Consider the following 54927-nt stretch of genomic DNA (forward strand, 5'->3'; position numbering starts at 1 on the left):
GAGGAACTAGGCAGCAGACATGCTTTAGGTATAGGTTCAAAGAAAATATTAACATATGTTAGGATGTGTAAGTATGCCTGTGTTTCTTGCTAATGGATTGAATTCTGAGATGGATTGTCTGACATTTTCCGCGAACTGTTTTTTAAATGCCTTACTTTAGACTTATACTATGAGAAGTTTAACTATTTCATCTAAGACACAAATTCTTATTTCGGAGTCTCATTGCTTTACTAGAAGCGAGCAAAATTGAATCCTAAAGAAATAAAAATAATGTTCAAGTTTGAAAAGCATTGTTTGTTTTTTTTTTGTATAAAAGTACCTAACACAGTTGTAAGATTCAAAATTAAGATGTCCAGAATTATCGTTGTTATCAAGATGTCTATTTGTATAAATATTTTTGAAAATTATACAATATGTAGAGTAGTGTCCATTAAAACTACCTAATGTTCAAAGTACCCATTTATTCCTTGATATAAAATCCAAATACCGTTGATTCATCTTTGTTAATTTGCTAGGGATTGTCTCAAAATATTCTATTGCTTATTTTCTCGTGCTGTGAACTATAGACTACATAATATGCCGGAAGCAATAGTTACATAGTTCCGTGTTATAAACTTACTGTTATTAATCAGTCTTGAGATAAACTATCAATCATAGGAATGGTGGTATGTGAACTTCGTAAGAATAACATAATATTTCGCGCGTCAAGCGGACGTTTATAATGTGGCACGTGTACGGTGTAAGTCTATTTTCACGTAAATAACATACATTAGTGATATATATATATTCGAAACATAAAGATTAAAAGAAAAAACTGAAATGAGAAGTATCTTTAAGAGCATAAGGCAATGAAATACGATATGTGCCCACTTGAAACTTATGTAACTGAATAACATGAAACTCGAAACGATTCCGGACTTTTATATAAACGCAACTTAAACTGAATTTGTGCAAAGAAATTATTTACACGTAAGTTTGTATGTATGTACCTACACTTATAGATTATTTCAAAGCTCACTTTTATGTAGCATTGAATGCGCCTAAAATCACTGCCGATGTTTTGTGTACCTTTGCCGCGAGATTTAATGAAAATCGTTTTTTATGATGTGTAAAACATAATCTTATGAAAATGTGTAACGATTTTTAGTTTCGAGTTTAAGGCACTATTTTTGTCTTGGTCACACTTTGGGATACATCGAAGATAGAATTTTATCATCTTCTTCTTATATATAAAAATGAATTGCTGTTCGTTAGTCTCACTAAAACTCGAGAATGGCTGGACCGATTTGGTTAATTTTGGTTCTAAAATGTTTGTAGAGGTCCGGGGAAGGTTTAAACGATACGAAGTTTGTTGGGTCAACTAGTCTATTCATAAATATCACTAGATCATTTGAGAAAAGAGGTCGTATGCATAGTTCCCTATAAGAAAGAGACATGATCAGATACACCGTATTTCTATATCGAATACGAATTTTATCAAAAAAGTGTTGTCCATCCAATATTCAAAGTGTGATCGAGACACCCAACTATACACAATGATATTATCAACATTTTATAGGTTGGAGAACTTTTGTACTTCATTGTACTTATTTAGCTTTTAGATTTTGTACGACAGTATGTTTGTATGTTCATTATAATTGTATACCGAGTAGTGTATGCTTCATACTTCCCGTAAGTCCTTATTCTTCATACCAAGATTGACAGCAGCTTCAGAAGAAGTACCTATCAGCGCTTTAAACTGTTCACTCTTGTAAAATAAATTTATATTAAATCTATACATATGACGTTTTATTTTATGATGAGAATCACGTAAGTGGATTTGAGTGACAATCTACTGACTGACCCCAAACCTCGCATTGGCGCGAGTCTTTGCTAGAATGAGTAGCCAACTCCCGTGAATCTCGCCCTTACATCAAGGAGGAACCCGGGAATAAGCTGTACCTATTCTACGGGACGTTATCTGTAAGAAATATAAGAACAAGCAAAAATACAAGCAAGCGTAAAAAACATAGCCAATGAATGGATTTAAATATAATATAACACCACTACAATTACCTGAGTTCCTATGGATCGTAGGTATGCTACGCGCTACGAAACCGCGTAGCATTTCATTTTATATGCATACAATGAAATGCGTAGCGGCAATAGGAAACTTGATAAAAATGTGGTAAAAAAGGAAATCTGAAAAAAAACCCGAATTTGTTATTTTATAACTAGACAGTTGAGGGTTTAATAGTCAGTCACTCCAAGTAAAGTTCTTGTCTGATAACAATGTACATCGCACTGAATTCATTTCATGCCAGCGCACGCCCAGCATTGCTTTGTTCGTACAAATTTTAACTGATGTGAAGTAACTATATGCTATCTTTACAGCGGCAAACTTATGAGAACAGTCAAATACTGGGATTCAGCTGGATCCAGTAGGGGGCTGCCAAGGTACATGAAATAAAAATAAAATCGCTTAATGACAGTCATAATATTGTCACATAGCTACCCTACCTACATACAAGCTGTTGATTTGCATCCGTGCCATATTCAAGGAGGTAATTATGCTAATGATTCTCGACCCAAATAAATAAAAAAATTGATAGGTAATTTTTTTCTTTATTTTTTTTTCGGAATTCCGTATGTCATCTAGCCTTATTTAAACTTGGCGCGTATGTTACTGGCGTTAAAACCATGCTGCACCCTCACACAAACGCAAACACAAAGCATACGCAATGATCCCTCATAAATTTCATTCATAAAATTGGATTACTTCGGAAATACCACGACATTACAATGACAAAAAAAGCAGTGCATATTAGTTATTTCCCATATGCTGTAATTCCAATTGATTATTTACGTATTGTATGTCCTCCTCCTGAACTATGGCACAAATGCAAATCAACACCTTGTATATACCTTTTTTTTAACGACGTCAAAAATCATCAAATGACCCCTCCCGCCGTGGGTTAGCAGCGGTGAGGGGGTGTCAGACTGACTAAAAACCGTCGTGTTCCGTCAAAGGCCTTATATGTACCAGGGCCGCGGTATCTCTTTCGAACAACCCGCAGCCCCGGCAGGACCTACATATACCTATACCTAAACCATCAAAGAGATCGCATACAAAGGATTGGATACTTGGCATGGCTTAAATATAATTACCGCTAAAATTGTCTGCACTATGCTATAATTAGACTGAATTACTTATTTATTAGTTCCGTGCTCTGATCGATACAATGATTCATGTTTGCAGATGTTATGCGAACAAAAATATCTACGATATATGGTACTTACTTAGACATTGTGATATAGATAGGAATAGCATATTTATGTAGTAGTTTTGTACTTTTTTTTGTATCTTGTAATTTTATTTGTGAAGCAACTTAAGTTACTTTATTATACAGCACTTCTAAAAAAGGCTGTTTATTTGAATAAATACAGTAAGCTTCCAAAGAAATATACATTTCTACGTATGGCGAATTCTCTCTGGCATCATGAAGTCTTTAAAATTCTGCAATGGTAAGGCTTCCTTACACGATACTCATCTGAAATAATTTAGTGTTTGCATATAAAAACTATTAATAGCGTTTATTATTATCTACAACATAAAGTTCAGGTCTCAACATTCATAAATCATTATCATTCAACAAAAGAAAATAATTTGCCTCTAAATTGTGCAAACACAAAACATTGCTTATAATGAATTGCCTTATTGCCTTACCTAAATGTAAGCTCAAAGTTGTTCGACCGTTAAGATAATTCCGCCCACAGGCACCGTGACATTGATGTTACTGCACTTGAACTTGTAAGGGTGACAACATCGATATTTATCTTAGCCTTCCACCCCTGACCTCAGGCAATCGAGAAAAACGGGAGTTTCAAGATACCGATATGGTAAATAGAGGAGTAGTTAACTCCTTTGAGACCATTAGGTACCTATCCAATTTTTTTTCACCTTTCTGATTCTGAAAGCATCAGCAAGTGGTCAGCAAGGTTTGGTTAGTTGAGGGTGGAAAGCAAAAAACCAGAAAGCAGTTCCACTGTAGTTACTCTTTGATATCGTATCTAATGAAACCCACATTCAGAAATGGTCATTCATTCGGCGTAGAGTATCCTATTACGTCTGTCCTCAGTTCTATTTGAGATCTCTCGAATAATGAATGAAAACTCTCAGCAATTAATAGTCAACACAACGTAAATCATCAGACTTAAACAAATATACAAAAAGTAGTGCGGTTATTTGTTATAGGGAGATGAAAGCCGCGTGTCGATCTCAATGAAGTTCGGTATTACGCTAAATATAGTAGGGTCGGCCAGGCGGATGGCTCCGGAATTTGGGAAATCTGCAACACGAATGTTTGTGTCGCGCGAGCAGGACAGTGCCACCTGATCGATTTAGCCGGCATTGACAGCGAGAGGTGTTTTTATATCATCGATCTATCAATCTGGTCGATATTCACATCCGCCGACGTCGTCACAGGTCCGTCTGTTAGCGATCGTGGCAAAAATAGTGGTGAAGCCGTGTGTGGGAGCGTGACGGGTGGCGGTCGGCATGTTCGCTGCGATTGCGATGCTGGATCGGAATCCTGGATTTTTGGCACCGAAAATAGTCGGGTGGGAGCGCGGCGAAACCGCGAGGGCGGGCGCGGCGCAGTGCGTGTCGCTCCGCCGTGTGAACAGCCCGCTCGTGAGGTGAGTGCAGCCGCGCTCCGCCACGCCGGCAGCTTGGATACTTCACCAGCCCCCGGCCCCAGGACTGTGCCACCTGTGACCCTCAGTGCCAACCAGTGTGGAGTATCCAAGCTCCTGGATGTTGACTCCGGCGACTCGGTGCTTTCGTTCTGTGCTACGTTCTGTATTATCTGGCTCGGCTCGGCATATCTCGTGTTGTACGGCAGTCTGCCAGTGTGTATTGAGTGTCAGGTGAAGCGAGTAAGTCGGGCGGTGTGCGTGCGCGGCTCGCGTTTTCCATGGATATGACTCGGGTTTCATCGCTCGCGCGTCCTCGCTGAAAATAGTGAGTCCCCGCGCCGCCCACGCCGCGCGCGCGCACCGCGCTAACCTATTTGCGGCATGCCCGAACATCAGTATTTATTTAGCGAGATGAGGAAACTTGTCTCAATTTTTATTTAGCCTCAGTCGTGGCCCATATATCGTGTAATTAGGACGATCGGTCCACAACTCTCTTGTTTACTGATGTTCGGTTTCCGATTACAGCTCACACTGTGCAGAAACTTAAACATTGTACGAAACATGATGGATGTTAATGATATCTTAAATGACATAGCTTATAGAGAGCTTGTATACTTGAACACTTACACACATACCTAGGTACCACACATATGTTCTTATGGAAGTTATTTATACATAACCGACTTCTACATATAATAGAAAATACGGAACATACAAAAATATTCGTTACTTTCAAATTAAGTTCAACAACTGAATCTTCCAAGCATTGCCAACATTTAAATTAGCGCCATACAATAACAATTAACAATAATAGTAGTGCCATAAATAATTCTATACATATTTTAGAGCATTAAATATTGAATGAAACACGCATAAAATATGAAAGCTTAATCATATAGGACCTTTAACAATTAATCATAGAGGAATGAGAGTATGAGGGATGACGGTTGTCACTTGCACACGTCGGTACCCGCCACGCCTGGAACTCAGAATGTTGGCAGCTCTTCAAAGCGCCTACTATTACCTACTAGCTGAAGTATCCCTGAAATTCGGGAGATAGTTACAGTTATAGATATCGAATGAAACATTTTATATTGCGTTATATATTTATGAGTTTTTGATTGAACTTTATTCTCTTGACTTTCTTACTTGGCACTTTCTATCGATACTTCTTAATAGAAACAAGATTTGATCATAAGATTCAGGTGTCATGTATAAGAGAAACAATATTTTACTTAACACCTTCTCTAATGATATTCGCACATCGTTTGCCCACTAAATATATATTATTCCAGCAGCGAATCCACCTAACACAATGATTAATTGCTTGGAGAAGCCGACGCCATCTGTTTTGATTCCATCATCTGGTCAAACATAACTTACTCAACTGACCATTACTTATTCCGTAACTTAGACATTCTAAGTAATCCCTCTTAACTTAGGTACCTACTATATCAGGTGTGTCGTTCACAATCACATTAAATGAAATGCGTTAATATACTGGTTAATATATTATGTCGATTAATACAAACAAAAAAGAAAAATACGTAAAAATAAAAAAATGATTTTTTCAAACAAAGTAAATAGAATAAAAATATGTGAAAATTAGAACACCATATAGAAGCCAGTCATTACAAACAACTGAAATTCTCCCTTGAAAACTGACATCTGTCAACTGCTCAAAACAATTGATACCTACTCCTAACTTTATCTCTGCTTTACACATGATGTTGTAAATTATAAAAACGAAAAATGACTCCTGTGGTTAAACCACTGAATGGATTAGGTTATTTTTTTTACAATTCGTCATATAATATCATAAAGTATATGCGATAGGATTTAATGTGATTGTGAACGACACACCTGATATATTTTGGTAATGGAGTTTTCCTTAACCCATTCAATTTTTAATAAGTTTGAACTTGAATATTTATCTAAGTATGACATACGAAACAAAACACTATGTCCAATGTCATAATTGATTGTTTACATGAACTTAAATCAAAATGAATAATATCTAAACATAATTTTCCCTTGAGACAACATCTCGTGTACTATATGCTTGATATACTTAATACAACTTTGTTTATTGATTGCATACAACTTATTGTTGAAATATCGATGAACTTTATTCAAGATAAGGAAGGTTGAATAAACTGTAAGTTCGGGAGCAATAACTCTATCATTGTGGCAGTTTATCTGAACAAATTGAATCTAGACTGATGCATTAGCCAATTCATTTTGGAGTTCATTCCGTAGACTCATTGAAATCTATGGATTCAGTGACGTAGCTATTGACTTATTGTTTATCTCGCCCTTGAATTGAGAGGCAGTATTGACACTTTGGATCCAATTCAATAAGAAATTGAACTTTATCGAAACTCTTTGAAGACAAGTCACACAAAGAAAGTTATAATTTTTGAAGTTGACTTTCAATCTTCTACCTTCTTTCTGTATTGGCTAAATTTGGTTTACTCTTCCATAATGCAAACCTAAGCCTGAGTTTTTAAACAAGAAGAATTTGCAATAGCCTTGTCTTAGATCAAACTAATCCATCATAAGCTTTGAGTATTTTATGAACGTCAGTTGAAAGTTTAGTTCGATTCGTTCTCTAAACTCCTCAACAACAACGAATGTTATCCTAATCCAGATATAAAAAGCAACATAATTCGTACATATATATTATTATTCATAATCGATTTCAAAATAAAGTCCAACTTTCAAATGAATCATATGTAAGCTACACCAGTTTTCACGCGAGAGGAAAGCTGCGCCACCCAAGTTAGGAAAAGGCGTAAACGCCACATAAATAAGCGTTCGTTCTAAAATTCCTGACTTATATTTAGTCTCCGGCCTGTAACAGCTGTAGTGATGTGAAAATACGGTTATTTTCGTGAACAATAATGTCGGTAGTGTTGTCAGTTCGCCAGCACCACGTCACTAAGCGGATTCGTGTGATATTTTCGCAACTTCGCTAGTTTGCCATCGTATGCGCCGTTTGTTCTGTCTCGTTTTATTAGGGTTTTATAGCGGCCAGCGATGTATGTAAAACGTTGATGTATGATCGTTTATTTTGATGGTGAGCGTTTTAGGAAAAGCGTTTGACTAGACAGGCTCATGTAGGGCATCAACACGCATTTCACACGCAATTTTCCACGAAAGACACCTAAACTAGATTGATTGATTTTGGTATACATATGTATTCGCAGAGGTACAATACCTACAACGAACATACACGAAAACGTTAGTACCTACCTATTACACACCACACACCAAGTCGGGAAAATTCCCACACACGCCTACAAAAAATCTCACATTTCATAATTTACGTAAGATTCGCAAATAAAACGCCCTTCAAAAATCTTCAGCAGCTATTTCAGTCCGCACGTTCGCAGCAACAATTTTTGTATATATTGTAAACAAACTACTATCGATGCGATCATCTCATGAACTTATCGATACAAACATTATGCAGCCGAATATCGGACGAGGTCGATTTTTTAAATGTTGCCATAAATTATTCATATTTATGGTAAACGAAAACTGGTGAAATGTGTTTCTTCTTATATTGGGTTCTTAGAAAAGTTGGGTTTACGTAAACACAGTTGTGAAAACACTGAAGTTTTTCCGACTTTCAGTATATATTAATAAGGGGATAGAATAAATGAATCTGAACAAAAATCTTTAAGACACGTTTGAATAAAGATATGTTATAGAAAACATTTCGTGTTTTTACGATAGTTTAATACTGCCTACGCAATGGCAAGCGGAAAAAGCTATACCTACGTACTATCCAATGTAATAAAAAAACCAGTAAGAGTATCTATGTCCGACGTTGTAATCTATTTAAAAAGATTTCTCAATACATTCTCACATTAAATAAAACGTGTAAACAGACGCCATTGTCGACGTCACACCATAGTTTCACACCCACTAGTCTTTGTATCTGGCTAAACATTAAACTTAATGTTTAAACAATGTTACATGTTGGCTAAATAATATTACAACTATTGTCAGCCTTTCAATCCACTGCTGGGTACATACCTCTCATCATCATCATCATCATCATCATCATCAGTATCATCTCGTAACTGTCATCAAAATCTGTCTATCCGTTTGTATGTGAATCATTACGGATAGACAGATTATGATGACAGTTACGAGACGAGAGTTTCCTTAGGCTACAGATAATTTAAAAACGTAGGGATAAGGATTCTATTAGGTTAACGGGATGACGATGTACGGAAGACTAAGAGATCCTTCAATACAATAAACCTGCTGAAAACAATTACTATATAATAGGTATTAATTTTGTAAATAAACCTGAGCAACCGCAAAAACAACAAGTTTCAACCACATCATATAATTTAATACGAAAACTCCCTATTGAGTGAAATAATCCGCTAAAAGTCGGCAAGGCTTGAATTGTGAGGCCAATATCAAATTAAAGTTGTAACAAATAAAATTACAACTTTACCGTTATTTGTAAAGCTTTTGACACGGACTGTTGTTTGGGATTTGAATTCTGAATTGAGTTTGATATGCCCGTAAATTGGATTTGTGAAATAATTCTGTGAAAACTCTCGCTTTCGCTGTTGAAAAGGAAAAGAAATAATTGTTTGGGAAATCTGAGCACTTTAATTTCTGCCTACCTGTTTTGCCAAACGCTAAGAAGTATTAGAAAATCGGATGCGTTTTGCTTAATTGTTTGATCCACATAATAAAATACGGTTTATTTTATTTAAATACGTTTCCTATGTAAAACGTAAAGACAAGACTATTCAAAATTGCAATTAAACTAAGTATCATCGTATTTTGATAGTTCGGTGTAGGTGTTGTAAGTATATCAAAAGATATAGTAAGGGGTTATTCCTCCCTAAACACAGGGTATGTGTTGATCACGTTCATATTTCATCAAGCCAAGTGTGCCGTGGCCCCACCGTAATTAGGTTAGAATATAATTTAGTATCAGGAACGTAGACCCAATAATTATGCACAGCTACATCTGGCAGCCTGGCAGTCTGCCATATTGAATAGCTACGGTGAAACTTTTGAAATTGGAATACTTTGTGTTTTTAAATAACTTCATGGAAGTATTTTTACTTTTATCCGAATAGATATAATGCTTCCTTAGTCTAGTTTATATTTTTTTTGTCTGTGGTATGACTGAGGTGAAAAAGTTTTTATTGAATTTAAAAAAGGAACAAACTAAGACTTCGCTCTTCCACTGTGGATGAAAAGTTGTTTTGAAAATAGGCAAAAAAAGTAGGATAAGTAGAATAGAGGCTGTGGATAGTTTCCAGTATCAAAAGTAATTTCAAGAAGGTACGAGTTTTATAGTAAAAGTGCAGTAGAGCGCGATTCACGCTGCATTGTCACGATTTCAATTAACTTCATGTACTCGTGTAGTATATACTCTGTAGTTCAGCGGTGGCTTTATTAAACTCATGCTGCCCTACTATGTCGGGAAAATGTTCCGGTGCAGATTTTATATTTTGTTATGAAACTCGCACTACATTCTCTTGTTATGAGAAAAAAAATGGTATGGTATTGAAAGTAGCGAATGAAAAACGTATTTTAGATGTCGAATAAGAAGTATTGTCGATTTCTGTTTCGTTTATTTATCTGAAAAAGGGTTAGTCTTACGAAAAATAATAAAAAAAAACGATGTTCTACAATATGATAGATTTTCAAAATGCCAGACTGAGCCAGCCATCCTTATTGTTCTTATTTCAAACGTACATTCTTTTTCAATAACCGAGTTCTTATTTTAAATATCAGTTTGTTTGTCAAACACTGTTTCTTCACAAATAATTCTCATTTTAAAATATCAGTTTGCGTTTTCCAGGCCGTAACTGGCGTATTTTTTGACCGGACCGTAAAGACACAAAGCCACCACCATGGACGCGATTAAGAAGAAGATGCAGGCGATGAAGCTGGAGAAGGACAATGCCATGGACAAGGCCGACACCTGCGAACAGCAGGCTAGGGACGCCAACCTCCGCGCCGAAAAGGTATTGTTTGAAGTACTACTTTATGTTTATGGAGTTAATGTTCAATTCAGCTTCACATTAGGACACGACGTGGAGACTATCTTCTTCGATTAATGAAGGAAAAGACAGTTAATGTTGACTGTACTTTCAGCTTTTTAACTTTGAAACCTTTAAACCGATTAAATTCTATCAGAAGAATATTAAATATCCTAAAGAGAAATTGGCTATTGGCTTGGAAAGTCTCCTCAGTTCGATTAAAAACTATTCACAATCAGATTGCGAATTGGATAATCCTATACCTAAATAAATACGATTTTAGCCGTCTTTTAGTTCTAGTTCTAGTAACTTCTATTTTTTAAATTGTTATCAACAAGATCAGTCATGGATACAAGTAAATTTCCATTACGCACGTACTTTATCGAAGCCAGACGGTCACGTTTTAAAGCAGTTCGTCTGAAATCCTAAGTACGGTCTATATTTTCAGCATGTCCCAAGTCCCTAGCTATAAAAAAACTAAATGTTACATTTATTTTAATCGTAACAAACTTGTTCTATTTGTGCCCACGCTAAAACGTATTTTTAGTTACGAAAGTATTTCAGAGAACCCAAATATGTTTTAGACTCGACTTTCATTGAAATGTGTGTGAATTTGCATATTTGATGCTTTCGTTGAAATAGGGCCGAATGGAATTTCCCGAAGGTATTTAATGGGTATATGGTAGATCAATTGAAAGCTTCAATATTTATTTCATCCATAAAAATAACGCAACCTAAATAAGTAAATCGCCTCATTTTTTTTAGTATTTTAACAAGCCTAGTAAAGGGCATAGGCTTTGGCTAGAACCCAGTGGTTCTAAAGACCAGTAAAGTGATTCTTAATACTACCATAAATGCATTCTTCAGTTCTCTACCATAAGTCTTTGACCCTAAAAGTTACATCTGAACTGAAATCTTCGTTTAATAAGATACGTTCACATATTTATTTCAAAGGGTACACCAGGGCACTATCCTAGGCCCACCCACCTTCAACCACTCTAACAAAAAACCGTCCCCCCTTCCAGGTCAACGAGGAAGTCCGTGAGCTCCAGAAGAAGCTCGCTCAGGTGGAAGAAGACCTGATCCTGAACAAGAACAAGCTGGAACAGGCCAACAAGGACCTTGAAGAGAAGGAGAAGACCCTTACCGCCACCGAGGCTGAGGTTGCCTCCCTCAACAGGAAGGTGCAGCAGATTGAGGAGGACCTTGAGAAGTCCGAGGAGAGGTCAGGCACCGCCCAGCAGAAGCTGCTCGAAGCTCAGCAGTCTGCTGACGAGAACAACCGGTGAGATATATACTTTTCATTACTGTAACAGTTTGTGCTGGTGGTTTCACCAGGGTCCTGTGGGAACTACTTCATGTACCAAGATTAAAAGTAGCCTGTGTCTTTTTTTAGGCTTTAGGCTATCTACGTACCTTTGATGTTAATTGCTTCAGTTGTTTTGTCATAAAAGGCGGACAAATAGACATAGTTACTTTCACATTTAAATAATATTAAAAGTATTAGTGTAGTTAGTTTGGTTTAAATTAGTATCTACCGTTGTTAATGAGCTCAGGTGTGAAAGACAATGTAAAGTTTAACCTGCCGATATCTGTACACCACTTTCATTGCAATACTTCGTGTAATTTTAAGAAAACATTTGTAACTCCATGTCTAGAAATAGTATAAACCTTCGACATGCAACGTCATTGAAATAACTACTTATGTTGTACTTCCTGTGAATTTGAAGTGTATTTCCGGTATTTGATTTACAAGCAAAGCAACAGTTTACGTGCCACACTCTAATTAGTTTCGTGGTGTGAACTAGAGATTAGCATACGAAATATTGTTATTTCATTAAATTCGAAACATTTTTCGTTACGAACTATTTTTATTATGGTTTATACTTAGTACAGACGGGCACGTTCTTAGTTAGAATTTACGATAGATACCCTAAAAAGCTCTTAGGGGATAGTAATACTACTTAAGTTCTTTATTATATAAGTACAATAAAACGAATATTTTAACAAATTAATGTGACTCTTCATGAGTAGATAAGTGTTTTATATAAGATACTAATCGATTTTTGAATAGGTAATTTTGCTTAAACAATTTCTTTATTGACTCTGTCTCCGACCACTACGATCACGAATCTAAATACTACAATTTTTCTTATCCTTGGAAATCAAAAAGAAAGCAAACAAAAGACAATTTGTTAGATTTTTACCATTTCCAAGAAGGTTGCCCATGCATTCCTTTCCTGCAGTATGCTGACTGTATAACGTTGGTTCCAGTATGTGCAAGGTGCTGGAGAACAGGGCGCAGCAGGACGAGGAGCGCATGGACCAGCTCACCAACCAGCTCAAGGAGGCGCGTCTGCTCGCCGAGGACGCCGACGGCAAGTCCGACGAGGTCACTATATTCTTCTTTACATGTTGCTGTTGTTTCAATGTTGCTTAAGTCTCTCTAAAAGCTGAGATTTCTTTGATTCTGCTAGAATGCAATATCAAAATATAAGATTGAAACGAAGTTTTTGGAACAATTAAGACTTTTCATATTCTTCTGAAACATGTTTCTGAAAATATGTGGCGGAGATCTGTTACTTTACTTTTACCTTTTCATAGGTGAACATTTTAAATTGTATAATTAGGCAAGAAATGTAATCTAAATACTAAATGTATTAAAGCAGATAGAAATTAATATCAAAGACATAGGATGATGAGGAAACTAACAATGACTGTTGATGATGCACAGGTATCCCGCAAGCTGGCCTTCGTTGAAGACGAGCTTGAAGTAGCTGAGGACCGTGTCAAGTCTGGAGACGCCAAGATCTCAGAACTTGAGGAGGAATTAAAGGTAAGAGTGCATTGAACCATAAGTAGTTTATCTAAACATGACAACCACTATTTTATAAAAGTAACTTAAAGTATATTTAATAAAATAATTTTGTATCAAGATGATCTTTCTGAAGTTTATACCTACAATTATGTAGGATCAGAATGAAAATAACTTACAAATCTTGTCACCCAGGTCGTAGGTAACTCCCTCAAATCTCTGGAAGTATCGGAAGAGAAGGCCAACCAGCGCGTCGAGGAGTTCAAGAAACAGCTGAAGACCCTCACTAGCAAACTCAAGGAGGCCGAGGCTCGCGCCGAGTTCGCCGAGAAGACTGTCAAGAAACTGCAGAAGGAGGTTGACAGGCTCGAAGGTACGACCACAAACAATATTAACCTCATCATAAACAAAAACTTAAATCTATCAAAACTAAGAAATACTTTTCTGATCTCAAAGTTTCAACTAAACAAATCTAAATATCAAGTAACGAAATCTTCTATAATGATAACTTGATAACTTTTCTAACAAAAAGAGAATACTATGGCTTCTCTTAATATCTGCAAAAGCTTTTTAATCAAAACTTTTCTAATAAAAACTCATTGTTTTTTTCTTACTGATCTTGAAGTCTAGGGGCCGGGACAAAGTCGGTTCGCTTCGTAAGTTATTATCAAATGACTAAATTTTGCAGACGCATTATTCAACGAGAAGGAGAAATACAAGGCGATATGCGATGACTTGGACGGCACATTCGCCGAGCTGACAGGATACTAACCAGCCCTTACAGCACATAGTTTAAGTCAAAACCGTCCGAATCACTTTGCCCTAAAGTCCATTTTGATACGTCACTTGCATCGCCTGGACCCTGTTCATAGTAGCCGACCGTAGATTTACAGAACGAGTTCCATTTCAGTATCTAAACTGTATCTTATAACGCCTAACCTCTTGCTGGATGTGTGGGGGACTGTCCTTGTACAGTATAGTGTAGACGTATGTCCAGGAGCATTTGCGACAGTCCCCCGAACACCTCGTGTTGAGCCCTGCTTTCTTTGTTTGTGATTAACATGTCTATCGCTTTGCTGCTACCGTCGCGGACCAATGCTTCCAAGGTAATGTTGGTTCTTTCTTAATCACATAATTCTTCTATTTAAAAATTATATTTAAAGCTGTTCGCTTGCGCCATAAATATGTCTTAAAGAACTCTATCACTAAATATAATTTACTATGGTTTTGTAACAATCTTCTATTAACGACTCTTTATCTACCTCTATAGTATTAGTTAAGTGATAACTTATTTTAAATAGCTTCGGAAATCAGAACTAGGTACAGTTTCCATAAGTACCTTTCCTATTTAGTAACTAGACATAGATAAGTAGGTAAGTATATACCGAAGGGTTTAACTGACAGGTTTACCAAGAACTTTTTTGTCATTCATTTTAAAGTATTATTCTAAGTTTTATTCCTCTCAGATGAGTATTTTTAGTTTTCTTTCACCCTATCTGTACAAACAGTTGTTGGTACACCTCTAGACCCTGATCAAGTGTAAGCACCGTTCTAACATGTGTATGTATTAACAGATGAGCTCGGAATCAACAAGGACAGATACAAGAGCTTGGCCGACGAGATGGACTCCACATTCGCCGAGCTGGCGGGATACTAGACACCCACTCCTTCCACACATTCACACACACACGCAGCCCGCTGCCACACACACATACACGAACAAACACACAATCGTACACGTGATGTAATATTTATTAATATTTTATGTAAATTTATTTACGATTTTCAATAAAATTAATTTATAACAAGTTACTTTTTACGTTTTTGTGGTTCCCTTTATCTGAAGTTTAATCTAAGACCAAAAACTTTAACGAAGTTCATCTGAAATATAAAGTATACTGTTAAAAATAGATAATCGTTTGGTGCTAAAGCAAAATGTGAATTCATGAGTACAGTGACTAGTTTGTACTTTTACATGCAATAATAAAATTGATATTTTAATTACTATCAATTGTTTTATTCAACATAATTATCAAGAAACCATTAAAAAGACTGCTACATTAGTCCGCTAAACGATCCGTTGGTAAAAGGGTATAATAACTCCTATTTTGCATAGCAAGCATATTGAATAACGTTATTAGAGCCATCCATTTTCCTAACTGAAACCCGGATAAACACATTAGTCATCGGAAAATTAGATTGTACGTCAATTATTTACAGCGGAAACGCGCCTTAAACTGTCAACTGTCACATGACGTCTTTCCGGCGTCGCGGAGTGGAGGGGCGAGCGCGCATGCGCGGCGGGCTTCGTCCCACGCATGCGTGACTACCCTCAGAGCTCAATCGATAGTGCAGTGTAGATACAGCCTGTTGGGCTACGCTTATTTTCCCTTATTTTCCCGATTGCTCGTCGTTTTTCGGTGGAATTTGTGAAGTAATTCGTCACGGTGTCGGTGTCAAGTAGCGTACTGCCTGGAGCCATCACTATGAAGATGCTAGCGCCTCACGACGGCCCTGATATCGCGCCAGTCGACTCAGGTCAGTGAAAACAATCATTAAACCACTACTGTAATTGCATATCGAGTACATTGTCTCATGTTCATCATGAATAGGATTTCAAAGGGGTTGGGTGGTCAAAGAGTGGTGTTTTGAGCAAAATACTTGATGCGCAGTTGATAGATTTATGTAGAAAGGAGGCTTTGTTATGTCGAAATCATATAAATAAATATATGAGCAGATCGTTTTGTGCTTAAAATACAACATTTTACAACGCCCTCCTATTTGAAAAAGCTAATTTACTGAAACTTAGAACATATTATTATTGCGAAAGTTAAAGGGTTGAATGTCGAGGTGATCCATCTTCGTCGCAGGATGTTGTCATCCTTTTTGCAAAGAACTACGCAAAAGGCTTACGCAACTTTCATCTCATAGAGAAACCAGTTATTTGAACAAGAGTTTTTTATACTCATGTGTCAATATTCAATAAGGATAGACATATTTATTTTATTTTATACCAAGTCTTTGTCCTTTAATTATATGTACCTACCGTTCCGATAGCATAAAATAAACATATCTGAGGATAATAATTTAATGTCAAAGTTATAGCACGTATAAAAATATTTATGTTTCATAATATTATTGTGTGGCCTCTGAAGATTACTGGCCATCATTTTTCCGGCCAGTAACCATTATAGGTACTTGATTCTAGAATTTGAAATTCGAATGCTTCAAAATGAATATCTATTTGGTCGATGGTTCTATACAATGTTCAGGTACGAGGTACTATGTTAAGAGTTTTATTTAGTAAAAGGAAGGAAAAATGCATTTTAAGTCTATAATTAAACACGCATATCTATCTATTGTTATTTCTATAAACAACAATGTGGGATCAAATGATGAAGATTCACGAATCGGATAATGTTTTATCATAAAATACTGCGATACATCTATATCCCTAATTGATGCCCTATTGCTGTGCTACTGCTGATCTCCTTACTAAAACATTTTCTCCGTATAAAATCGATAGATTCATTGCAAAAGTGTACGCTATAAACCAACCTTTTCCAAGAACATTAGTCATACATAGCTTAGCTGAGAAACGTCATAGTTATTCATACCTACTGAACTACAAAACCTGAAAAAAAAAACATGTTACAAAGCAGGTCGGATTACACGAGTTTTTTCTATAAACACATTATATATCTATGTTTAATGTCACCGCTGTAAATATCTTATTACATACTAAAATAGACTGGTATATAAGGGGAAAATGGTCTGTTCTGCAGCGCTGCAAACTTAATTAATTATAATCGCTTGAAGCGCTTTTTTATAACATTGCTTTGTTATTTTTAATTGTCTGCTGAAGGCATCATTAGGGACCACCCACTCGGCTCGGAATTCGGATCAGATACGCTTTTATAAACTACCCACACAATGGAATTGTATGGCACCTACTACTCTACTCAGATTTTTGATATGAGACTCAAGTGTGTTTGTTGTGGTACAATCATTATATAGTACCTAAAAATAAACATAATTTTTTTTGACATCAATTTCGTCTGAAATTTTTAACTGAAAAATAATGTAGAATAAATATGCAAGCAATATTAAAATTAATTTTCTAATTGATACCACGCCCTGAGTAACCAAGGAGCTTTAAACAAACAAGAGAAAAAGGTCATTAGCACCTTAACTGGTAACATTTGGAGGTTACATAAACAGTGTCACTTCAATAACCTCATGTTTTTAGACAAAACAATCTTTCACACCTACATATTATTATTCTTAGTCAAAGGTTATAACATGAATATAATATAGTAGTATATTCAACCATCTTCTTTTTCCCAACTATGTTGGGGTCGTCTTCCTGTCTAACCGTATGCAGCTGAGTACCAGTGTCTTACAAAGACCGACTGCGTATCCGTCCTTCTCAACCCAGTTACTCGGTCAAATTATTATTATAAGTCAAAAGTTATAATATGAATATTCATTCCGTTTATTGAATAACTTCCTGAAAGCCTGAACAATGATGTATGGGGGTTTGTAACCCGTAATTTCGTGTATTTTGTGGGAATGACTTGCACACTGTCACCCCTCGTCCGCTTAAGCCGCAAAATGTTGCTTGTTCATAACCTACGTGCCGTATCAACTGGCAAAGGTATTAAGCAAGTAAATAGTGTCACATATAAGTATATTTGTTTGGGACGGACTGCTATTTAAAAATTTATAATAATAACACCACGGTTACAATGGAATACCTATCTATCACTCTTCGTCCATCTTCTTTTCTTTGGTAACTAAATCGTCTTTATTTATGAATTTCACTAATTTCCTTCACAATTACCTAATATTTCAATTATTAATATTTAAAGTAATTAAATAAAACAGCAAGCAATAAAATGGGTCAGTAAGACCCTTTCAATAATAATTGACGCCCCAAAAAAATAAATTTCAGCATCGCGTCCATTTTTCATGCAGTTCACAAATCATTAGTCAATAACAACACAAAATGAAAGCCCCTGTTGACAGCTCCCGACGGACGGGGGCTATCGGTTTACTGAAAATTTTAATAACTAATATTATAAAAAAGACACTTTTTTGTTTGTATCCGAGGCTCTAAAACTACTAATCCGATTTAAAAGATTCTTTATCTATTGGGTAGCTACACTCTTCCTCAGTAACATACGATATGTATTTCCCGGTATGGGCAGTAGTTCCCATGAGACACGGGTGGAACCGTGGGAAATCGGCTAGTAACTTATATGAAACCGATGTCAAAATTCAATCTCAAACCACAAAATAGCGGATAGATCGCTTATTGCAACACGTAGTTAAAAGGACATTTTTTCTCAATTACAGCCTTATCTGATGGACAAGCTATTATTATGTATTTTTTGGAAATTGTAATATTCGAGGTGTTATTAGTTGTCATGACTGATGTTCAGATAACATATTACATGAACTGATATGATTGTTGGCAGTTAATGAGAACGGCTGCTATCGAACATCCTTGGCAGTCGGTACGGGTAGTCAGAAGCCAGTAAGTCTGCAACCCAATAACCAAGGGGTATTGGGTTGCCCGGGTTGGTTGAGGAGGTCAGATAGGTAGGCTCCTTGTAAAGCGCTGGTACTCAGCTGAATCCGGTTAGACTGGAAGCCGACCCCAACATAGTTGGGAAAAGGCTCGGAGGATGATGATGGTTAATGAGAATGTTATGTGTCTCGGGAGACTCGTTTTCATGGACAGTGATTTCTTAATCAGAGAAGTTGATCCGTATGAAGCATTTGCGACGGTAGCATATTTAGTGTACGAAGGTTTTAGACACATAAATAAAAGTTGCAAGTAGATTAAAAATAGTCCGATGGGATCACATTAATGCGAAGTTGATTAAACAAGTTCAATTTTTTAAATAAGTTTGTTTTTTTGTGAAAATTATAAACCAATACCCTCGTCAGTCTTCAGAAGTAATTAATCAATTAGCAAATCAATTAAAAAGTAAAGTGGATCTCCATAACGATATTAAAAAATTAGCATAGAAAATAAAAAGTAAAATTGAGTCGGTGCCGGTACTCAAAGCCGACGGGCATTTTGTGATAGAACTGAAACATTTGAAAGTGCGACTAGAGGAAAAGATGATTGCACCATCTTATAACAGCTTCCATTAACATTTTGTGACATTCAGGCACAGTGGGATTGACCTACATATTATCCGATACCCAGTCTCTCTATAATTGGAAACTCATTTCACAGTCACCATGCACTTCAGCTCATTCAATCGATTGCAGGCTTTCATCTGACATTCAAGTTTATAATGTCAAATCAATCTGACAGATAAAATGCGGTCTCGGATAAAATGGTGCGGAAAGTAGAAGATAAGGATTTATTCCGAGATTTTCTCTTTGATCAAGTTTAATATTTTATGTCGGTTGACTGAATGATTGATTTGCCCTTGATCTAACTTTACTTGTAGTAAGATAATGTCACATCTTTAAGTAGTTACCATGGCGATTTATTGAAGGCTTGGTTTATGTGTGGTATTAATTAAGTAGGGACTTGTAACTTCTTTAAACATGTGGTATATATGTGACATTATACGTGCATCCTTCGAGTAATTAATTATCTTGAAATAATTGTACCTACGTAACTACTAACTACAAATAGTAGTTGGGGATGTCAGTCAATTAATTAAAAATCGACAAAATATATAATAAGTTATCCCTGTAGTTGCGAATGACAAAATATACTCCGCCCACGGACTAGACTTAAGTCTAGGCTGTCAGTGGGCGGAGTGACATGGAATTATATTAGGCCTCCGCAAACGTTTGTCAGCTAATAGGATGAGGCTCGTAATCCGCCTGGCAGGTGCGCAGACGATCACAAATCGGTCAAGAGTAATGTACTTGTAAGTAATGGTCCTGAGTGATGAATGGAGTTTCTAATCGTATCTGAAGGGTGTTATAAATCTTATAGATATATATAAAAATGAATTTCTGTTCGGTAGTCTCACTAAAACTCGAAATGGCTGGAATGATTTAGCTTATTTTGGGTTTAAAATGTGTGTAGGTGTCCAGGGAAGGCTTAAACGATACGAAGTTCGCGGGATCAGCTAGTGTTTGATAAAATGTGTAATTTCCTTTGCTGAAGATTTATGGTAAAGCGATATAGTGCAATTAAACAGATGCCGTTCGTTGATTGAAGTCGTTAGTAAGTTTTAAAACAATCCTGTCCTACTTTTCCCCATTTATGTCGAGAAAATATAGTTGTGGAGGTTGTAGAAAGGTTTCAATCAACACGTGCCAAGAACGAGAGAGATGTAGGTAAACACTGTTGCGTAATCGAAAAGTTAATTGAAAAGAAATGCTTGTTGCTTACCGTTTGCCATTTCAATAAATACAAAGAATATTGTTTGATAAATAATATAATATAAGCATTGTTGTTATATTAAGTTATATTATTTCAAGTTTAGGACCTAGTTTCTATATTTATACTTCGGCCGTTCAGAGAATGCGTTCCTGACACCTATCAGTTAGTCACGACTAGTGATGGGCACAACATAACACTGAGTTCGTTACCGTTCCTTCAAAATGAACCGCCGCATTATTTTAAGATTATTTTCGTTTTAAATTGGCGGAATCATTTGTTTTATATTTTAGTTATTTAAGTGGAAACCAAAAAAAGGTAATATTCATATAATAAAATTGTTTTATTTATTCTTTGTTACAAGTACATTGAATTGAATGTGCGAACAGAATATTAATCAGACTCCGATTTGCTTGAGGAGGTGGTGTCTTCATCATCATCTTCGCCTACATGTATAATTATATTATTATCAATAACAGAATCAATCCTGATATCTCGGTCTAACAAAAGCCGGGTAATCAAATAAAAACAGATCGAAAACACTGGAAAAACGTGGTCTATGCGCACGAAACGACAACGGACGACTGTTTTAGCGTCACAAAATGGCGGCCCATAACGCCATTTGGGGTTACCATTTTTAATCTAAGTATAAAAATGCGGTTTGGTCATAGTTTTATTTTTATTTTTCATAAAAGTTATAATTAAGTCTTATAGTCCATTATTTTCCAATTCTTAAAAAGAAAATCAAAACGTATTATTTTATATTATAACTGTATAAGAACAGATTACGATACTTGCCTGTTATTTTTAGCACAGCACTACAAAATATAAACCGCTGACATAACCTTGTAATAGCGCAGTATAGATTTAGAAAAATATTGTTTACCAAGTTATTTGACACTCAGTTTGGCACAAAATTATAACATTCATTGATTATTGATATAATAATGTTGTTTTAATGCTCCTCAATTGTTAAAACGGTAAACAACCAGCAAAAATATTTTTATCGTAACTGCAACGCCATTGCAAAGTTACGTCGTCAGTTCAATCGCGACGTGTCAGGAACGCATTCTCTGAATGGCCGAACTATAGTCTCCTTATTTTTTGTCGCTGTTTGTTTTGGAATCATGGCGCAGGACTTGGTCCTAAGTATACAAAGGCATACATTTATCTCAGCCATAATACAACCTCAATTACCAAAAAGATACAGCCTCCTTTCACTCAACCTGCCAGTGCTAATAGAATCAGCAAAGAGATCTAACACAATAATGCGTAGCTTTTGGTCCCAAATTAACTAATTTAGTTACGTGAGCCGCCGGTAGAGGGCGACACATTTCTATAATACAATTAGTACCTACGTACCTATGTCCTAGAGGCGGATAGAGGTAGAAAAGGTATTTATACCTAGTATAAAAACATTGAACAGGTTTTATGAGTCTGGTTAGATCGTAATATCAGCTGTGAAGTTAATGAGTCATTCGTAGGCGGTTGTTAAGGTAATCGATAGATGAGTAATATTTTTGCTAAAAATAGTAGTGGCAAAAATAGGAAACCTATATCTGGATGCGACATAAGTTTAAGTAGCTAAGTTTGCCAAACTAGCTAAACCAGCTATATCCATAGTGTAAATCATAATAAAAGCTATTTGCAAAACAAAGGTTGAGTGACTCAAAAATGGGATGGATAATTTTCCACAAATACATACATAAAACAATTACATAATCAAAATCTTTACCTCTGTTGTCTAAGCGTCATATGCTCGTGAATACGTGAAAGTCAACAATACATGTTGACTTTCTTTCTGCAAGAATTTATTGTGTAAAATACAAAAATATGTTTTACTTTACGTTTTGTTATTATAAAAGCATATTCAGTTACTAGAACTAGAGTTATTTATTAAATACAATATCACCTCGTGCAGATAACACTAGTCCCGAGTATTGTCAACGAAACGGAACTCGCGTTTCCATCAGTTGGCGCCCACGGCTTCCCAACAATATACTTACCTTTGTATTATTTAATCTTTATTATGTATTATGTGATAGTAGCTTTTACATAATAGTTTTGTTAGATTTCTACAATTCAGTACTCTGTAAATCATAGCTGTTTATTTGTTGTCTGAAATTAATGTTACAAAGCACAAAACAAATAGAAAATGCCGAGCCTTTGTATGTTTTTTTATCTACGTGGTCCCTTGGATATGATCTTATGTATAATCAGGATAATCGTATCCCATGCTTACATATAGTATTAGGTAGAATGCTTTCAAAATTATCTCACGCATTTACAATTTGGAACAACAAAAATTAAGCATTTACTCTTTTTCAAAAGTATCAAATGGAAAATTACCTGAAATTCATATCTTTGACACAATCCGTTGTTCTAATTAAAAAAGACAGACGTCCCTCGTCCTTCAAGTAACCTTATCACAGCGATCATTCCGTCTGGAAACCATTAACTTGTTAGTTCATAACCTTGAGTTACGAACATGTTCGAGGTGCTGTGATTTATATTTATTAACAGTAATACTTAAGGGCTGTTTAAGAAAATTCTCACTTATAAACGTTGCTTAAGCATGTCCTAACTAACATTTAATCACTACTTAAGACTTTAAGTAGTGATTAGTTAAAATGTTGCTTAGACGGTGATTAGAGATTTTATAAGTAAGGGGGTATTTGTATGCCTGTCGGGGCTGCGGGTTATTCGAAAGAGATACCGCGGCCCTAGTACACAAAAGGCCTATGACGGAACACGACGGTTTTTAGTCAGTAAGAGTCTGACACTCCCTCTCCGCTGCTAATCCACAGCGGGAGGGGTCATTTGATAATTTTTGACGTCGTTAAAAAAAACAAAAAAAAGGGTGTATTTGTATACTTAATTGTAGGTAGGTATACTAAACACGTTACTGCCATGTACCTTTGTAAGGAGGAAAAAGCCTATGTGTTGGCATGTAGTTAGAATGTGACCTTAGTGTCTCAATGTGGGCATTTTGGTACAAATTTAATGTAATTGAATCTCAATTAATTGAGGTAGCTTCTCAGCCATTTCTGAAAAAAAGGAAGATAGTAAATTAAAGCATGGTTGGGAATTCAAAGTTTGCTAAAGACTCTTGAAATTATCTTATTTCAGAAGGTGATCAAAATGGCGAGGTTTTTAGAGTGATCTAACTCAACATCAGTATTTCTTTACTTTATGTTACTCTGTCGCCATATACAGGAATGATATTTAAGCAGTGCGCAAAAAAAAAAACTGGGGGTCCAGAATCGTTAACAGAACGTATCTGCATCATCAGTAAAAAAATTTTTTTCATTCTTTTGTCCGCCCTAAAATCAGCAAAATATGGATACCAACTATTCGTACGCGCGCCGAGCGGAGCTCGCGTCGGTAAAGCTAAGCGTCCACTTGTCGGTATCGTACGCAACGGACGTATCGCACGCAACGGATCGTAGTATTATTTATATAGAAACTCAAACAAGATGTGCGATGCGTACGATGCGGACAGGTGGACGCACTTGTTTGAGTTTCTATATAAATAATACTACGATCCGTTGCGTGCGATACGTCCGTTGCGTACGATACCGACAAGTGGACGCTTAGCTTTAACCGGTTTCGCGTTGCCGCCGTGCATACTACGACGACTGTGACCGTACTATCGGTTACAAAATAAAAATATACGTATCTATAAAACTTATTTAACTATAAGTTGACAAAGTTTGCGCACTGGATAAAATTCATTCCTGTATGTATCATCTATTGGCCGATGTAGTCAGAAAATAAAGTTCATATAAAATTAGTCATACTTTATTGCATTCCAGAATGTAAAAAAATGCTGTATAAGGACCTAGTTACAATATACCGCTACCAGAAACATAATTCTCTATGTAAAACAAGGAAATGTATTCAATGTTCTTGTCGGAATAGCTTCCGATAACGATATCGGTCGAGGTTATTGATCGGGAACCGAAACCATTACACTAAACGGAATCCTATACTATTAGAATAATATTATGTTAGCCGAGAGAATATTCTGACAGAATGCCAAGAGATATGCGAAGTTGAATCGTTTGTGAAATCAATGCTATAATTTGCATTATTGATAGAAATATTTGAACCTACTTAAAATATAAAAGTTTTTAACTCTAAGTGCTCCATGTACTTAACAAAATGTTTTTGACATGAGTCTACTAAAAATAAAATCTGGGTCCGGAGTTAACTCTCAGTTTCAATGAACACTTTATTTGTGCATAATTTATATAAAAACATTGTCAAGAAAACAACTCTTTTGTAACAAACTAAAGGAGATGGCCAAATTTTCATAGTAAAAAAACCCAGAATCGACAGCAACGAAATGGGTACCAATGGGTTCATTATGATAGACCTTTGATGGTGCCAAAAAATCCAGCCTGAAATCCATGGGGTATAGGAGCTATATCATATTTTCACAAAAATATGTTATGTTGATTTTAAAGATTATTTACATAAAGTGCCATAAAAACGAGGTATACTAATATCATACATGCGAATAGTAATATCACCATAGTTACAGAGTTTGCCTGGTAATTAAAAGGTCTTGAGTTTGACCCTCTCCCCCCCCCCCCCCATTGCACTCGTCACATGAACCTCTCCAGATACGATTAAGTAGCGACCTCACCTACTTGAAGAGGTTTCCCTGTTATGTGTAAACTTCTGAACTGGCAAAGGTTAATTAAAAAAAAAAAAGTAAAAGAAACCTTAAAAATATTTTTTTTAATTTTAGGTTTTTAGTCACTATTCGCATTAGTGAAAAGTTCTCGTCGATGCGAATAATATAAGCCCAAACACGAGGTAGTTAATATTTACCATTGCCGAGTTCCCTTGACCTTCTCTCTTCTCCATCACCAGGTCAGCTCTAAACCTTTACTCGTGTATAGTGCTAACAGACATACACCTGAGTGTAAAGTTTTTACCCTAGGTGCACAACATCTAATGAACAGCAAACAGAAAAGTTAAAGTTTTTTATGTACTAAAATCTTCATCTAAAAAACCTTGTAAAAAGAGAACCCCATGGTTTTTAGATGATATGAAATACTTTTTATAATTCACACATTATACTGAATTCAACCATACATACGAAGTTTCTGTCGACTCTGGGTTTTTTTTTGGCCATCTCCTTTTATTAAAAATCAAAAAACTGAAAATTCATATACTTTCAGATTTCTAAAAGCAAATATTTATCAATTTACGAAAGTAATAAAGTTGTATACTTGAAAAATACATACGTTGATATTAATACATTATAACACATAGTAGCTCTCTACATACGATAATAACATACCACGTTATTAAATCGTTTGGGCGTAGCAGGTGCTACGGCGTAGCGGCTACGCGTGGCTACGTTTAATATTGATGTCTACGTAATTCGGTGCGTTCACCTTTTATGTTGACGGTAGATTGTTTTTTTGGGAGCGGTATTATTTTAAATTATGACTATTTATGGATCATGAGCATTTTTTATATAAATCCTCTTATAAATCTTAAATAAAAAAACTTTGCTTTAACTTAAAAAAAATATCTTCGAAGGGGAAATTACTTCTTAAACCTGGCTTTACTGAACTCTCTGTGTCATCATATGTATATCCTGGCAACACTAAACCTATAGAATATCTCGTGTGCAAACTAAAGCTCTTTATAAAGCCGTACAGATGGCAGCCGAGTGTCACGAACGTACATAATGTTATTATGCGGACTGTACTTGGAGCGCTCGGTTGCCAACTGTTTTGAAAACTCGTTTGAAATATTCAGTTTAACCTTATGAAAAATTGTAGAATTCAGTATCAACAGAGTTCTTTAAAAATCATTCCTGGTAGCTTTGTAGGTACTGTGTATCCCGGTAGGAACATATGTATCCCGAATTTATCTCGTTCGTCGCAAAAGTTCCAAAGAAGGAAAAAAAAATAAGCTTTACAATATAAACTGCTATATATACTTCCTAACTTGATTACATCCCTCACATTTTCATAAATACTTAAGTAATTTTGCTTTTACAAAAGGTACTTAATGCTAAGTACATAGTCAGTGCCTATCTACCTTTCTGAGGGTCAGACGGTAGCTCCCAACCACTAGTACATAAGTACTTATTATTTAAAAGCTCTCCCTTTGAGCTGAGGGATGCAAAGAGGATTCATAATGATACACTCGAGTAAGAATAAAAAATACACTTAAACTAAGATTTTGTTGAGGTAAAAATTATTCTTGTGGTTTGATTGTACCTCTGGAGGTTTTGTTTTCTTTTTTGAAGTTAAATTAATATGCATGTTAAGTAGTACGTATTATCGTGATTATATAGAAGATGGTATAAGACAAAATTGACTTAGGTTTTAGGGCCCAATAAGTTTAATTAAAACATTTTTTCAAGAATGATTCATATTGTCTAGCGCAGTAGCACATCTGATTTCACCTTGATACATATATAAGCTCTATATTTTTAGAATATATAAAATAAGAAGGCCGTAAAATCAGTAAAATATGGTCTCTAAAACTAAATTGGTCTCCTTAAAAACACTTTCTAGCCTTTTCTAAGTAGCGTAGCCATAAAAATGTCTGACCTTACCCTTCAAGAGACATTCATAAATTTTCATAATTGACCATGTTTTAGTGAATAAAACGAGCTCGTTTGTTGCCAACATTGGGGTCTGAAGCCCAAACAGACCTCATTTTATTACCCTGTGGTTAGTCTGACGTAGTCCAACGCAACCGCCCAATGTGACCTGTGACCACAAAGTTCCAATTTGTTGAGACAACACTGAATTTAAATGAGATCATTTTCATCATTACTGGCTTTTTGCAGAACTTTTTTCGTCTCGCTTTTTTCCAGCCGTGGTTAGCATAATAATATTTTGCTCTCATCTTATTATGTCACAGTCATATTTGTAGCTTTTGTTCTGTTACTGAGTTTTTTATTACATTACTTGTTATGTAACTTTAGTCGCTTCTCCTAAAATAGATTTTCTCATGATATCATTATATAAGCATATCTCTGGAACATATAGATAAAGTCAATAATTTATCTCTTAGCTCATATTATCATCGCTTATAATATTTGGTAACATTGTCAGACTATTTTGAACTGCTTGATTTTAACAAGCAAGGAATATAATAATAGAAGCTATTCTCATTTATCGTTTGAATGCTTATTTGTAGAATTTTCTTCGAATTAGTCAAAGATTGGCTCTTTAAGATAGCAATATTAAACGTCTTCACAGACAGATTTATCATGCTATCTATTATAAAATCAAATCTAACTTTAACCTTTAATTATATCCTTCGAACATCGAATACTGAATACTCTCGAAAATACCAAAATCCTTGTTTGAAAAGTTGACCTTTACTTATCTTGATAATCCTATCTGAGAACTCTTGCGAAGTGTGTAGTACCTAAAAGCCTAGAGGCTCTCATGTTAAACACTGTTACACAAGCGTGATGTAAATATTATTTCAGGCTGAAACGAGGCTTGAATCTCTGTGGATATTAGGTGCTCCAATGTGGGGGTCGGTATTTTTAGAAAGGCTTATCTGAGCGCCTGAATTTGTTGTTCAGCAGGATGAACGGAAAATTTCGATGAGATTTATGACCTTACAGGCTTATAGGAGATTTTATAAAAATACGAAATTATTATTTATAGCTAACATTGTAAGATTAAAGATACAAAAAAAATATGTTTTTCATTAAACGGACTTTAATTAATCCAGGAAGAAAGCCTAGTAAGAAAGTAATTTCTTATTTATTTTTCCTTCAAATGAAAACAGAATCTTAATCTGCTATTAAGTAAATGACAAGTCAATGGCAAATCCCATTTATTTATTCATTAGACTGTTCTAACATTAAGTTATTCATAAGGTCACAGATCAACTTATATCTAAGGTACCTTGGATATAGTACCTCAAAGATGGCTATGAATCCTAAATGGGGTCCATCAAATATACACAGAGGGTCTTGTTAGGGACCTACGAGCTTTATAACAAAGGATGCATGTAGGTAAAACTATGAATAAAAAATCTTTTGAATAACTTTAGCGCTGGAGGGTTGCAAAAATATTTTCTTTATATACTGCCAGAAGTTTTGTCTGAGTTTTAAGTATAGATAAACAAGACATTTTGTTTTTGTGCTTAAGAAATATTTTAAGATGCCAAAGTAAATGTCAGAATTTCGTTTATCTATAAAAAATAGAATAAGCCGCGCATTTTAAAGAGAACTTTGGTATTTAGTCTTCAGAGCATCAAGTTACTTCGCTTCTTATAACATACAATTAAGTTCGACATAAAAGTCTATTAAAACATTTTTACGAGTACCACTAAAACCTTTTCTGGTTATTTATTAGAAATCTGATAATTATTATTTGTAATATCTAATAATAAGTAATACCCAAGTAATACCTAATCGGGATAATGATATAGTTATTCAATGCTATGTTTCAATGCAATTGCTGTTAAATTGAATTAATCAAATCAGCCATCTTGAAATAGTGACGGAACAGTCCAGTGCGCCATTACTAAATGACGTATCAGCTGTTATTGATTTCCGTTCTGAATTCAAATGTATTACACATAATTACGTGGGCTGGCTAATGGGTTTAAATGCTGCATTACTTAGAAATTGCGAAATGATATGAAAGCATTGTGTAACTTTGGAAAAGTGTTTTGTTGAATTGTTTACAAAACTATATAGGCACATACCCATTATATGTTATGTTAGGAGTTTTCCTTTTATCTATCCTAAAAAATTAGGATTTTCTGAAACACAAATAGAAAATAATTCTATTCTCGCGACATAGGAGGAAAAGTTTGCAAAGTAATAAAATGGAGTCTCCTGTGGTACGAAAGAGTTATTTACGTAGCAAAATATAATAAATTCTAAATGCTTATTCTCTGTGGGAATATAGGTACCTATTTAAAGTACATTAAAATATCCGTCATCCATATCTCTGGAGTAAATACAGGTTTAAATTAAACACGTGTTTTCCGAATAGGTATGTTGCCTACACAATCACACGAAAATGAACTCTATTTGTACAGCAATAAGAATCACCCAAGCCTGTTGAAAGGAAAATCGTGAGCTCTAATTAAAATGAAATAACATCCACAGCTCAATTGATTAATTTTATTATGGTCGTTTCATACGTACACGAGCGTGCAACTATAAAATAAAGTGGGTGGATTCTCTCGCTCTCTTCAATCAGTCTCCCGAGCCTTTATCAACTATGTTGGGGTCGGCTTCCAGTCTAACCGCAGCTGAGTACCAGTGTTATACAAGGAACGTGTGCCTATCTGAGCTCCTCAACCCAGTTACCCAGGCAACCAAACACCCCTTGGTAAGACTGGTCGTCAGACTTATTGGCTTCTGACTACCCGTCACGACTGCCAAGGATGTTCAATGACAGCCGAAACCTACAGTTTAACGTGCCATCCGAAACACAGTCATTGGTGTCCAAGATGTTCTTAGAAAGTACATACAAACTTAGAAAAGTTGCATTGGTACTTGCCTGACCTGGAATGAAACCCACGCCCTCATACTCGAGAGGTTGGCTTTTTACCCACTAGGCCACCACGACTTGCTCTCTTCATAGGAACCAATACCAAGCCAAAGTGCTTTACAAATTAATTTAATAATTTCTCGAAATTAAATGATTTCCCTTTTATGATCGCTTTCACGAATACTCAGGTGTAAAAGGAAAATTTTCCACTGAATTTACGGGCAAAATCTTGAACATTCTCTCCACAGAGAAAGTTTTGATATAACAGTACCTATTGCTTTAATGAATTCCTGGAATTCATGATCTTTATGAAGTAATATTTGCCACGCGAATTCATAAAAATAATTGTTTCACAAAACAGTTGGTTCTTTTATGAAATTGAATGCTTAAAAGCTTTTCAATTCTCATTAATGTATTAATAGAAAACGTTACTAATTAGAGAGGAATTATGAAATAAGTTTCTTTTAGATTTTTTTCATTACAAGTTCATCTCGCTTGGTGTGAAGAGCGCGGGGGCGACAGGGCTCTCGATACGGTAAAGGGCGCTCTTAACTAAGTGCTTTCTGAGATTTATTACTTCAAGTTGTCTGTCACTCGAGTTTTATTCGACAAACATTAAAGATTCCCTGTCTTATCCGGTGATCACGTTCGACTTTATAAAACCTGAGGACTTTAGGTATCTTTTAAAGGTGACCTTTAGTTTTGTTTTTATGAACTTTATTTTTGGAACATTCCATCTTAATTATCACTCTTCAATGGTTATTTAATACTCCGTTAAAATAGTGGCAAATACCTTGAAATATTTACATTAACATCAAACAAAAAATACTTATAGAAGCCATACATTTTCCCAAAATGAAACTCCAAACCAGATTCCAAACAAAACGGCTTTTCTTACACAAAAAAAGGGAACAACGTCTTTCTTTCTCTCACCGCACATTTTCCCGACGATATAATAACAATTTCCTGAGGAAATGTTCCTCTAAGTACATTGTGAGTGTGTGTGTGACGTGCTAACTACCCTCGCGTGATGGAGGTGTCTGTCTGAAGGTTTGTTACTGGAATTATTGTGGGAAGTATTATGTTGGGATGATTTATGGGCGACGTTTTTAGAGTAGGAGTATTTTTTGGTACTTTTTTCTGTTAGTGATGTATCGTATTAAAAGTAATGAGTTTTTCTTTGGCAATTCAAACTGAAACTATTTAAGTATTTGCTCGTTAAGGTATTACGGGTGTTTGTAGTTATGTTTATGTACACCTTAACGGCTTTTTCAGCCATTGCAAATTGTTGTCTTCATAGTTTTTGTACGTTTGCAAGGTTGACGTTGAACGGGAGTAATAATGACTTGATTCATTATCCGAGGACATCAATAGTTTCACTCATTCAGTTTTCTTCACCAACTCCTATTTCAAATTACTTTTTGACTAGAAAAATACTATTGTTTACAAGACCTCTAACCAGCTAAGAAACTTTATCACACTCCATTCTAGAAAACAAACAAATCCACATCCAGTTAACCCGTCTCGGTAACACGGGGGTATTTGGGACCGACACAGACAATGTTTACAGAAACGGGGTAGAGTAGGGCTTAGTGCAAATCTGGTCGTTTCGAGTCGTGGGTAGGTACGGTATACAGTATGTTTAGTTAGGTACGGTGTGCGTCACCAGTAATGCAATTTGATCCTTGAATTAACTCAATGTCGACCACGTTTTCAGTGAATCTCTATGTAAATTACTTTGAATTCATTGTTGTTTTAATTTTTATTTAAAACGTTGATTTAAATCGGATCGTGTTATGTTTTATAATTGTTTTGTTAAAATAAAAATATTTCGAATCGATTATGACCTTACTTAACTTCTTTCACAATCAAATAGGAAGGACCACTAATTGAAGTATCTGTTTGAAAACTTGATTACCCAGTATACATATCTTTTCTTTGAATTGTATAAATCATTTTTCTAGTAAAAATTGCACTAAATTATTTTGTATAATTTATTAATACATTTTTAGCTCAATTTGTATTGTATAACATTCTCAGGACTAGATAGAAAACTGTATGAAATATGTAATTAATTTTATTTTCTTTTAAAAAAAGTGTCCATGGAGTTTCTTGCCGGTTCTTCTCCATGAGACCAACTCTTTGGAACCGTGCACCTAACTTTGACGTTTCGAAAGAGCTTTTATAGGCCTATTTGAAATAAAAAATTTTGAGTTTGAGTTTGAATAGATCACATATTTTAATTGACTTAATGAGCCATTTAAGATACTAAGTCGTTTGAATCAATTTGTAAGCTAAGCTCCGCCGATTCACAAAAGAATACACAAGAAAAAGAACCTTAACATTATGCTCTATATGTAAAACATATCTTTATACAACTTTATCTGTATGCATTTCCGAATCGATATGAAAGTCTGGTCCAGACCGGCGAAATATGACCTAGATCTTCTTATAGATCCGATATATTTATTGTGTCAATATCAAGTGGGTGGGGCCTGCTGAGATAGATTCAATCTCCACTAGGTACGAGAAATAGGTAGGTAGGTATATACTTTCATTCCAGAGAAGGAATAAATCTCTTTCAGGGCCGATAGTAGCGGAAAATTCCACAGAAGCTTAGTTAGAGGAAACTTTGATATAAATCACATAGTTTAGTATAGTTTGTAGTGGCTGGTATTGAGAGATAGTTTGAATTCTTGTGATTGGTTTCGTGATATCTAGCAAATTATTATTATATTGCTGTTACCTTACTCTTCAAAATTCATGTACTTATCTAGATTTAGACAATTTATCATGTCTAGTACCTATTTTGCTTTCTTGATTCAAACAGTGATTCAAGCAGTTCTTTTTTTATGTATTATAAATCTTAACTATTAAATATACGAGTATATAGAATGGTGTTTTAACCAAGAAAATAATAAAATATTGAGTAATCTCCGGGGTCATTCACAACAGCTTGTTTATAAATCACACTAGCGATACGATGCGTGTGATATATTCGATGTCAATTTAATAGTGTCATAAATTGCATATATCGTTGGAAAATGTATGGAGACTGTGCCTGATTCTACGTTATAAGCACATTTTGATGGTAAAATAAAATATTCTGTAAAAGTCTGATAGTTGAATATGTAGGTTTTGAATATGAAATATGTCTCAACATTTACATATTTTCTAAGTTTTTAATTGGCACTTTAATTCCACATTTTCAGACCAAACCCTTATAATTCTCTTCAAATAAGCCGCAAACGGTTTGAAAAGCCAGACTACAGCCATTCAGGCCCCAATTTTCAGCCATTTTAAACCCTCAAACCCTTTACTTCTTTGTTTATTTAACGTAAATTGACGCAGCCTTCACAGGATGCCTCGAGTACATTTTATTACCCCTACATAGATCTAGCCAGACGGAGTATAAAAAATGTATACTTTCAAACTAGGACGGTGACTTTTCCCGACTTTTCTCTTTATATAAAACTATTTATTTTTCTTTTTTCTTGAAAGCTCTACGGACTGTTTTGTAAGCTAGAGGTCTGATGTAGTTTATTTATTTTGTCGTGTTTTCTTTCCGAGTCTTTTGAGGTTGCCAAAGTGAAATTTACGAGGTAGTGTTTGCTTTGAGCTTCAGGGAAGCAAGACATAGTTTTTGATCTAAAATACGGATGGAATTTTCTTAGTATGTGTAGATAGAAGTGGGAGGCTAGATGTATAGATCTACATACAGGATGTTCAAGTTATGCTTTGATAATCACAACCTAACTTTTATTCAATTCTCTTTATCTCTATTAGTATGTTTCCTAAATCAAGTTAGACATACATAGGCAGGTATTTCTATCTTGTAAACAGCAAACCAAGATTATCCTCAAAATACATCCTGTTCCTTTTGCTACACGTGTGTGTTAAGTAATTACTTTCCCGCTGAAATGCCTAATTGCTTCAATGATTACTTTCTTGAGTAATTGCGTCGTTCACAAATTATTTCCTTCCGAGGACAACACTCCTAATTTTGCGAGTGTACAAACAATTAACGATCGCGTTTATACACGACACACACACACATATACATACGTTACTTTGTACTCTAGCTACACACACACGCACTTAAATATGTACTATCGGGGACAGGCCCATCTAACCACCGCTAGATTCCGTATTGCCTAATCGTTAGAAAAAAAAACATTATCTTGCTTGTGACTTTAAATGAACGATATAATTTCCTACAAGTTTATAACTATAAAGGGTTTTCTTTGAATGGCACTGTAGGATTTAAACGCTATTATTCACCAGTGGTGAAGCGGAAAAGTCCACAGCAGTACATTAGCTCAAGCACAAGCACGAACGTGAAAAGTACAATAGCTTTCACATGTAATAAGTACCTGTAGTAGTGTGTTTTAAAACACACATGCATAAAACTTTCCCAACGTTGTATTTTTTAACTGAAATTTTCATGTTTTTCCGCGTCCATTCGATGAGTCACGTTGTAATATGAGTGTAATGGACACAGTTTTTAATAAAGCTCGAAGTTTCGAACGGACAAGCGGAGTGGATATATGAGACTTTGATTGGATGCGACTAACAAATAAATATTTCTGTTATACTAACTAAATGTTTACATGACTTTATGAGTTTTCTGTGCGCAACAGTTTTGTTTATTTCTGTAAAGGCAACATGTGTATAGTTTCCTGCAGGCTGTCTTTTGAGTACCTACCTACAGCACAAAGCTGTCGAGCTTCACAACCTTTTGTGTTTGAATTAGTAAACGAAAGTAACAACTGATAATAATCTATAACTATGTAGATACAACTTGGTACTTTTTATTAAATGAAATGAAGTAGATATATTACATTTTCCCTCAGAAATCTACTCATATTAGCACAAATAGGAAACCCGCAATAACCGATAATGGAAATATTAAAACCCCAGGTTATTGGATAGTTGTCCAAACTCATTTGACATGCAAACGGGCATCGAATCACTCGTTAAATTGCCCATTATCCTATGAATAGATTCAATGGCTCGGTTAGCCGTAACGTGGGGAGAATGGGGGAAAATGTTTTCATTAACGTGTAGGTAATCTGTAGGTAAATGGTTAGGATGTTGTAGTTGTAATAATAGGGCCTCTTTGTTTGAGTAATGGATGAATGACTCAGACGTGTCAGGATTATGGAGTAGGGTGCTGTCCCTAGTGAGTAATACGAATGCTACTGACGATCATTCTGCTGGTTGATTACAACTGCTTAAGGTTAACTTACCTATATCAATTATACGGATCTCCCAACTAAACCATAAACACTTACGGCAGTTGCATCATTTAACTACTTACTAACTGAACCATTTTCAGCTGTCAAATCACCGATTTGAACACTGTACGTACTGTCTTGTTTCTGTTACATTAGGTCTTTATCATAAAGTTCTTTAGATTTTTCAAAGAACTTATATACAGTGTTTGTACATGTCTTTTTCGGTACTAAATAGTCCCTTCTCTCCTTAGCTGGCGAGCTGCATGGTGCGACGCTGTGGGTGGTGGTATGCGCGGCCGCAGCTCTGGTGGCCGCCGCTCTCGGCGCCCTAGCCTGCTGGATCGCGCGACGCAGAAACTCGCTTGCTCACAAACTTGGTAAGTCACTTACATTGTGCTCGTACATTCCGGTAAATAACGAATTGGCTGGCTTTAGAGAGCTCTGAGAAGAACAGAAATTACAACTTTTAAAAATCATCCCTTTTTGTTGGATGCTCATCTTATTTTTGAGTTGAGTTTTGAGTTGAGAGATTAAGATCGGAATTTCTTTTTTAGTCTCAGTGCATCAAAAATGAAGTTTTAAGGCTAGTTCATAGGCGTTACAGGATTTTGATATATGGAACATTTTAGATGCAGATGGGATAAACAGTATTGTAGCTACAGGTGATGGCGTTACATATTTGCATACCATATTGCAAACCTAAACATTACTTGTGAAATGGATCTAATTATCATCTTTTGTAACAAGATTTATTTATCGTCTTTTTTTGTGCTTCTTCTAAAAGATCTCTTCTACCCAGGAGGCAAGCGCGGTCCGGACAAGGCGCTGGTCTTCCAGCCCCCTCGCCGCGCCACCGCCGTGCGCTCGCCGGGCTCGGCCACCCACTACTTGCGCAAGTCCCCCTCGCCGACCGCGCCCGCGCCGCCTGCCGCCTCCTCGCCGCCGCAAGCCACGCCGCAAACGCCTGCTGCTAATCCTGCTACTACGGTATGTAGGATCTAATATTCGTTTAGAACTTAATTAGATATGTTGGGGCCAGTTCTGCTAAAGGCTTGGTCTTCTTATCGAGGGAGCTGAGGTGTAATCACCTAACGTGCCTTGGTGACAGAGTTTTCTCATATCAGCCTAATAAGGCTTGGTGAGCTCTGGTGATCCAAAATTACTACCTATCAAGGCTGCTTACAGCAGGTCAGCTTATGACACCAATCTGTGATGGGTATGGATGATGGGCACCAATCTCTGTAACTTACTTTAGAAGTTTGACCCGCATCCCAGGAGTACTTTTCTCCGTAATCGGATAAAATATGACCTATATAACTCGGAGATAGTGTAGCTTCCCAACAGTGACAGAATTTTTCAAATCGCTTCAGCCGTTTAGGTACCTTAAGAGAACAAAAAAACATTTCCTATTTATTATAATATTAGTTCCTAAGATCATTCTAATCCCTTGTATTCTCCAACAGCCAACTGGTGGCAACAGCCCCCACTCGCCGCTGGCCCCGATCGAGCCGACCCCGCTCAGCAAGGAGCTCGCCGACGCTAACGCCACCGAGAAGACCAAGACTACTGAGCCTGAGAACAATGACGGACGACTCGGTGACCTGCACTTCAAGTTGCGGTGAGTAACTTTATATGGCAATCGTTTGTACTTTGAGAAAAGCAGCGATGAGTTTGTCAATGAACTGTTTTCTCAAGTTTTGATGACTTTAGGTCTTGTGTTTTGGATAGAAGATGGCATCTTCAAGATGCATTAAGCAAGATAAATCTAGTCAGATTCTAGGGCTTTTATTTCTTGTTGGAAAATCTAACTTGTAGGGTTTTATAAAATCTAAGCATTGGTTCACTCGGATGGATAAACAGAAATTTAAGTACGTAAGAAGACCTTTTCTTTCACGATTATCAAACCAATCATATTGAAAAAATATACTTTTTAACTGTCGAAGTAAGAAGCTGCAAAGTAAATGAAAACTTGACGTATTTACCCACACTATTTACCTCTCTAACTGAGTCGAACCCAGCCGTCATCTCTGTAAACATTTCAAAATTAAACTTTCCGACCCTCTATTGGAAGAAGGTGTTTAAACATCTTCACTCTTTGAAAATCACTGACTTTGAGTAAATAGATCTCTTTTTCCGATTGAATTCCCAGCGGGTATAGGGTACGAGGGTGGTAGACGACTCTTCGTAATCCGGCTAAACCCTATCAATCTGAACCTCCGATATCAATAAGTGCTCTATTCATTTTTACCTAGATCAAATCCACTTCGCAATTTTTATTAAAAATTACGTAGTACCCAGACTGTTTTTTGTAATGTTTGATCTGTTTGCTGTTCGCAAAATATCGAATGAATATTCAATTTCGTCAATTACGTCAACACGATTTTTCTCTCTATTTTAGTGAGTTATTTTACGAAGAATTTAGGGCTTGTAAAATTAATTATTTTTCGTCGCTCTCGGTATTCTTATACCTACTACTAAGTAACTACATTATAATTGGATTAGGCAATCTTATCGCCTAAGGGCGCGTCGAATATCGAATTTCAATATTTTCATCATTTATAAGAATGATTTATTATATTGATTGAATATTTTCACAGAAGATATTACATAATACGGCTTTTGTTTTTTGTCATAAAGGCTAGCTTCATAAGTCCAAAGAGAGTTTGTTTCGATGTTTCGTCTCAATCTGGTCATATAGGAAGTTTATACCGACTTATTATCGCTTTAAATAGAAAATTGAAGTGGAAAAGTGTTGTTATCAACTTATTTACAAAATAAATATCATCTATCTTTGTACCGTAGGTATACCAATTTTTTATCGAGCAAGAAGTATATAACACCAAAAACAAAACATTAACAACGTAACAAATACTTACCCAACACATATAGGTAATAAGATTAGTGGACCGTAATTAGTCCTAATTAGCGGCTACCTGATACCTCATCGAGACTAATTAAGGGGCCCGAACACAATTGTTGAAGTGTTTTCTTAATTAATTGCTACGCCGTCGCCTATAGTCGCCGTACAACGGAAATATTAACACAACTACTGGGAAATGAAAATTAATTGGTTTGTGATTCTTGTTTCAAATATTAGTTGATGTATGTAAGTAGGTACAAATGTACTGATGTTGTTGTCCATCGTAGATTTTCAAATTTGACAGATTCGGGTAGGTTGACAGCTGGCGTCTATACATCTATATCTATACATATAATAAATCTGTAGAAAAGTAATTTTTGTACATTGAAGAAATTGACAAAAAAAATAGCCAGCATGTTGAAGGATAACTAACAGAACCCATTTCCATCATTTTTGTCATTTTTGTCTGTTTGTCTGTTTGTCTGTTTGTCTGTTTATCTGTTTGTTTGTTCGGGATTCACGTAAAATCTACGAATTAAATGCAGACAATGCTTATATACAAAAATTCTACGTAACTTGGGGTATTACTTAGTTTTTGTTTCATCGAAATCGATTCACTCTATCAAAAGATATGATTAATTTTGTGAATTCAAGATGTAAAATATTACGACACGCAATCTATTTGTCAAAACTGTACATTTGAATGTTGTACTTATATTAGTTGATCGGCCTATTAGTAATCTTTACACAGAAAATCACACCTTTATAAGTAACTTCGGAAGAAAAAAAAAAATATGAAAATTTTGTTTAGCCAAGGTTAAAGTAGCTCCATCTGTGGTAAATAAAATACATCAAATTTGTCAAAGGCGCGAGGTGGTAAATGACAATATTACCATACATTCTTTATAGAGGATTATTATTTCAACAGATGGAGTTGTGTATTTTCCGTAATTCACCATATTTTAACACGTAGTGTAATTTTTCGATAGACATTTCAATAGTGTTTGTCACTTTGCCGTGCCACATCAAAATCCAACTATAATTATTACCTTGATGAAAAGAAAATTAATAGTTCTCAGCCAAATTTAAAACGGTGCCATCTAAATTATTTTTTGAACATTATGTCAAAAATGATGACTTTAGTGGAACAATTAATTATCATTTAAAGTTCCAGATGGAGTTCATATCAGGATTTTTTCATAAACATAGTTTAGCTTATCTTCCACTATAATGTGGTGGCCTTAAAACAAATTACTTTGAGTGAGTAGTATTAAGTAGACCTTAATTATTTTTTCTGGTGCAAAATATGTAAACTTAATCCTAGAAGAAATGAGGATCTATCTCTCGCAAGCGCTGCGAAGCGTGAGGAAGGTAATGTAGGATTCTGTAGCTTTAAAAACAAGCCCAGATACAGAGTGCAGATAAGAAATGGGAGCTCTCTCTATTTAATACCATACACACAAAAGTAAAATGCTTTATGCGTCTGAAAACGTACAAATTACGCGCCGCATACCAGAGACATGCTTACTTTCAACTTCTGATCGCAAATACACTGTTCACGATTACGAACAGTCTCAGTAAGACCCGAGCCAAGTCTAAAAACCCTAAAAAACACCTTTTATATAAAACTACGTTTGATGTCATTTAATCACAAAGACAGAATTGTTCTCTGTTGCAAATCCTATCCACCTATATCCTATCCTAATCCAGAATGCATTGCAGGTGTGCATTGCACAAAAACCAATGGTATCCTATTCGAGAAGTCAAAAGAGTTGACCTGCCAACGTCAGCTTCTGCGCTAAGCAAGTGTTCTTAATAGTACCATCAGAATTACATTCATCGTTGAATGAGGTGAATAAATTTTCAGAAACCACAATAACAGTAGGAGCCAAAGCGTATTATCGCTTCATAGAGCTCTGATTGGCCCCAGGTGACCAAGTCAGGTCTGATTTGTTCGTTCATCAGATCTTTGAAAGTGTTTCGGTGGATACTTACTGTCGTCCTGTTTACGTGTGACACAAAATATGGTATATAAACGTCCTCCGCAAGAGCGAAATTTTCCCGGTGTGCGGTAGTGACGCACAGTATACAACACTTATGTTTCTTTTGATTTGCTGGCTCCACCAAGAAATGACAAATTGCGAGCGTACATTCTGAAAATCTTGGCAAAACTACAGGTTTCAAGTACGAACACATGAAGTGGACTCTCACAGATACGTACATTTTGCCTATTCGTGAACTAATGCAAACATTTCGGTGGAGTCCCGGCTTAGGCCTCCCCCACATTAGGCGTGCGCGATCCTCGGGCGTGTGAGTAGCGCGGGCGCCGCGCGTGCGTCGCGAGCGCGTTGCGTGAGCGTCGCGTTTTGCTGCCCTGCGGCATTTGCAGCGCGCTCGCGGCGCGTACGCGCCGCTCTCCTTGACGTTTAAGGCCGCTGCCTCGAATTTTGCGGGCAGCGGGGCGGCAGCGGTGGCGGCGCGTTCGGTCACCGTTTTGAATGGAGCTCACCGCTCGTTGCCCGCTCCCGCGCCGCTGTATTCGAGGGCCGATCCATTTGATTATACGCGTAAGATCCTGCCGCTCCCGCGCCGCCGCCGCTGCCGCCCCGCTGCCCGCAAAATTCGAGGCAGCGGCCTAACTGCTAAGGCGTTTAGCGGGCGGCGGGGATAGCAGGCGAAGGGGTAAGAACGCAACTCGAGCGCCGCGTGCTCGCCGCGAGCGCGTCGCTTGCACTCTTCACACATGCCGCAGGGCAGCAAAACGCGACGTTCACGCAGCGCGCTCGCGACGCCCGCGCTACTCACACGCCCGAGGATCGCGCACGCCTAATGTGGGGTCAGCCTTACCATGAGTAAGTGAAACTATCCTACCCTATGCGCCTGCTGATGATGATGACTCATTTTATCATCCATCCAGCTATTCCCCAACTATGTTGGTGTTGGCTTCCAGTCACCGAATCTGTTTGAGTACCAATATTTTGCTTGGAGCGTCTACCTATCTACAATCCAGTCAACTACACAAGACGATATCCATATTATGGTAAGACTGACAGACTTTCTGGCTTCTGATTAGTCGCAGCAGCTGCAGAAAATGTACAAATGACAGCTTTGTCAGACTCAAAGCATGTAGACATAGATTATAGTTGTTTCCTGTGAAAATTACTTACGCACCATACGTAATAATTTTCCAAATTGGCTGAACAACGTCACAAACTTTACTTCTTTTGTCTGGTCACATCCACAACACAGCCTTGATCAATGAATCTATGCGACTGCTAAGTGCTAATCCTAATTATACTGTCACGTGAAAGAATGCACCTACGGGATAAGTAGTATTTTGACGATTCTATATTGCCCACGCAGACGAAGTTGCGGGCAACAGCTAGTAGGTACATATTTCCCTTATTTTCTGTCAATAATGAACAAAAACGTAAACATAAAGTAGTTAAGTGAGAATATTTTACGGTTATTTGATTTTAGTAACTACCTATGTTATGAACTTCAGAATGTGCTTGGCGAGTCCATAAAGATTATTTATTGATGAGCTACTACTCCATAGTAAAGGGAAAAAATACTGCTGAGTCACGTGTTTTCTTACCTTACATCGTTTTGCTTCTAGCCCCGTTATATTTTCTTTCAGAAATAATATATTTCTATATTTGCTTTCATTATAAAATGCAGTTTATTAGAAAAATGCGAAATTATAAGGAAATATATTGTTGCGTGTGATTGTGACCGGTGTTTATACCGATTAGGTGGTTTACACAGTTATTTTATGTAAGTTAATGTTATATAAATAGAGCGTAAGCTCATTTCATAATTTCTAATACATACGCAATATTTCACTTCGCTAAAATGTCCTTGCAATATTCGAACCACTCAGAAATTCTGCTCCACTTTAATGATTCACGCCGCGTCAGCCCGTCAGAACAGTTTGGAGTTGCAAACCATGCATTACAAAGCCGATACACGAACATTATCGACACGTCACCACTCCACGTAAATAGAAACTCTCTGAATCACGGAGAACAAATGACTAGCGGAGGTGCCATAACGGAAAATCGCCTAAGAAAGTAGCGCGCCAGAATGCGGGGGACGAGGAACGTCACTAAGTTCGCCCTTATACGCCTTCTTTGAACCCGAACATTTTTTTATAATACCAGAAATCGTTGACAGATGTCTCAAAGAACCCAAACGCCTTATTAGTTCACTAGTAACTGATCGTTTTGCCCACGGTACGAATTAGACCTAGAAGAAGGCGCCTGACCTTCCTGCATTATGGCATCTCCGCTTACTCCTTACTCCGTGTTCTGAATCAATAACTACCCTCCCGCCTTCGCAATTACGGTACCACACGACCCCACACGGTGACATACCACACAGGACTATTGTGACATCGCTTTGTCACACGCCTATGAAGTATTCCTTTGTAATGACCAATCTTTGTTCGCGATAAATAAACTTTACTATAGTATTGTTCGCTGAAACGACTGAAGCTGTCTATATCTCTTTGGATTTTGGTGGGAATAACGGGGATTTTGAAATGGTATTGTGAAAATAGTAGAGTTTCTGATCCTATATTGACGAATCTTTGATTGTGCGCCAACAAAGCTCTTGGCCCAACCTTCGATATCTCAAATTGCCTTTAAAAAAACTCTAAAAACTTTAAATAAACTCGAAAAGAAAATGATTGCCTGCGAATTGGTTCAGATACAAACTTTGAGAGATCCGATTTCGGGATACTTTATGACTTTGGTTCTTTTATCGTGGGTGGACCAGGAAGGGATTGATTGATTGAGTAGTTACCACATACCATCGAGATTTGAAAGAACTACATTTTGAAAGATGTACATATTAACTTGGACTTGTTTTGTATAAATCTGGTTCTTCAAACCTAAACAGGCGTGTTGCTGGGGAGTTTGTTGCGCCACTTCTTCCCAGCAAAGACACATAGGAATTTTATTCAAAATTCCATAGCATAGAACAGAGATTTCCCGTGTGACATAAAACGAATGTAATGCAAGCGGATACGAATGAGTCAAGGTCTGATTACAGACATGCACACCTTCGGCCGTGACCACCAACACCTGACCTTGGCTTACACGTGTTTGTCAAGGATATTGCTACAAGTGCACCTATTTATTTATATGAATACTTACCCGTATGGGCACACGGAAATGCTGCTATTGACGTTTATTTCTATAACGAAACGTTATGGTTTCAAATTAAGATATTTACTAAGGTACCTATTGATCGTTATTCTGTTGAATTTGGTATCAAGTTAGCTACCCACATCATATTTTTCCAGTATCAAAGCTTGGGCGGAACCATACAACTACAACAAGCAGACGAACGTAAGCTTAAAAAATTGATTGCCCTCAATAAGCTTCACAAAGAAACTGAAGATTCGATTACAGGACCTTTAACGATGTTACTTTTGTAACAATTCTAAATTAAATTCTCTCGATGAGTTAGTTCACTAGGAGCGCAAGCAAACGTGGACGTAGACATAAAGTAGACATATACGCATAAGTTCTTTCTTGACAACGAAATCTTTGGCAGTTATTGTAAGCCCCTAAAACAGTACTTAACTATAACAACTTGGTATTTAATGAAGAACCTTATTTTGAAAGACAAATTACTTCGTTAATCCCTCTTATTAAAATATCGACTTAGTCCATCTTTTCTCATTATCGCTAGAGGGATCAAAGTGCGACCAGATTATCGTGGAGATGATTAGACGGGACGAGATCATAATGAACGCTTAATATTGGAGGTTGGGCTCGGAGGCTGGGGGAGATAAAGCACTATCCTTTATGAGGAGATTTTGTATATGTATGGAAGTAAGCTTTTAATAGTTTGATATAGAATTTAGATAAATACTTTCCTCTCTGTCTCACAGTGCTTCAATCTGTCTTCTTATGTGGACTTCGTATGACCCTGTTCTTATCCAATTTGCTAACTCATGACAATTTCCTGTAGTTTACCATTGTGTGACTTAGTAATATTCGACTTTCCGTAAGCAAAACGAGGCGTTGCTGATTAAATCGTTATGAACTATAAAGTGAATTGTTAGAACCTCCTTGTTTTCCGAGGAAACAGTCCTGAAATCCTTAATCTTTAAAGTTTTAACAAAGAATCTTCAATTACTATCTCCTTGACAACCAAAAGGTGTAACTCTCGACATTTAATTACACACTTTCACACACGTGAAATCCCTTAACTTTTTCACGGCAAAGTTAAATTGTCTCATTAAATAGTTGGGGTTGTTTACGCAGTGGGATCGTTTCGTCCGCACGTCTGTCAGTGCGGATAATTTGCGGAGTTATAACAATGTTTGTCTGTGGCCGAGGGCGAGTCGTTATGCGTTCACGCCAAACAAATTGAGAGGTTGGATTCAGTGTATTTTTGAGAGGTTTAAAATTGATAATTAAGAGTTGAAAATAATGTTATAGTGCTGGTTAATTGGTAGTTGGAGCTGGGTTTGATATTTCGTTAACTCAGGGTTTTTATGCATAACATAATAAGAATATTTCAAAATAAGTACCATATTTCAATCTCTATCTATCGTATAGAAACAAAGGCACTTTTCATCTACAAATTATTTGGAGTCATCTAAGCGATTACGATTACTTAAATACAAAATTCTTGCAAATATACTCCTCAGGTTTTACATCTATAAAAACCGAAGTTCTAAGCCGATTACAGTTTTACATCATCATAACTCATTCGTAGCACCATTCGGCACAAACTTCGACAATATTCTACGCAATATTACTCTCACTACTCAAAAGTAATCCATTTGTGGCAACACCGGCAACTGGCAACACTGGGAACGCTGGCAACCCTAGGGGGTGTTTTGTTACACGCCACATAAAAGCCTTTAATGGCATCTAAGCCTTTTTACTGTGTTTTAATAATAAACTGTCGCAACGTCTGGCTTCGCTCGTAAACATGAGATATTCAGACGCTTGTAAAAATGTTATTATATTGAGTTCAACTATTTTGTTTGGAATACATTCCTAGACGTTGTAAATATTGATAAGTAAATGGGGTGTAGGCATGAAACGGTTTTTTTTTGCTAAAATTGAAGCTTTTTTATTCTTTGTGTGTTTATAATTCATCTGTGTTTGTATATTATGTTGTGTAGTCGATACTTCAAAATAACGTGCCATACAATTAAAAGTCCAGGATTTCAGATTCGACTTTTCCGGCAAACGCAAAATTTTGAACTTCGAATGATCTAGATTTGTTCCCATCATGCCTTATTGATTAACATGTCAACGTCCACTCTCAATATATAAATAAAACGTAAACTTTACCCATCGTTGGCGGTTCTATCGTAAAATATCGGGGAAGTGTCACCCCAGCTCGCTCCGTCGCGCATATAAACTCTGTGAACAAATTTCTTTAGACCCTCCTTACTCACGTGGTCTATACCAGAGACTATAGCGTGTACGTATACAAACTTATCTGTTTGTAGACTCTTTGGTGAAGGTTTATTGGTATTTGGGCCTGTTGAGGTCACTCGATTAAAGGGTAGTGTTTTGTCAAGTATTTATTGGGGAAAAAGCCCTTTATGTAGAAAATAAATTGAATATTGATTAATTTTAGTGAAATGGAGAGTTATTTTAGATACGTGGTATTAACAAAATTTTTTTTTTACAATCTTGTAAAAGGTATTATATCGGGTGTGTCGTTCACAATCACATTAAATCCTATCGCATATACTTTATGATATTCTATGGCGAATTGTAAAAAAAATAACCTAATCCATTCAGTGGTTTAACCACAGGAGTCATTTTTCGTTTTTATAATTTACAACATCATGTGTAAAGCAAAGATAAAGTTAGGAGTATCGAATATTTTGATCAGTTGACAGCTGTCAGTTTTCAAGGGAGAAATTCAGTTGTTTGTAATGACTGACTTTTATATGGTGTTCTAATTTTCGCACATTTTTATTCAATTTACTTTGTTTGAAAAATTCACTTTTTTATTTTTACGCATTTTTCTTTTTTCTTTGTGTTAATCGACATATATAAACCAGTATATTAACGCATTTCATTTAATGTGATTGTGAACGACACACCCGATATAGGTAACATTCAAAGCCTCAATTCTAGAAATTATACATGCGAAGATACTTTATATACCTCATAAATATTAAACCAACAACTTATCTCTATCTGGAACAACTATTACACAAATAACAAATGCAAATGAAAATAGTTATTGAAATTGCAAGCAACATAAATTCGTGGTAACATCGCTCGATAGGAATCGGAGCTAGTATTAGCTACAATATTGCCTACACTTCGGTCTAGGTTCTACAGATATGACCTAGTTTCTGCCTAACGCATTACATAGGGTTAGTGCTTTTGTTCACGACCGGGTGAAATCGATAGCAAATATCAAACGGAATTTGCTGTGTAAGTACCTAATTCAATATTTTGCAAAGGGGCGAGTTTTTAATTATAATAAGTCTAAGAAACATTGGTTTGTAAATGCAATGAAAATAATAGCTTCCACTAAACGAAAAATCGGATATTTCAATCAATCAAACATACAAAAAATATTAATGTCCAATAATAATATGCTTATGCAATTTCAAAAACTGAACAGTTTCCGTGGAAGTTGACTATATTTATATTCAAATATTTATAAGGTACATTAATTTGTTTATGCATAATTTCGAAGATATTTATCGTTAGCGTTTTGTTTTGTATAAGTTACAGAAGATTATTCACCATCAGTTTCAGTTTAAAATAACACGTATTGCATAAAGAAAACTTCGAGATCGCTACTAAATTTGCATTTAGGCAAAAGACTTTTCTGAAGGAAAAGTCGATACCCAACGGAGCCTCTTAACTTTATTTAGAAGCAATTTCATTTTCCAGTCAGTCTCAAGTACAGTCGGCTGGCATTATGAGAAAATAAAATACTATAAATAGACAAGAGAAAATAAACATAGCTCAATTACCAAGCCGAGATTAGCTTAATAGATAAGAAGCCTCAGATAGTCAGATATCTACATAAATACTATCTCGGAAAACTGAAATAACGTAACATTTTTTAATTACACTCATATTTACGTTTATATTTAACTAGCTTCCGCCCGCGGCTCCGCCCGCGTAGAGTTCGGTTATATCGCGTTTCCAAGATAATTCTTCAAAAGCCCGGGATAAAAGCTATCCTGTTGTTCTTTCTCAAGGTAAACTCTATCTCTGTACCAAATTTTATTAAAATCAGTTCAGTGGTTTAGACGTGAAAGCGTAACCGACAGACAGACAGACAGACAGAGTTACTTTCGCATTTATAATATTAGTAGGGATAGTAGGGATACCTATACTCCAAGTTAAAAGATTCATCCGAAGCGTATGCTAAAGAGAAGACACTAAAGTCGCAAAACTTTCGAACTATGTTCGAGTCAATAATACAATTTTACTGACTACAAACTTTGTCTGCAGCTATGAGACCGAGAAGAACGCACTGGTGGTTTCGGTGGTGTCATGCCAGGGATTGCCGGGTCGCGAGCCTGCTGGACCGGACCCTTACGTCAAGCTGCAGCTGCTGCCTGATAAACAGCACAAGGTTAAGACCAGGTAAGCATGACATCTTCCTTGTACGAAGTTTGTTTTGTTTGATCCCACCAGGTGCTTGGGATAGCCCATAAGTTCGCAGGGCCATAAATTGCGGGCACAAAAAGATTCTTTTTAGGGTTCCGTACCCAAAGGGTAAAACGGGATCCTATTGTTTTTACTCCTTTTTCCGTCCGTCCATCCATCCGTCCGTCCGTCCATCGGTCCGTCCACCAGACTGTATCTCATGAACCATGATAGTTAGAGAGCTTAAATTTTCACAGATGAAGTATTTTTGTTGCCGCTATACTTAACAACAAATACTGAAAACTGGAATAAAATAAATATTTTGGTTGGCTCCTATACATCAAACGTGATTTTATGGCTCTGATACAAAACCCTTCGTGCGCGAGTTGGACTCGCACTTGGCCGGTTTTTTTTATTTCTTGTTCCTATATTCATGAACCTTAGGTATTCGTTAGTTTCGAATAATCTGGTGTTGATACTGAACCTTATTTGGTTTGTCTTTTGCAGAGTTGTGCGCAAGACCCGCTGCCCGGTATACGATGAGGACTTCACGTTCTACGGCATCGCCCCGCACCAGATTGCCGGCATCACTCTGCACTTCGTCGTTCTTAGCTTTGACAGGTTTGTACATATCCAAAAAAAACCTTATCTTCCTTGGTTCTATTTGTCTAGGCATCAGTTTTATATTCGACCTGAGTATGCAATAGATGATCTACAATCGTGACTTGTTGACATAAATAAAAATAGACAATCACGATATACTTTGGTACATTATTATAAAGGCACACACAATACCTTTTTCTTTAACCAGCGGTTTCGCCAAATTGCACCCACCGTAGTCACGGGAGACGTTTAGCTGTTGCAAAGCAGAGAGTCGTGCTCAAGCAGTTAGGGGTCCATTGATAGATGATGTTGAAAGTGTAGTTAATTAATAAACTTGTTCCTATTAATTCCAGATATTCCCGTGACGAGATAATTGGCGAAGTGGTATCCCCGCTGACGAATCTGCAGCTGCAAAGCGGTGAGGCCATGGCGCTTTGCCGCGAGATACAACCACGCAGTCTCAAGGTAAAACTCTAACCGTCGTGCCACAAAAACTTTTAAAGTCTGTTGAACACTTGTCTAAAAAAATGACTGATTATGACGCTGAAATAAGGTTAATTTTGCAACCACACTTTTTTGTAGTAAGGCTGTAAACTTTTAGTATCAAGACAAGACTTGATTGTTAGATAAAATTGGCTGAAAACTCATATTTATTGAATTCGGGTGCATAAGTGAGCATACTAGAACTCCCCCTATATATAGAAGTACATGGGGTAATTCTAAAGGAAGTATTTAGTGAGAAGGTGGTGGTATGTAGATGGAATTCATAAGAGAGTACATCGTTGGCGTATATAAAGATGTACTCTCTTATGGACTACATAAGAGAGTTCATAAGGTAATCTTTAGAGTGTATGTAGAAAGGAGGAGTAGGTATAATAAGGATAGTACCTACAAAAGGACTTGCTTAATTTTTGGATTGGATTGCCGTAAAATAACACACTGCCGTGACAGCCAACAAATCAGATCGCGCGTAGCGTTTGTTTACTGCTTACTTATTATTTTACGAGTGAGTTCAGTAAGTTTATCAATTTACGAAAATGTGGACGTAAAATATTACAATTTATCTCCCGTTTAGAATCTTACGAAAGTTTATAAACTTCCTAGTAAATTGATAAACTTACGGATCTTGTTATTTTTCGGTGACATATCTATTTAATATCATCTTACCTTACCCAGATGCGCAGCGTGGGTCGCGGCGAGGTGCTGGTGTCGCTGTGCTGGCAGCCGGCCGCCGCGCGCCTCACCGTGGTGCTGCTCAAGGCGCGCAACCTGCCCAAGATGGACGTCACCGGACTTGCTGATCCGTTAGTATTTTAAATAAGCACTTGTGTTATTGTGAAGGTTTGAAGATTTGTCTAGTGTTGTCGACATGGGAAAGTTATAGATTCACTCCTTATTGAATATTCTCTACACCTAAGTAGGTGTAGAGAATATTCAATAAGGCAAGTCTGCACATCAGTGGTACTGTCATGCACCTTAACTCAATAGTAATAAGTACGATTTTCCTATAAAACTGTTACCACTGACCTGAAGTTGACTGTACCTTATATCAAATCTGGCAAAATAAACCAGACATGAGTACCTTTAGGTACTAGTACCTTCTATCAATTCACATATAGATATTTCACAGGTACAAGACAATTCGTTTGTATCACTACATATCGGTCATTTGACTCCTCTCTAAACCAAGTCGTGCTAGAATATTTAAATGCACAGTTATGGCTCTTCAGTTTGAAAAACATAGTAAATGATCTTACCTTCTTGCCCCACAGCTACGTGAAGATGTACCTGCTATACAACGGACAGCGCATCGCGAAGAAGAAGACCCACGTGAAGAAGCGCACGCTGAACCCCGTGTTCAACGAGTCGTTCGTGTTCGAGGTGCCCGCCGCGCCCAACGCCACCCTCGACCACGTGTCGCTGGAACTGCTCGTGCTTGACTGGGACAGGGTTACGAAGAATGAGGTCAGTAAGAAAGAAATAAATAAAATTCATTTATTCACACATTGGCAAACAAAAATTATAGTAAAATCTGAAAATTAACGACTACAATAAGGAACACAAAATGGGAAGAAAGTACATAACGACAGCAGTAGGGATAAGGTGAGAGCTATTCCTCCCGATAATGGTGTGAAAGCAAAAGTCTTATTTGATGAATGGACTTTTGATTTGGTTACCGAAAAGGATTTAATGGATTTGAATGTTTGACACACTGTTAGATAACACTGTGTAGGGAGACTATGAATACAAAGGTTCCTAAGTCAACTTCCTACAAAATAGTTTTCTGAAGTTTTGCAAAGTTCGCATTATATGACGTATCGCTTACATGACCTATTTTATGTACCTTCATTTACCCTCCAACATATTTCGGGAGCTCCTGTTCTATGTTATATGAAGTAAGTTTTACAAAAACATAATGATGACCCTAATGACGATGTTGTTGGTTCCACCAGGTGATCGGTCGGCTGGAGCTGGGCGCAGTGGGTGCGGGCAGTGCACGACACCACTGGCGCGAGGTGCAGGCCGCGCCGCGCCGCCAGATCGCCGACTGGCACAAGCTCAAGGAGTGAACCGACTCTACACCCCACCACGTTCATACTGCACTGCTCATCAACCCTGACATCTAGAACACACCTTTAAGACCACTGCTTAAAGTGCATTTTCGCCTGAACAACACAAGATCTCAGCAGAAGAAAAATTTACATTGCTGAGTGCTTGCTGGTGTGGTTCTGGTGAAAATGAATCTTTCTACGGTAAGGTCTGTGAAAGTATCGGGAGCTGTCTGTCGATTTCGATTTAGGTTCAAGAGGAAAATATTCGGACAGGCACAGCCAGTTCCTAAAGAAATAAACGATGGAAATAACATGACTTCAGTCTCAGAACTGGTCTGAAAGTACATTTCTAATCTAGTCAAGAATTTGAAGAATGTGAACAACAATCACGGAGGATAAAAATCGATCAGGAAGGAAGCTCGTGCAGTATCAACAAGGATTCTGTCTAATTCCTGTCATTCCAACACATTATTCCTTTACCATTGACATACTTTCTGTGTTCAGCTAACTGGTCGTAACATTAGCTGGACACGAAAGCGTTTGTGATATGCTCGAATACTCAAACGGCAATTCCAAAACGTTGACCTAATACTGTTACTTCATCGAATCTTGTAGAGGTCGTTTGAATATTCGGGCATCAATCACGGGTCTGTAATTTAACATTCCATCTATTTTGATGTAGATTTTTGTAAACCTTCAAAGTCTGTGCCTACAAACCAAGTTTACTTTGTTAACGATTGGCCATAAACATTGTTCTGTTAATTTAATTTCTCACTTATTATTGTTGCACAGTAACGTTAGCAGAAGGATGGCAAAGCCAAAGTCCAGAGGTTAAAGCGTTTGTTTTAGAATTAATTTGTAAACTAAAAAAATGATATTGTATATTAGATAGAGGAAATTATTTGGAATTTATTCGCGTGTATTATGATATGTTTGAAAGCGCACAGCGTCCCCTAACCGACAGTAATTGTAAAACATTCTCTAGTGTGTATTCACGTCAGTGCAAACTCGTGTTTATTCAAATGTAGATTAACTTAATGTTTTGAAACGGGAGTGAGCATGGCCGTCGAAGAAAACCAGTGGAAATAACAATTAACACCATGTATTTATCTATGATTAACACCATGGAGGAGACTACACAAATTGATGAAAATTCTACCACATGGAAACATGACTATGAATTGAAACCCCTTTAGTGAAAATGGAACCAGGCCACCAAGTCTTTATATTTTTTTTTCGTTCGAAAATTAACTGATAATGAAAAACGGAATGCTCAATACAACATTAGAACTTGACAGCTATGTATTATGAAACGAATAAATCTCTCCCGTTTCAAGGTCGTCTTTATTCTACATATCTAAATGTAAGAACACTTGATGTAATGGATTTCACTCGTTATGGTACCTATTAAGTAATGTCTGACAAACTATTCGTAAGCATAAATGTTGTTTATTTTACGATTAGCTATCATCAATCAAATCAAAATTAACTATCTGTAGAAATTGTATGTACGTGAAAATACAGGAAATCTTAATATATTAACTGAGATTTTCATAAAAGATTCTAGTAAAAACAAAAATTCATCGAATGTTCAGATATATTTTCTGGGCGCATTACGTTGCGGTGAGCTTAAAACACCATTGTTAACGTCAGTTAATTTACTCTTCTCAGAAAATTAACATGGCTATCGGGTGATGGGATAAAAAACCATTGTCTGTAAAGTCGTACTGACGATAGTTGAACGTGACAACGTGAGTAGCTGCCGATTGTGCCTCTTTGTCGCTCGCTGCGAGCTCTCGCTTGCAGTTCAAGCCTTAAACGGAACGCCTCAGAGCGAGGTAACGCCTCAGAGCGAGGTAACGCCGCATGAGTCATGTTTTTTCGTGCGTGCAGCCGGCTCCATCGATTTATAAGACGTTGTCACGTCAAAAAGTAATGCGCGTAGATATTGTTTTCGTTTACGAAATTGTAAAGAAAATCGAAATAGTTCTGTCTCAATATCAACGATGGCATCAAATGCCATTCGGTCCATTTCACTAAAACTGTACGTAACCACTTCATTAGCAATCATGCTACAACAAAATCAAACACAATTTTTGAACCCAAGCATGCGCAGGATTGGACAAAAGTAATACTCATTGATCGACTAGAACATAATACTTATGTATGTATAGTTTATAGGTTAGACAAATAAATCTATTTTATACCTAAAATTACTTTGATAGTTGTTTAGGTACGTACTATAAGCTCAGGACGAAGCTTCGAGCTTTCTGTCTCCTAATGTACTCTCATAGTGTCGCTGTGTCACCATAGATGGCGCTTTCACCAATGATCTCATTTCATTGATATACATATTTTTGAAATTGTCGGATATTGTAGGGAATGTATTATTTATTGTACTTTATAATATCTCAGAAGTCGTAGTGACAATATACGAATTAAAAATGTAATAAAAATTGCAATGTATGTACAGTCACTTACTATGTATGCCGAAATTAATAAAAATCAACGTTGGTTTAGTGAAATTCATCGCTGTAGTCATTGGAAATTAAGGCTACGTAGCTGTATGCCCTTTATTCATACTTTACTCCATACTTAACATTCCAAACTTAATAAAAATGTAAATAGTCATTGCTTGATCATCGATAAATCGCTTTCTCATTCTAATTGTTAAAATAAGAAATTATAATTACTTAGTCGTAAGTACCTACTTTACTATCACTAAATGTTTCCGTTTTAATGATATCATGTGTTTTACTTTGTAAATCAATTTGTTCATGTGTAGTAGATGAAATTCATGCGAAACTGGTTCTTATCGCTATAGGCTTAAAGTCTGTTTCGTTACTAGGGTATGATGTAAGTAATTCGATTGGATGATGGGGTATAATTTTTGTATGATTTTTGCGAGCAATGGGACAGACTTTTGGCTTTATTACTATAATAATTATTGTTGTATTTTGACCAAGAGACGAATAAAAGAAATGGTTTTTGTCTCAAAAAGCGTAATCCTATAAATGATCGGGTTATTTCGTGTCTTGGTGAGAATGTGAACAAAGAAACAGATATACCAGCACTTGTAGTGTATAGACCACGTCATCCACATCACCGATATCAGATTTGTATACTAAGGGAATTATAGTGAATAAAATTTATTGACTGGTGCTTTCACAATAATTGTTCGTTTCATTTCTTCCTTTGACCCTTTTAGGATTCCTTGTTTACTACGAAAACCGTTATAGTTTCGCTATATCTGTCTGACCGTCCGTCCGTCTGCGGTTAATCTTAGTGCAAAAGCCAACCAAAATTATTTTCATATTTTTTTACAAGCTTTTCACTTCAGGGGTTTTCGTACCTGGAATATTTTTTCAAGCTAAACAGAAACGACGACGTTATAAGAGTTGGTTATTATCGAACAAGCTCCGCAACCGTTAGGCATTATTATTGGTTTGTCGGTTTTCAAAAATCAAAAAAGTATAAAAAAAAACAAATAGTGTGAGTAACCGTCCCACTACACAATACGCTACTGTGCGACAAAGACGAATTATTAGTTGCGCGCAGCCCGTCTCTGTTACTCGCGGTGAGGAAGAGCCGACCTCAGCGCATTAGACAGAGATGAATTATTATTTGCGTTTGCGAAACGCATGAACCTGTTTCGTTATTTTAGGCCTTATGTAGGATAT

At 36.5% G+C, this 54927-nt stretch overlaps 2 protein-coding genes across 5 annotated transcripts; both read left to right on the forward strand.

Annotated features, from left to right (window-relative positions):
* Positions 1–4530: 4530 nt before the first annotated feature.
* On the forward strand, positions 4531–15528 carry LOC124636891 (tropomyosin-1). 4 transcript variants are annotated; one of them, XR_006985162.1, is made up of 7 exons: positions 4531–4677; positions 10526–10691; positions 11732–11991; positions 12981–13098; positions 13441–13542; positions 13717–14627; positions 15096–15528. XR_006985162.1 is itself a non-coding variant. In XM_047173154.1 (7 exons), the coding sequence occupies exons 2-7, from the start codon at positions 10578–10580 to the stop codon at positions 15176–15178; spliced, it is 855 nt and encodes a 284-aa protein (XP_047029110.1). In that variant the 5' UTR covers positions 4532–4677; positions 10526–10577; the 3' UTR covers positions 15179–15528. The 4 variants fall into 4 exon arrangements, 2 of the variants coding, with proteins under 2 accessions (XP_047029110.1, XP_047029111.1); XM_047173154.1 differs by having other exon boundaries at positions 4532–4677; positions 13717–13894; XR_006985163.1 differs by having other exon boundaries at positions 4546–4677; positions 10512–10691.
* A 305-nt stretch (positions 15529–15833) lies between these two features.
* Positions 15834–54421, forward strand: LOC124637025 (synaptotagmin-4). Its single transcript, XM_047173341.1, has 10 exons — positions 15834–16059; positions 35879–36004; positions 36427–36614; positions 37091–37245; positions 47955–48089; positions 48600–48713; positions 49049–49160; positions 49872–49999; positions 50468–50660; positions 51149–54421. Exons 1-10 carry the CDS (start codon positions 16008–16010, stop codon positions 51263–51265), a joined length of 1320 nt encoding a protein of 439 aa, XP_047029297.1. The 5' UTR covers positions 15834–16007; the 3' UTR covers positions 51266–54421.
* The last annotated feature ends 506 nt before the right edge of the window (positions 54422–54927 follow it).

Source organism: Helicoverpa zea, chromosome 15, assembly GCF_022581195.2.
Source record: "Helicoverpa zea isolate HzStark_Cry1AcR chromosome 15, ilHelZeax1.1, whole genome shotgun sequence".
Taxonomy (NCBI): domain Eukaryota; kingdom Metazoa; phylum Arthropoda; class Insecta; order Lepidoptera; family Noctuidae; genus Helicoverpa; species Helicoverpa zea.

Bases quoted from the DNA above. Each gene is read 5' to 3' on its own strand.
- LOC124636891 (XM_047173154.1), top strand. From the start codon at position 10,578: ATGGACGCGATTAAGAAGAAGATGCAGGCGATGAAGCTGGAGAAGGAC. The intron at 10,692-11,731 runs GTATTGTTTGAA...CCCCCCTTCCAG, and splicing joins CCAACCTCCGCGCCGAAAAG to GTCAACGAGGAAGTCCGTGA. The intron at 13,543-13,716 runs GTAAGAGTGCAT...CTTGTCACCCAG, and splicing joins AACTTGAGGAGGAATTAAAG to GTCGTAGGTAACTCCCTCAA.
- LOC124637025 (XM_047173341.1), top strand. From the start codon at position 16,008: ATGAAGATGCTAGCGCCTCACGACGGCCCTGATATCGCGCCAGTCGAC. The intron at 37,246-47,954 runs GTGAGTAACTTT...CTTTGTCTGCAG, and splicing joins GACCTGCACTTCAAGTTGCG to CTATGAGACCGAGAAGAACG. The intron at 50,000-50,467 runs GTTAGTATTTTA...CTTGCCCCACAG, and splicing joins GTCACCGGACTTGCTGATCC to CTACGTGAAGATGTACCTGC.